Source organism: Lolium rigidum, chromosome 3, assembly GCF_022539505.1.
Source record: "Lolium rigidum isolate FL_2022 chromosome 3, APGP_CSIRO_Lrig_0.1, whole genome shotgun sequence".
NCBI classification, from domain to species: Eukaryota; Viridiplantae; Streptophyta; class Magnoliopsida; order Poales; family Poaceae; genus Lolium; species Lolium rigidum.
Window position 1 is genome coordinate 119,975,407 of NC_061510.1, and position 72,089 is coordinate 120,047,495.

General features: G+C 45.5%; 3 protein-coding genes and 1 long non-coding RNA gene across 4 annotated transcripts; all 4 read right to left on the reverse strand.

The window, feature by feature from the left end:
• Positions 1-11,021: 11,021 nt before the first annotated feature.
• LOC124698100 lies at positions 11,022-12,141 on the reverse strand. The gene is made up of 2 exons (XM_047230621.1): positions 11,789-12,141; positions 11,022-11,315 (listed from the first exon to the last, which is right to left on the reverse strand). Coding segments are annotated over exons 1-2 (354 nt in total). The 3' UTR covers positions 11,022-11,314.
• Positions 12,142-28,288: 16,147 nt separating this feature from the next.
• LOC124698101 lies at positions 28,289-31,520 on the reverse strand. Its single transcript, XR_007000880.1, has 3 exons — positions 31,389-31,520; positions 29,689-29,802; positions 28,289-28,778 (listed from the first exon to the last, which is right to left on the reverse strand). It is a non-coding gene; the product is annotated as an uncharacterized LOC124698101 (long non-coding RNA).
• Positions 31,521-31,529: 9 nt separating this feature from the next.
• Positions 31,530-36,077, reverse strand: LOC124695421. Its single transcript, XM_047228274.1, has 7 exons — positions 35,729-36,077; positions 35,395-35,522; positions 35,116-35,262; positions 34,882-35,028; positions 33,345-33,392; positions 32,033-32,145; positions 31,530-31,560 (listed from the first exon to the last, which is right to left on the reverse strand). The coding sequence occupies exons 1-7, from the start codon at positions 36,024-36,026 to the stop codon at positions 31,530-31,532; spliced, it is 912 nt and encodes a 303-aa protein (XP_047084230.1). The 5' UTR covers positions 36,027-36,077.
• A 759-nt stretch (positions 36,078-36,836) lies between these two features.
• LOC124702231 (uncharacterized protein DDB_G0283697-like) lies at positions 36,837-40,909 on the reverse strand. The gene is made up of 4 exons (XM_047234354.1): positions 40,728-40,909; positions 38,818-40,634; positions 37,460-38,276; positions 36,837-37,276 (listed from the first exon to the last, which is right to left on the reverse strand). Exons 2-3 carry the CDS (start codon positions 40,630-40,632, stop codon positions 37,497-37,499), a joined length of 2,595 nt encoding a protein of 864 aa, XP_047090310.1. The 5' UTR covers positions 40,633-40,634; positions 40,728-40,909; the 3' UTR covers positions 36,837-37,276; positions 37,460-37,496.
• Between the last annotated feature and the right edge of the window lie 31,180 nt (positions 40,910-72,089).

A 72,089-nucleotide genomic window follows, 5' to 3' on the forward strand; every position in this document is an offset into this window, starting at 1 on the left:
TTATTGAGCGCGGATGAACGGCGGCGCGAAGTCGAAGAGAGCGGCGGTTGCTCTTCCGAGGAGTCGGCGCTTCATTCGGCGGGGTTGGCGCGTCGTCGACGCGGTTGCCAATGCGACGGTTCCGCTTCTGTCCAGCCGCACCGTCGCTACGTATGTGGCGGTTGAGCGTCCGAGCCGGCGACGGGTCGGCCCCGCGCCTCCTCGCCTCTCATTTCGTTGTGTCCGGCGTGCCCGGTGCGTCCCCTGTGGGACGGGGACGGGCTCGGGACGCCGGACACCGTATCGGGCCGCGCCGGACAAAAAAGGCCTTTGGGGCGCGCGGCTGGAGCGATTTTTTGTCCGGCGCGCCCCAAATCCCTTTGGGGGATGGTTTGGGGGACGCGACTGGAGATGCTCTTACGCAGGCATGGACAAGTGACACATGCTGCATCTGGCCTAAAATTTCAGCACGCCAGAAGCGCATCGCCGCTACCAACTTCCAGGCGAGGGGACAACTCATTCCAGATGCGACGCATCGTCTCTTTCCGCGCATCTTGTCATGTGATCAGCCAGACTTGCCGGAGTAGAAGGAATCTTCCGTGTGTGTATTTATTTCATCCAAATGGAAATGCAGCGTCCTCTGGTCAATGAACCTGATCTCGCTGCTTTAGTTACAGCTTAGTTTACTGATGGAGGAAATTCTTTGAAGGACGCAGCTAAAATCTGTCCGCATCCATGGGGAATATGAAAATGACACGTAAAGGGTTCACGGGCTCCAGCATCTGCAAACTCTGGCGCAAACGGATCGAGCTGTCCGCAGCAAACCATTTCGAGCCTAATAAATTTAGCCTGCAAATAGGTCGCCGCAAACAGCGTTCGTGTCCGTCCTCCTCTTCTACTCCCGGGACCTGTTCGCCAGTGGCACAAAAATTACTCATATAAATCACACCCTTCTCTTTGCGTGAATCCTAACGCAGTGTTGCAGCCTATCCAACATGTCGCTGTTGTCGGTACCTTCCGACCGGACGCTGCTCGCAGGAGGCTAGGACTGCTCCAGGCGTCGCCGCGCGTGCATGCCGGCATCGGGACAAGTAAGTTCATTGTTCGCTGCCTCGAAAACCGGCCAGTTGTTGGGCCATTTGTGCGGCCAAGTTAGAAGTACAAACATGGACCTGTTCGGCCATTTGCCCCATGGATATTGCCTAGTGACATCTAAAGGTATAATTGCCACACCCCCATGGGCGCCTCGCAGCGTATCCACGCTAGCAACCTGTCACGCGCTCGTAGGGGGGCCAGCCCGCGCCGTTGGATCTGGGGACAAGCCCCGCGTCAATCCAGGCCGCTCGTCCCTGGAACAAAACAGACGCGGACGAAAACCTAGCCCCAAGCCCAATCCCCTCGCTTCCTCCTCCCCAATCGGTTGGCCTCCTCCTCCCCCAATCGCGCCCGTCCCGTCGCCGCCGCCGCTGCCCCCGCGTTCATCCCAACCGTGCCTCGTTTCGTCGCCGCCGCCGACTCTTCTCCGTCGAGGAAGCGGGCGAGGAGCATGACGAGGAGGCGTGCGGAAAGGGCGCCACCAGGTCGTCGACAAGCGCCCCCCGCTCTCAGCGCCGTCCGCCTGCGCGTCTTGGCGAGAGGAGGGCGCCGCCGTTACGAGCACGACCAGGCGGCGCGCATCGTTGCGCGCGGGGAGGACGGGCCAGGCCGTCGACGAGCGTATGGAGGCAGGGCTCCGCCAGCGCGTCAATGTTGCCTCGTCACCGAATGGAAGGAGGACTACGAGGGGTCTTCTTCTACACGTTCTTATTAATCTCAGGTTTGCATCTGGACATCCTCTCCTTCTCCTTTCTGCTTGATATCCCGTTCAGATCTGAGGAGCTCATGTTCTTCGCAGTGTTTTGGAGAGGTTGGGGGCATGGCTGCTGCAGATACGGAATTTCCTTGAAGGATGCTTTTTTTCCTTTTGGTTTTACACGTAATCATCAATCTATATCTGTGTACTGTATTTAGTTCTTGCTGATATAGGGGTGAGATTGCAGGTGTTTGCAGCATGGTTTTTGTCATTTTGTCACACAAGAGAAGCCTAGCCCAAGCCTCACAAATCCCTGGTCACTTGAGATAAGGTATTTTTCTTGGATTTTTCCATTTTTGAACATCATTATGTTCAAGAAGGGGGAAGTACATCTGGAATATGTGAAATACCAGTTTATTACTTTCATCCATAACTCCAGGAGATATGTTAATGTTTGGAATTTGGAGAAGAGGCCTTTTTTGCTTGGTTCTTATGCAATTCATATATGTTGATGCACTTTTTAATCTTTTTGGTTCCAAACCTGCATATCTAATGCCTCCAAGAATATCTCAAGTGATATGTAGCTATTTTTATGTCTGTATGTTGAGGTGGTTAAGAATTAAACTGATGCTCTGCTTGCAGATGGTATGCAACATACGCACTATGAGTATGTTGTTTCTTGAATCCGGTGGTGTGGTGCGGTACGTTGATTCAGCCCCACCGTGTCACCTGAATGGATTGGATTCTTTGGTTGTCATTAGGTTCGGGGCTTGGACCTCATTGTTCAGCTTGAATTTAAGTCGGGCCAACTTGATGAATTGCTCGTGGGAATGGTTCAGGTTCATACTTGCACACACAATCCTCTTGCTTGCTATATATATCTCAGATATGAGGTACCCATGTTCTTCCCCTTTTTGCAACGCAATTCATCTAATGTGTTCCGGTTAGAGATTGGAGGGGGGCATGGCTGATTCAGGTACGGGTTGTCCATACACGGAAGCTTCATCGATGTGTCCAGTAACAATCCAATCATTTTTTAGAATCCATGTTGTAAAGTCTGTGAACAGTTCTGATCATGCGGAAAATTGTCTCTTAGTAACCAATTATGTTGCTATTTTCATAATTTATTCAGCTTTACCACAGGTTCAAACCGGACATGTCTTCACTTGCTACATAATTTATTTAGTTATTGGTGCCAGTTACTAAAACTTTTTGCCTTTTCTAGGACAATTGTGTGTCCGTTACTTCCTCGGACGGGGGAAATTTAGTTTCAAAGATACTTGGAGGGCCGAGGAACTTAAACGAGTCCTGGCACATATATTGAAGATCTGTTGCCTAAGTATGAGGTAAATCTCTCTTGAACTATTTTCCTTGAGTGGCATAATATAATAGTCTTACATTTTGGTCTCTGCATTACTTTTCAGTTGCTTGCACTAATGTTGGATTCTTTTTCTCTCATAAGTAGAATATATAGTACAACAGCCTCATATTCTGTTTTCTGCATTACTTTGTTATCTCCACAATCTGCCAATGTTGATAGAATGATTCTTATGTAGAAACAATGAATAGTTTGTTGTACTGAATTTCTCGGTTTTTGTTGTCATTTGCTTAAAATGTGTGTATCTGAAAGGAGTGCACATACATGGGTTTCAGCCTTTCAGTAGAGAGAACCTCAGATTTAATTTCTACGGTAATAATTGCTTTACCGAGGTGTCATAAATAATCTTAAATAAATATGCCACTTTACTTGCATGTTTTATTAATTATATTGTAGTATAACTATCCTAATTGTCTATACCACTTTTACAATATAAATCTGCACTGAAACAAGTATTTTTTCCTTATTACATGACATCTATTAATTGATACTGAGTATACAGGAATATTCAATATTCATCCAAGCTATAAGTGTTCTATTTTGTTTCCTAGACAAATGGTTGGATGTCAGGTAATATGAAAATTGTACCTTGATTTTTTGTTACAAGTCATCGATTGTTATAATGTTGTAGGTAGGTAGAGTACCAGCGCCTGATGCATGCCGATATGTGCAAGAGCTCTGGCTTGTGCGTCTAAAGGTAGTCCAGTCAAATAATTGGTTGCCCATCATATTCTTTTATTTGCTTGGTTTCTTGGCCAGAATCTTGGCCAGAATTGGCCACGATTTTGGTTGCCAATAAGTGTGCATCAATTCCACTCTGAATTCCTTGGCCAGAATCTTGGCAAGAAAATTCATGCCAACAATTTAGTAGGGATGCAGAGGGCATAAATCAAATGTACCTGAAAAGAATATCCTACAGGTTCCTACATGAAATTTTCTTTTCGTGACATGTGGTCTAAGTAGCCCTTTCAATTTCGTAGGTGTTTCCCGTTTTTATTACTGTGGTCTACGACATATGAAGTTCGAACAAGCCACCTAGCAAGCATATTATTATATCAATTTAGTGCTGCTTGGATACATATTTGCTTGTATCAAATGTTTTTCTGATAAAAAAGAAAAGAATCACAAGCTATCAGTCCATTGATTTCATATTACACATCTGCTGAAAATTCAGCTCCAAGTTTTCTTGGTTATTATGCTATTTCTGTAACTTCATCACTTCAACTTAAATACTTTTCCACTTCCTTAGATGATACATTATATATTGGTAACTGACAATTGGCATGTCCTACTATGAATTAGGCAATACAAATAAAGTTAAACATTATTGTAAGTTGAAGGCTTTACCATTTCTTCCTAAAATAAGCAGAGGCGCTTATTTTGTTGTTAGCAGAAGTTGTATTGTCCTATTAGCCATCCAGTGGGGTGGTGGTAGTCGAGGCGGTAGGCCTGGATGAAGCGCGGGATGGTGACGACCCTGGCGAGGGAGGAGAGGGAGTTGAACTGGGATATGAGCTTGAGGCATCGCGTACGTACAGGTTGGCCAGGCTCTCCAGGAGCTCCCGCCCCCGCTTGTCGTTTCCACAGCTTCACCTTCAGCTAGCACCAGTACTAATGCACTTTCCTATGTTTGTTTAAGGGCACCCCCATAATGCCACCACACTGTGACCGTCAACTCCCTCTACAGCCACACGTTTCACCCACTTGGTCCCAAGTAGAGGAAAAGAAGGAGAGGGGAACAAGGTACAAAGTTCTTTTTGTCACAACCAAGATGTTCGAGGAAATGCCCATGAAAGAGTAAAATGTGAGAATACATGCTGCTATTATTTTTAGGAGCTCTTTTGATTCAAGACTTGGATGAACAATTGAAGTAATCTCTCAGAAGCTTTGCTCTGATGTTTTTTTTGGCATTCATGGTGTGTGGTCATGCAAAGGTGTGTTTGCAAGCTGTCTTTTTTACATCTCAATGATCATTGACAACTGGCAAACTTTTTGGAACTGATATTCCTAATTTAATTGCCAGATCTTTTTTGTTTCTGTTTGTGCTGATTTTTGTCTAAAAGAATCACTTGCATGTTTGAGCCGGTGCAAGAACGTGTTTATTTTGATCTGGCATGTCCATTTTTTTACTTGCAGATTTTGTCAGTGGTTTGCTGGATAATACACTGGAGGAACGAGGCTGATGGAGCTGGCAATGGTAGAGGTTCAAGAGGAGCGTTTCGTCGCAACCTCCAGGAGCAGCGTCAGATGCTGCTCTGCCAGGAGGAGCTCTGTCACCATCGCCATACTCGCAGCCACAGTATTGAGGTTCATATCTCGCTGTTTCTCCACCCGGAGGAGCGCCGTCTCGGTCGCTGGACGGTCTTCCCACTACAGCTTAGTAAGGGGAGAAACAAAGGTCTACACAGCGGCAAGACGGAGGTTATCTCCTTGAACATATTTTTACCAAAACTATCCATATGGATGTTTCAACGGTAGGTTGTTTATTGTGGATGTCATGCAAGTCGTTCTCTCCTTTGTTTGCGTTAATTCGATATCCGCTTGACCACATATTTTCCTTTCATTGAACAAGTTAGCCCATATCCTAAAATTGTGCTCTTAATTACTGAATTATTATGTTGCTGCATACATCTTTGTGTCCCACACTGATATTATTCCTAATTTGATGTAGGTTAGGTCTTTATTCATGGTTTTGTATGGATATTTTACTTAATTGCAGACTGCAACTACACTATTGCTATCCTGGTTTTCCACATATCCCAATATCGTATATGCATTAAGTTATAGAGGGAATGACCTCATGGTCAAGTATTATTTCCCATCGATAATAAATAGCCAGGGGTAACTCTGCTTTATTCTTATGCAATTTCTCTCTATGACCAGTGAGCAGAAGGAGTTGGGGAGGAAGGATTCCATGACAATCCATCGGTGTCGGCATGCAACACTTTTCATTAGGTATCCAAAGCTTTTGTTCATTCTTATCTCAGTTTTTTCAAATATGTCTGCCCATATACACGTAATCTTAATTTCAGTTATATCACAAACATTGAAGGTTCAGTCAAAGCTATTGGGTCCTATTTTTTGGTCTATTTTTGTGTGCAAATTCACCTCTGTATTTTTGTGTAGCAGCTGATGTAGAGAAAGGAAATACACTCTAGCTAGCCTACCATTAAAATCATGTACTTACATGGTAGGCATGCCTGAACAAACATTGGTGCCGTAGAGCAAGAATATGTGTTGCCATACATATTTTTGGCCTTTTCCCCTGTTTTTTTGTTTGTAAGATTCGCCGCCTACTAATCAGAAGTTGTTCTGATGCCATTTGATGTCTTATATTCGGAGGTGATACTTCTGTATGGTCAGAGGGTTATTATGTTTTTTTATGTGCTGGGACAAAACTATCAGTATGATATTTGTATGTTCACAATTTATGATGTCATGATGGTTCAGAGTTCTGTTTTCTTTTGATGCCTTTTCACTTGTTCAATTTCAATTTATCTCAGTTCTTTAAGTTATCATATGTACTTGGTGTTCAATGTAAAATGCTTCAAGTGTCTGTCTTCTTAACCTTATGTGTAATTAAAGGTGCAATAATTATAACATTGGATGTCAAGTAGTGCAGCATTAAAATTGAACTCTGTGAAGCTTCAGATTTTTTTCCTTGTATTGTCTTTAAAATTGGCAACACACTGTTATTTCCACATAGCTGCATGTCTAGCAAAATGTACATTATTCTATTTGAACATCTTTTTGTTTATTCAACACTCAAAGTAGTAATCAGCCAGTTTTTGCAAGGATCCATGAATTGCATCATTTGTGAGAATATCTGGATACAACTATGAATGTTTGTTCATTACTTTAAAAGTTTGAAAGTTTGAATTACTCAGATTGCAAATTCCAGAGATCTTTTCTCTCTAGGATCATCTGAAAAAAGACTATTCTCTTTAAACTTTCAGCTGCAATCTATTCAGAGATTTTGTCTATTTTCTCGGAAAATTGGAATGACCCTTTTGGTTCCTCCTTGATGATGCAGACCTGAGTGTGTAATTAGTTTTCCTTCTCTTACATGAGTATATGCTTCCTTTTGTTTCAAGTTTAAAGGATGTTCTCATAACATTACACAAGTTCACGCTACTTTCTATCGGTATATTTGCAAACTACCAAGAGTGATAGTTTGTTTATAGTGGCTTCATAATTTAGTAATCTGTTCCCTCCGTCCTATAAAGTATGTCTTAGCTTGTGATACAACATTAATTTAATTTTGTGGTCCTCCCAGATTTTTCTGTTTGACGCTGAGATCCTGTCACGTATTGACTCAAAGGTAAGCTAATTAAATATTGATCTTGGTTTGCTGAAGAGTTTGTGTGTTTCTAAGTGCTCATAGTTTATGTGTGTGTGGCAACTTTGGAAAGCTGCGCCCAATCATGCTCGATCCACTAGATCGTATAAATGTTAAATACCAGCTACTAATAGTTATGAAGTTTAATGTTTAGACAAGAAACACATGTTTAGTAGTATACTTCTATTTTTCCGATGCAACAAGATACATGCTAACATAATAATGTTTTGCACTGTCTCTATGGACTTATGAAATTTATTTTGCTCCAACACTTATGTCGGGTTAAATGACCACCTAATGTGTTCTGTGACATTATATTCTTCGGATTACAGTGCCAATGCATCTAACAACTTTAACATTGATTTCATGAGTTTTATCCCAATTTCATCTTATTGACTTTGTTTTGTAAAATCCAAAAATTGTATTATTGTTACCCATCTGATTTTTGTTGTCGCTATACAAATTGTATATCAGTGCAAACTTCATGGGATCATGTGCCAAGGTAGTCATAAAAATCTGGAGGTTGGGGCTTCACCATCCAAAATGACCAGGGTGCATTACGGCGGTCGGTGCAGGCAATCCGGAACATGTCGCTAACCCGCCACATGCGGAAGCTCTAGCTTTATAGAAAGCTAGCATCGTCATTTAAATTGGGCCGCCAAACTGATTCTGAAGCAAGCCATTTCAAGCGAGGAATATGATCTCAATAAATTAGGTACTTTTAAATTTTCAAATGAGAGTTGGTCTAAATGTTTTCTAGACTTTAGTTGCGCATGGATGCTTTATTGGGAGTGGCCTTATAGAGACTTGGCTGAGCCAATTCTCTTAATTTGTTTCAAACACTGTTCTTTGGTGATGCCCAACATGATGTAGTAATGGAATGGACCAGTGTTTATTTTTTATTTAAATGTGTCTGATTCTGTTGCACATAATTTGCATGTTCGTCTGTAAGCGGTAAGTTGTGTCTACCTTATCTTTGTCTAACATTTGTTTCTCTCTAGCATACTGCCCCTCTAATAAATTAGATACAGTTTGTCTTCTTGTTCAACAATGTTAAATGTGGTATTTCCTTCTGTTTTTGTTTATCAATGTCCTAAAATGCATAGCTTCCTAAGATCATGCTTGTGTTCAACAATATCCTAAATAGACATAGCTCCCTACAATAAGTGCAAGATCAAGGCTATCTATAAAATGATTCGCCAGTCGAACCATCACATGTAGATGCCAATGGTGTGTTAATTTTGTGAATCCTTTCTAATAAAAGAACTTTCCTCCACCGATGATACTACAATCAAAGAAATTTGTAGCAATGATTTTGCTGCTACGTATAATAGGTTTCCCAATTTTCGACATGATTTCTCATTGCTTGTGAGATATTCATATTTGTTTGTCACATTTTGGTTTTCACCTGATTCTTATTGGCTGGTATTTTTTTATCATACTTTTAGAAAATAAAACATTAACATGATCTTCACGGGATCGTGCGCCAAGGCGCACATCTAAATCTAGTATGTATGATCATTGTCCCGTGTAGTTCGTAGATGGATCTCGGTAAATCGGTAAGTTTTTCTACAAGAACAGCATCGACTGGAGTCGGATGGTTCATCCAAACATTCATTATTGCCGCGGCTACCATCATCCATGAGCACACTAACAGGCAGAGGCATATGCACATAGGCTCTACATGGCCACGTAGACAACCTGAAGTGCGACCGAGAAGCTAGCCATTAATTATCGAGAGAATTTTTTATTTGGCCCTGGCTGAAGTTTGCCTTCCTTTCTTGGCCTTAACAAAAATGGTCTTCCTTTCTTGACACACAAAGTTTAGTTGGTTCTTTTTTGGCTCTCTAGTACAATTTAAGGACTAACGGTGTTAAGTAGATGTTTAAAATGATACTTTTGCCCCTGCTAAAATATGTGACGAAATGGCAATGAAAAAGTTGTGATATAGTTGGTTAACGTTAGAGCCGAATTTATCATCACATAACCGTTTTGAATTATCGGCTCTACATGAACTACTTTCATGCTACCAATCCAATCTATGGGCACAAATTCTGGCGCCACTTTCGAATGTTGAAAAAAGTTGTTCTTGACTATTTTGAAAGGAGTGACGGACTACGACCCCTACTTCGGATGTTGTCCTGGTGCCACCGACAAGCTTGGCTTCACCTCTTACCACTGTTCCCGAGCTATTTGCATGCTTGCATAGAGTTTTCGATGACCCCGTCGATGAGTACTTGTGAATGAGCGGGACCATATGTCTTGACTTGATGTACAAGTTGTGCAAAGTCGTTATTGCGATGTTTGGTGAGGTTTACCTGAGAGAGCCAACTGTTAGCAACAATGCGCGGTTGTTGTCGATCAAAGAGGCAGAAATGATTCGAAACATGGATGCATGCATTGAAAGTGAAAGAATTATCATTTTGTTTGGCAGGGCAGTATATTGGGTATGATAAGGGATGCACGGTCATTTTTTAGAATGTTGCATCACATGATCTATAATTTAACACTCTTTTCAGTGAGTCAAGGTATTTTATCTAGCTAATGCCATCTATCTTGACCGGCATGAAGAAGAGGTTTGTCAACTAGCAAGAAGCATGCAAGAAGGATGTGAACTGGGCATTTGACGTGCTCCAATTTTGATGGGCTATTATTCAACAACTATTAGAACATGGAGCATTGAAAACCATGTGGGAGGTATGTGATCATGCGCAACATGATTATTGATGATACGTGGTGAAGACCTCCATGACTAAGGGTGGCAAATTCAGGATGAATTGGTAACATTTAAGAAGTTCATCCATGTGCATCATGAGACCCGTGATCGCCACACTCACTATTTTATACCATTTTTTTGTGAACTACTATGTTATATATTTGGTGAACTATGTTGAATACAAACTACTCCCTCCGTTTAAAAAATAGGTGTCTCACTTTTGTCTAGATAAGGATGTATCTAGATACATTTTAGTTAAAGATATATTTGTATCTAGATAAAGTTGTAACACCTGAGATAGTATTTATTTATTTGGATATACACTATTTAAATTAATTTGGTTGCAATATTATTGTTTTTCATTCATAGGAGCTAATTGGGTGAAAAAAATAATAGCCCATGCAGACCAAAATATGTCAGACTGCATGGCTTTCCCGATCTGAACAGATAAGGTTAGCAGACGGCCGATTTCGGTCAGGCCGCTAAATATAGTGGTAAAACAGTCCACATGGAATTTACATACTCTCCTGGTGGGTAGGAGGAAACATGAGAGACATACATTAGTGAGCAGGCAGTGCACTTAAGCTGTGCCTCTACTCGCACCTGGCGTCCAGTTGTGATAATTAAGCCAGCTTCTGGAGTCACAATTAAAGAGAGAGAATAACAGGTAGCTTAATTTGGGGTGCAAACGAAATGGTTGTCTTTTCCACATCTTATGATTCAGTTAATCATGTCTCGATCATGCTTGGTAGTATAAAAATCTCAACCATAACAACTCGAAAATACAGATGCAGAATGCGTAGCTGAAGGAGAGAGGGACATAACGATATCATGAGCAAATCAATCAGTTCCTTTGGTAAGAGTCAACTCCTGTTGAAACATTCTTGAAACGACTAGGCTAATTGGCAGACAGTAAGCAGCATCTGCTAAACTTTTCGTTGTTTTCCTACAGTATAATAAATCTGACCCAAAAAGTTACCCTCACAGCCTCATGGACAAATCTTTCCACGTTCCGGGATTAAAATTAGCAGATCGCATCCAGCATCCATTCCTCGCACATTGTTACATAGTCTTCCATCGCAATAATAGAACTCCACTGAGATCCCGAACTCTGGCAGAACAAAGGGGGAAATTTAGAGGAGAGACTTAAATTTCAGATATTCATGGCTACTAGTATCATGCTGTTAGTACTAGTACTAGTAACATTCATAGGAGTACTTGCAATAAAGGAGTGGCGAGAAGACTAAACATGTGATAAATTTGGGCTTGTCCTATACTCCTATGTCTATGCACGTCCTTAAAAGTTCCAAATGGAGGATGCAAGAGAATTCCAGTTATACCAACAGGTACGAACCTGAAAAAAAAAATCAGAGGAATTTTCTACTACGAGCAATGAAATCCTTTATAGCGTACTGGATTTGCGAGGAAATGGAGTTAATTTTCGTATGTAACGCATTCCCCATGGATGCAGAGGAGTTTCTATGACACCGTGATCGGGCTTCAAACATAGAGCGAACACTGAAGATGGACGGAAGCATCCAATCTAAGTAGAGGAAGAAAAAAAAAAGAGGGGATGGTCCGTACCAGCCATGGATGAAGCCGGTGCACTTGTCCTTGATCCAGCGGAACCCCCTGCGGAAGGAGGCCTTGACTTTCCCCTCGACCGAGTAGGCCTTGTAGCTGGCCACCCGCCGCCGCCGCTTCACCTCCGGGTCGCTGAAGCACCAGGCGGAGCCGATGCCGCCCCCGCTCTTGGTGACCGGCAGCGGCGGCGGCGGGGACCTGGCGGGGGGCGGCTTGACGACGAGGTCGAGGCGGCGGTCGCCGTAGGGCACGATCTCGTTGCGGTAGGGGCGGTCGTAGTCGGCGGCGGCGGCGGAGGAGGGCGGCGGCGCCGTGTAGGGGCGGTAGGCGCGGTCGTAGTCGGCGGCGGCCATCGCGAGGCCCGGCGTGGCGTCGGAGGGAGGGGAAAGGAAAGGGAAGGAAAATTCCGCTGCTTCCTTGTCTCGCCCCCTTTTATTCCCCGGCCTCGGCTGCTTCGCTGCTGCGGTGGTGCGGCGCTGATTTAGCGGTGGCCTTTTCCGTTTGACAGCGTGACAATATTGTGCTCTGCTGCTCCTCTTGATATGGAATCGAATTGATTCTGCCTAAAACAAGGTTAAGGCAACCTTCGTTTGTTTCGTGTTCTGTAAACCGAAGTGGAACGCCTCACAGCTTTTGGTTGGTTAATTATGTGTTTATGTTTATGAACTGTCTGGAGTAATAAATTCCATTCACGCCAAACATAGAGTCACGTGCTCACACAGGAACAAATGGACGGAGAAATCTCTATTCTCCGAAGATATGGAAAACAAGATTCGTGCATTAGTCGAGTAATGTTGATTCTGCTGATGATAAACACTGTATTATGTCGGCACCTCTAAGACGCCCTGAAAGCACCGAGATACAAGAGCACGGTTAGGTTCTGAGATGAGATGCTCCGAAAGGCCAGTTAAAGAACAACTCTTTGACGAGTGCAGCAACCACCAACGGCGACGGACCAAGTTGAGGCTGATGCATACAAAAATCTGACGCGACTCGGCCTACACCATATTCTTCCATCCACATCACAGCGGGGGAAAGGTCCACTAGTGCATATCTTGGCCGCAAAGTTCTAACAAAGTTACTCCCTTTGTTTTTTTTTTTACTTTGAGTTCCAAATTTAGAAAACCTTCAACGGAGCGACGCTCATCGAACTCCAAAACTGATCGGTTGTGTCCGTTTGCGTCGACTTAAATGGTCAAATTGATCACGCACCCGTTTGCGTTTGGGTGTTACCAGCGGTTTGACGCATAAAAAATGATAAAATATTATTTTCATTCATTAAAGCTCATTATTTACATAATTGTAAAAAAAAAAAAATTTAAAAGGGCCACCAAGGCTTGCTAAAACCTAGCCATCGACTACTGCTCGTCGTCGCTGGCGAGGTCGATGATCTCCAGCGTCCGTCATGGCAGTTGGCAGACCGGTGGTGGAGGATGAACTGGAGCCGGCGGAGGAAGGGGCGGCGGTAGAGGAGGAACGGGAGCATGCGGTGATCGTGGCCATGGATCCCACACCGAGGATGGAGCAGGAGACGGCGCGCGCGTGGGTGCTTGTCGGCATGGTCGGAGGAGTCGCTGGCGTCCCTTGTGCCAACTAGGATTCACTAAGTTGGACGCCAAGGCCATCCCACATAGCGAGCTGGCCGAGCTCGCTGTTGGCCATCGCGATGGCGATGGCCTCCTCCTCACTGATGTCCGGCACTTGGGTCTCAGATCCCAAGCCCGTCGCCGTTGTCGTTGGCTCTGAGGACCTGAACGTCGTCGTCCTCGTCCTCGCCGTCCTCATCATCCTCGTCCTCGTACTTGCCCTCATCGTCCTCGTCCTCGCTGTCCTCCTTGTCGAGCTCGCGGGTGAAGAAGTCGACATCACCGAGGTATCCCGCTCGGCGGCGCGCGTCGAACTCCCGCGTCCCAGACAAAATCCAGTTGTACGAGGTCAACGAGAAGGCCGAATCGTCCCGCAAATCTGACGGCAAGATGGCTCCATGGCGCCGGAACTCCTGGCGGCGCTCTCGTCCCTCACGAGGCACGGGAGGGACCGGTACGCGGCTGGAGTTCAGGTACCAACCCCCTCCCGGCAGGCCCGCATCCGTCCATGGCACAGGTCGGTTCTACTCACATAGCCGACACGTGAGGTCGATGGGGACATACCGCTTGTGCAGTTGCTTCTTGCTGGAACCCGAGCCGCCGGCGTCGTGGTCGTTCTTCCCCTTGCGGTACGGCTAGCCCTTCCCCATGGCGCCGGTCGAGTGTGTGTGTGGCAAGGTGGATGGCTCTGGCAATGGCATGGACGAGAAAATGGGCGCCACCAACGGCCCTTAAAAAGGATCGGATGCCCCATCAACTTCAATACCCTGGCATTGAAGCCGCTGCGACGCGCCCAGCAGCGCATGCGCGCGGAAGGCGAGGCGCCATTAATGCGGCGTAGAAAAGCTACGACGCACTGCCCATCAGTTCCGCCTGGCTGCAGGCGAAGCACCAGGGTCGCTGCCAGGCGGACCCGTGCCGACACGCTCCGCTGACCGTGCGGCGTCCGTGTAGACGGATTCGCGGAGTATATTTGGGAGTATATTTGGGCCGTGATTGCATCTGGACGAATAGGCTGGTCACTATGCATCGGGTTGCTGGGATTAGGTGCAGGCGCATTTTTTGACTGCATGGTTCGATATAGACGCTCCGCATCCATTTACGTCGGCCCGTTGAAGATGTCCTTAGTCAAAGTTAAATTTAGCGTAAATTTGATCATATGTACTCCCTTCGTCCTAAAAATATATTTTTTAGATTTATGTAAATTTAAATTATCTAAACACTACATTCGAACTTTCGTACATTTGAAACATCTTGTTTTGGACAGGGAGTATAGAAAAAATTATCCAAAATACCGAAAGCACTCGTACTCCCATAGATTTTATATTATAGTTAAATTTTATAAAACTTTACTTTTTTTTTAGGTAATATAAAACGGAAATTCAATTCGGCTCCCGGGTGCGTATGCTCCCTCTACCAACAAAACATATTTCGAAGTGTGGAAAAAATTTGACAAAAAATTCTACATGTACATCTCCATAATATATGTGTATGCGTCAAGTTTCACGAAAAAATAATATTTTTTGTGGCCTATGTAAAAAAGAGAAAACTTATCCTGTGAAACGCATTGTTTTCAGCACTGAATTTTGTCTTTTTTACACACGTCACATGATAAGTTCATTTTTTATGAAACGACTTTGTGAGCGTGTAGCACATGAAGATGTACTTGCGAATTTTTTGTTTCAATTTTTTTGAAATTTAAAATATGTGTAAGATGCATTTCAAGATATAGAGAGCATATGCTCCCATGTTCCAAAACATCACTCCCAAAAACTTTACTTTGACTAAACCTAGAGCATAAATAAAGTACCCAATAAAGACAAAAGAAGTGCCGTGCTAATTACAAATCAAACATTCCCTCACAGGAACTACGGCGTTGCACACTTGTACGGCATGCACTAAAAATGAAAACTGCATCGGAGGCTATTAATGCTCAAATAATTAACCATCTGTGCATTAACAGTAGGAATTAATCATCAGCCCAGCAGACACTTCATTTGCGAACGACATTGTGTTGCATTGCAACGGCGACTATAATTAGCCGGCGAACGCATGGTCATGAGTCATGAGATTTTTTTCTCTAGATAGAATCAGCGTGCTTTACAGCGTTCAGTAGGAGAAGCCATATTTTTCCAACAATCAGATCCCTTGCTCGTTCTTCTCGCTTGATGTAGACGAGTAGACAGGAGATTCCTCGTTGACCGCTTTTCTGAAGCTTTGCGTATGTCTGGCTATTCCAAGTTGACTAGCAAGGTACGCCTAGTAGTCAAATTTACAAGTACAAACAAATCCGATTCCATATAAAAGCTACTGTACTGGAATCGTAGAGTACACCCTTCCTAATTCTTCTACCTCTACCTCCCCCTCACTGCCTTGCCGGGTGTATTAGTACCTCCGTTCTGATAAATAAGATTTGTATAAACTTACTTAAGAGTTAAAGCTTACTAAATTTGATTAAATTTCTAGAAAAATGTAAATATCTACAACACAAAAGAAAATATTGATAAAATATATTTCATGATGAACCAGTGATTTTGTATCATAAATATTTATTTAATCTATAACACTGGTCAAACTGAAACTTACAAATATTAATATTTAACTAAGTATATAAGTCTTTTTCATGAAAACGAAGGCAGTAATAGACCGGCAAGGCTACAACTTCTTCGACACTTTGACCATCTCTTTCTTCGGGTCAAGCGTGAGCGCCAACTCGTGCAGTTTGCAGCTGGTTCAAACATGCGTGGCGCAAGGGCAGATACACGACATGAGGAACATGCCAAGTTGTGTACTATCAACATCAACAATTCAACATGCAGCCAAAATGAAACGAAACAATTGCAGCCGCTGCGTCGCGATATCACAGCCCAGGAATCTGGATGATTGGTTCCCATTTTGACTCGGGCAAAAACTAGTTGGACCGCCACCTAATCCACCGACTCGAAAAAACTCATTAGCGATTAATTAAGAGCAATCAGTGTCCTTCAAACAAACAAAAAATGTGCGCAACTAGATCAATCCTTCCCATGTGCAAGCCTTGTGACGGACAGACGGTGATCCACAGATCTACGAGTAGTCAATTTCTAGGCCGGGAGTAGACGATTAGTCGTCCCGAAATTCATCGCACGTTGTTTACATGTGCCTGTCTCGGAGATGCTCATAAATACGTGTATGCATTATACACTCTAGCCTATAAGCATATCCAAGAGACTAAGTTTGAAAGGCTAATTTGACGGATTTTGAAATTACCGAAGTTACAACAGGTGTCTCACTATCAACAGGTTGATCAAAGCGTCAAACCAAAGATTTAATTTTCTGGTTAGGCTATCACCGTTTTTCTAACCATCCAAAACTTTCAAAATAATGTAATTACAAAGAATAACGATTTTTTTTAGCAATTCGTTGGGACCATTTATTTCTTTTGATCCGAGGGTATAGATTGAAAATGTTGATCTATTACATTATATAGGAGGTAATGGGTCACTAGACACTTTAATGGGTCACTAGAGACTTTAAATAGTATTTGAAAAAGCACCAATCAATAATATGACAATATATGGTTGGGAATGCCTGCTGGCCATGCATGCAAGAATGCTACACTTTGTTTGAATCGAATTTCTATAATTATGTTGAATACTTCCTACGTTCTAATTTAGTCTATATTCTAGAAAAACTGATACAAATTAGTGGTGCATTTACTAATACTACTTAGATATGTGAATAGTCAATTCAAACTACAATGAAAATAACAATATCCAATAAAGAGAGCAAAATCATTTTGTTTTAATTGTTTTTGTTGACTAAAAGCTAAAATATAGATTATTTCAGAACAAATTTTGATACTATAATGTAGACTGTTTCAAAATGAAGAAAATATGTTAATGTAACATATTTTACTTTTTTCATATGGTGGATTGCATATGTTTGCTTAACGGTTAAATGGTTTCAAGGTGCTCATGATACTCTAGAAAATTGTGCACATAAATATGTAAATAATAAACTATGAACACCCACATTCTTACGTCTAGTAAAAAATTATATTTATAGGAATCACTATTACTCTTTTCGTTTCAGTCATAGGACTTGTGTGTATTTCTAGGTTCTCAATTTGGTTAATATAATATTAATTTTTCTCTCTCTTTTGTCGTACCAGGCATCTCTTACTATGAGAGGCCCACGCGACTGGTTATTACCACAGTGGTAGAATGCACCCCTGATAATTGTGTCGTTGTGCTTGGGTTGTGAGGGCTCTCAGCCACATGGACAGTTTAATATGCTCATGAGCGCCTGACCCGAAGATGTGGATCATCCAAGGCACATTAGCATAGCGTACTCCTCCTATTCGAATCATAGTTTGAAACCAAACAAACTTCTCCTTGGAAGGATAGATGGGGCGATTCTATTCACACATGGGATCCGGGCGGTCCGGGGAGGGTCTGGCTCCTCTCTTCTTGAGAATCCATACATCCCTTATTAATGTTATCAATTGTTTAATACAAAAAATAATACCATTAGAAAGTAGAATATCTAAGCTTTCTAATGGTATACTCTCTCGGTCCTCAAATAAGTGGTTAAATAAATGGACGTTTAGCTCCAAACTTTATCTACAATATTTAGCACATGTTTCTAATGCACTTTAAAGTAGCAAAAATTGCTTCTCTCTCATCGCACGAAAATCAAACCCTATAATATTTAGCACATGTTGTCTTTATTTTCGCATGCGCTTAGTTCATTGGTGGTGAAAGAATTAAAGAGGAGAGATGTGTTGGTTTGCATCTTCCTAATGCAATTTTTCCTCCTAATATATCTTGGAAAACTCACATATACACTTATTTGTGGATGGAGGGAGTATGTTTTATAATATATACCTTATATTATCATGGTTAAATTTACGACCTAGAGGTACGCGCAAGCCCTATGAATCGGGATAGAGGGAGCAACCAAGACTCGAAATAAAAGATAATTAATACTATCATAATATTCCCTCCATTTTCGTAAATAATTATTTCCCATGTTTTTTATTTAACTAAGAATTACTTCAAATTTATATAAACAATTGGTATAATATTAGCATCATTAGAAAGTGTTTTTAATGTGAATCCAATAATACTAATTATATACAATATAGTTAAGATTTTGTTGCTCAATTTTTCTGTCGAAGTTCATCTTGAAATACGTTTGTGTTTTATTCATCAAAAGGGAGATACACTACAAAAAAATCCAGCCTTACTCGGCGCTACTTTTAGACGGTATAAGCTGTAGTCGCCTGCACAAGTATTTTATCCCCCACTAGCTAAAAAAATATGTTTGAAAATTAGCTCAATGGGGTCAAGAAAGCACCTAGAGACCAGATTCGAAACGGGTATTTGTGCTTTGATGTGGTCTATATGAAATTGCCGTAATGATATTGTCTTTACAAGAGTACGAATGCTCCTTTTCTACGAATTATATGTATAGTTACACATGGATCCACGAGTGATCCTATTTTCTGCCGGAGGCGCAAGGGCATATATGGATTCTGGATGCATCCGACTGAAGACGGTTGCTTGGGCTATTTACAACCAGGGTGACTGGCGGCTTTCTAAGAGGATACAAGATGCATAGGCATAATATCTTTCTTTTTCCGCTGATTAATTTTTATGTACACTCTATGTGATCAATGAGATGTATAACTCTTAAATTATGAATGTTAAAACTATGCAATAAAATGGTTGTGTGCATTTGCTCCCTATTTCGAAAAAAATACATATCAGGTATGCAAATATAGTAGATCACTAATGTGCAAAACATGTGGTTGACGTTAGATAGGGGAGCTCCGTGGAGAAGCTCCGTGAAGAGGTCTATCAATCATTTATTTTTTCAGTGTCTCTTTGCTCGTTTTTTTTGGAGAGTAGAGCAGTTTTTACTTTTAGTATTGCCTCATCGATAAATTGTACGGATATGTTCGAAAATTGGTTGAATGGGACTGATGAAGAAACCAAAGCACGGATTCCAGTTGAAACTTATGCTTTAATGTGGTCTTTAGCGAATTGTAGAAATGATATTGTTTTTAACAAAAAAAAACCATTTTCTACAGGTTATTCGCATGGCCACTAAGTAGATCCACGAGTGGTCTTTCCTACTGCCGAAGGCGCAACGAGCGTATATGAATTCTGGATGCACCCGTACGGTGCATGGGCTATCTACAACTAGGAAGGCTGATGGCTTTTTAGACGTATACAAGATACATAGGCAACTAGAAAAAAACCCGTTGATTGCAGGACACAGTTAGTTTTGGGCATTTGCAAATTTTCCCAAAGCAAAATTACTGTAAGTAGGAGCGGGCACTGTAAGTAGGAGGCAACACACAAATTGGTAATTAAATCTGAATACTTTTACCTTATTTATAACCTCGATTAAAGTCAAGAAACCTTGACTCAGACAAAGCCAACCAAACTAATACTTCTGCAATGGAGGCAGTACTAATTTGCAGGATCAGAGGCAATAGATAATGTAGAACAGTAATTTCAATCCCCTAGTTCTAAAATCCTCCCGTCTTTATATGCAAGTATGCCAGTACATGCTTTGAATTTGTAACTTACGACAGAATTTTTTTTCCTTTTGTTCGTGGCGTGTGTAAATCATTTATTTAACGTGATGGTAGATATATCCTTCTGTTGAGACACTCAAATCATTTAAACCTTTTGTTTGAAGCTTCTCAATTGTTGCCATGAGAGCATACATGGTTGTGCCTCTAGTCATAGCAATTCATTAGTGAGAGAATGCTTTGAGTTCTAACCATTGGGTCATAACAAAATTCAGGGCTACCTACATGTCAGCCGCGACCACTGGCGGAGCTATGTGTAAGTCAGAGGGGGCCACCGCCCCCCCAGACTTTGCATTATTTCTGAAGAAAATTTTTTTAGGGACCTAAATGAGAAGAAAATAGAGCCATTTGCCCCCCCAAACTTTGCATACTATCTGTTTTGCCCCCCCAAAATTCTGGGCTAGCTCCGCCACTGGCCGCGACCCGGGATCCCCAGTTCATCCAGCTTGGAGCAGGGAGCTGACCTGCACTAGCAGACGAGCTAGAGAGGACACACACGAAACCTGCGAGAATTCAACGTGAAGCGTCGTATGCCAGATGGGGAGCAAACCACGGTCAGGTTCAAAACACGCACAGAACACGCACCTATGCCCGGGCGTTCGGTCTGTTCGGTTTGCTCGGTCCGGTCTTTTCGGTCTTTCAAAATTTCGGTCATCCAGAAATGCTACCCATAATACAATCGGTCTTTCCGGTCTTTCTGTATTCGGTCTTCGGTCTTTTCGGTCCGGTCTTCGGTCATGACCATATAGACCAAATATAAAAAACGTGAGCACATGTATATAAATAATGGCAGCAAAAAGAGCATTTCACTTGACATTCCCTTTATATTGGCAGCACAAGTACATACAAATAACAACACTAGCACAAGTGCATAACAGCTTACGGTAGGAGTACAAAACAACAACACTTCACAGATAACAGCTGATAGATAATTTGATGCAAATAAACAAACATTAATTCTTAGTCTCATTGCCACGGATGATTAGCACAAAAGCACATAGATAATAGAAGTTGTTGCAATTGTTAGTCTACTTTGCTTGACTTGCCCATGGCCGCGGATGAGGCAGCAGAACTATCAGCCTTGCGCTTCCCTTTATCTTTGTCACCAAATTCTTGAAGCAACTCTGCACACATAATTACGGAATATGGTTTATTGTAGCAGCAACAATATTATGAAAATAACATGGGCGCATGGCTGATTGTATATATATTAGGTGGTTGATTGTAGCAGCAACAGTGGTATAAAAATAACATGGATAATTGGTGAGGTAGCAGTAGCAACAGTGGTATGTATAAGATGGTACATTGCTGATTGTATATAAACAAGGTGGTGACGCACCAAATGCAGGAGCATCAATGTAGTGCGATGTCCCACGCTCGCCCCCGCTCCCGCTCGCTGCCCCCGGCGGCCACCTACCTAGCCACCAGCCCCTCGCCGTCGACCGTTCGGTCTGCGGCGACCACCTCACCTCCTGCCTCTGCCCCGGCCGCAGCACCCCGCTCCCCCTCCAGCTGGTCAAACATTGGATCCCATGGTCGGAGCGGAGATCCCGGCCAGATCCAGATCTGCGCCTCCTCGGGCGTGGAGCGCCCCCATCCCCCTATGCCGCCGGCTGGTGCTAGCCTGCCGGGGTGTAATGGCTCTGCGGCGCCGCGCGGGCAGGTGACTATCCAAGGTAGGTCTTATGGTGGGCAGCTGCGCGTGCGCTCCATGGTCGTTCGGACTGCGCCTGCCCCTCCTGCCCTTGGCATTCATGGCCAAAGCTCGGATTGGCAACTGGTGGTCTCGAGGAGACGAAGGCGTCCGCCGCCCGTACCATCTTCGGCCGCCCCTCGGCCGCCCCTCGGCCGCGCCCCAACTCCCCTCCTGCCACCGGAGTGATGAGGCGCTCCCGTTTCCCCCTCCATAAGAAGCGCGTGCGGGGGGAATGCTTCAAGTGTCTCAGCCCCGGCCATCACGTCTCCGACTGCCGCGACCCCGTCCGGTGCCGCTCCTGCCGCCGTAGCGGCCACATCGCCAAGGAGTGCCGTGCGGGGCCGACCCCGTGCCGCACTGCCGCCGAGCGCCTGCGGCCCCCTTCCTCAACCGCTGCCCCTCCGCCTAGGCCCATGGCGGCCCGCCCTGGTGAGGCGCACCGGGGCCCTGCAAGATCGACGGCGGTGATCATCTGCACGCCTGAGACGGAGAGCGCGGCGCAGCTGCTCCATTCCAATGCGCTCGTGCTCACCGCGTCGGAGCGCCGCAACGACCTCACCATCGACCTCGTTGCCAGGGCCATTGCCCGCGACTGCAACATCCCCGCCGAGAGATTCCAGGTGTCCAAGCTCCGGCCGGGCTGCTTCCTCGTCCGCTTCGACATGTCCTGGCACCGGGACCAGGCCATGGACGCGGGCGTCGTCTCCTGCCGGGGCATCGCCTTCACCATGGCCCCGTGGCAGCAAGCCTCCATCCGTGCGACGCACCGCGTGTGGCGTTTCTACTGCCGCGTCGCGGTGGAGGGCGTCGCTCTCAACTTCTGGACCAAGGAGGTCATGCAAGATGTGTTGGGTTCCTCCGTCAAGGTGGACGTCCTCGAGTACCGCTCGGAAGCCCTCGACGACGCCCAGGTTTGCTACGTCTGGTGCTGGGCTTGTACCCGACGACATCCTGCGCGCCTGCGACGCCTCCTTCCTCACGCGCCTGGGCGCGGCGCCGCCAATGCGCTGCTCCCTCCCCGACGGCACGCCCAGGGAGGAGGGCTACGAGGACACGCGGGAACCTCTGCTCATCCACCTTGACAAGACCAAGGACTTCGCGCCGGCGGAGCGGCACACGCCCAGCAGCCGCGCCTCCGGCATCCCCTCGCCTGAGGTTGCGTTGCTCTACGCGCACGTGCCTACGGAGCGCTTCGACTGGAAACTTGGGGTGGAGGATGCCAGCCCAAGGGCGCGCCGCGACGCGCCCGACATGCAGGCTCGCCTCGGCCCTCGACGTCGCGACGATCGTGATGACGACGACGACGACCTGCCTGGCCGTGGTGGGTGCCGCCCCCGTCGGCCATGGCGTGATGCGCTGCTTGGCCGCGCTGGTCGGGGTGGGCAGCAGAGGCTTGGCGGCGGTAACAACAATAACCGCCGTCAGCAGCAGCGCCAAGGTGGTGGCGGGCGCCGCCGTGCAGGGGATGGTTCCGACCAGGAGCTTGACGGCGTCCACGCTGCTGATGGTGCGCGGCATGACGCTACTGCCGAGCCCGTGGCGCTCTCCGTGCTGGACCCGTCTCTTGGCGCCATCCTGGCGTCGGCGCGGGAGGAGCTTCGCCGGCCTGAGCCGGAGCTGCTGCAGGCTGTTGCCTTTCCCATGGAGGAGGACATGATCCCCGTGCGGTTTGCCCCTGCTTCCTTTTGGCAGGACCTCTCGCGCACTGACCCGGTGGCCATTGAGATCGACGCGGCCCAGGGTTGGCCGTCTCCGGTGTGGCAGGCGCTAGGCGACCACCTGTCCTCTAGCCAGGAGGCAGGCCTCATGGACTTCCCGCGCGGCATGGGCGACGCCGGCGGCGAGGTCCTCTTCGGGCCTGGGGTTCAGCTGCCGGGCGTGGTGGCTAGCCCTGGCAAGGCTGTGACGGCGCCGCTGCTGTCGGCGCCTGCCGGTGACAACGGTGAGCGTGGTGAGCGCACCGATCACGCCGGTCAAGACGTCCTCGAGATGCTGGCGGCCAAGTTTGGCGAGATGGAGGCGGACGGCGCTACCACCTTCCTTGCCAAGGTGCTAAGCTTGCTGCCGCCGTCTGTGATGGGCGCCATCCCGCCAATGGACGCTCCGAAGCCCAGGGCTGGCCGGCGTAAGAAGCAAAAGGGGGAGCTCCTGCCATCGCGTCGCTCCTCTCGCAGCTGCTGCACCAAGAGGGCGGGAGCGCCCTTGCCGTGTGTTCTCCAGGAGTGCCCGACGGCCGTGCTGGAGCCTGTTGGAGGGGCGGCGGACGTGGGGCAGCCTTGCTCTACGCCTCTAGGCGCAGAGGAGATTGCACGCATCCGCCTCGACACCGGCGTGCTCCAGGGCGCGCGGATCGCTCTCCCTGACAGTGAAATCCTTTCCATTCTGGACATGGAGGCTTAGGCACTTTGTGTCCGTGCGGATGTTTAGTCATCTCCATGTTAGATCGTCTGCATCCTGTGTCGTAGAGGGCCTCCCCGGTTTTGGACCCCTCCTGCTGTAGCCGAACTGTGTGTGTGCGTCGCGAGCCCGTCGGCCCTCGCTTGTGCTGTGTCTTCAAATCCCCGTCGAGATTAGCTCCGGATGACTGTAACCGTCCCTGTTATGTCCTGGATGTGGAGGCTTTCTTCGTGACTTGTGTTTTTCGTCGACGCTTTCGCCTCCCTGTTGTGCGCCTGGTCTCCAATGGATCTCGACCTTAGAATCCTTGATTGGAACCCGCGCGGACTCAACAATCCTGCGCGGAGGACGGCGATACGAGGGGTCGTCGAGCGCTCCGCTTGCGACATCATCTGCCTCCAAGAAACGAAGTTGTCGGACGCTTCCGATGCCATCCGAGCAGAGTCCGTGGGCAGCCGCTGCCGCTCGGCTTTCGCCTCTCCGGCCGATGGGACCAGAGGGGGACTCTTGGTCGCCTGGGACCCGGACAGATATAATGCCCAGCTCATCAGTTCGGTGCGCCACTCCATCACCGCCACCTTCGTCAGCAGAGCCGGTGGCCCGGCTTGGACTCTCACCAACGTCTACGGACCCTCCGACGCCGATGTGGCTAAGGAAGGCTTCCTGCACGATCTTGCAGAGTTGAGGCACGCCGTCACTGGCCCCTGGCTAATTGTAGGCGACTTCAATGTCATCCTCTCCGCAGCGGACAAAAACAATGATCGTCTCAACAGGCGTCTCATGGCCAAGTTTCGCGCCATGCTCAACATCACGGAGATGAAGGACATCAGGCTGGTGGGCCGATGCTTCACTTGGAGCAATGAGCAGAACCCGCCCACCCTCGTCCGTCTTGATCGGGCCATCTGCAACGTTGATTGGGACGCCTCCTTCCCCAATGCCCAGTTAACGGCTTTTTCCTCCTCGATCTCGGACCACTGCCCCCTGGTGCTGTCTTGCGCGGGCAAGATTAAGCGCTACAGCAGTTTCTGCTTCGAGGCTTTCTGGCCGCATGTCGAGGGCTACGCGCAGACCGTGGCTGACGCCTGGCTCCAGCCTTGCAACCACTTCAATGCGCTTGTTCGCCTACACCGTAAGCTCTCCCGGACGGCCTCAGCTCTTCGGGCCTGGCACAAGAAACGCATCGGCGACACCAAAGCACAGCTGCTTCGGGCCGAGGAGACCGTTAGGCTTGTGGACGCAGCGCAGGACTTCAGGGCCCTCTCAGCGGACGAGACCGACCTTCGTCAACAGCTGAAATCCCGTATCCTTGGCCTCTCGGTGTTGGAGCGCATTCGGGTTCGGCAACGGTCTAGGGTGTGTTGGCTACGTGCTGGGGACGCCAATACCCGTTTCTTCCACGTCAAGGCCAATGGCAGAAGACGCAAGAACTTCATCCACTCCCTTAGCCGCGACGGCGGCACGGATGCCATCTCTCAGGAGGAGAAGAGGCAGGTGGTGGATGCACACTTCCATGCCATCTTGGGCACGGCCCAATTGCCGTCGATCACCTTCAACTGGGGATCTCTCGGGCTGCCTAGTCTCGACCTCTCCGCGCTAGACGCTGACTTCTCCCTTGCCGAGATCCACGATGCAGTTATGTCCATGCCGTCGGACAAGGCGCCCGGCCCAGATGGCTTCATCTCCAACTTCTTCAAAGCCTCGTGGGACTTGGTTGGGTCGGACATTCTCCTGGCTTTTCAGCAGATTGCGGAGGGCAATTTTGCTGGGCTGCACCAACTCAATGTCTCCCACATGGTGCTACTGCCTAAGTGTGATGACGCCTCCTCCATGAAGAACTACCGCCCCATCAGCCTCATGCACAGCTTCGCCAAGCTGTTCATCAAGGTCCTTGCCTCCCGGCTGGCCTCCAGGATCGATGAGCTCGTGGGCATTGAGAAAAGCGCCTTCATCAAAGGCCGATGCATACAGGATAATTTCATCTACGTTCGGGCCCTTCTTCGACGGCTGCACCGCTCCAAGACGCCCTCGCTTTTCATGAAGCTTGACATTTCCAAGGCATTCGACTCGGTCTCCTGGACGTACCTGCTTGATATGCTGCGGGTGCGTGGCTTTGGGGTGCGTTGGCGGAACTGGATTGCCGCCTTCCTGTCTACCGCCTCCTCGCGCGTGCTCTTCAATGGGGAGGAGGGTGCCAGCATCTCTCACCGGAGAGGCCTTCAGCAAGGCGACCCCCTGTCACCGATGTTGTTCATCCTCGCCATGGCGTCGCTACCCCGCCTCTTTGCTTTGGCCACCGAGGAGGGCATACTTTCGCCTGTCGCGGGGTCCATCTGTTGCTCCCTTTACGCCGACGATGTGGCCCTCTTCATCAAGCCGACCACCGGGGAGGTAGCTGCAACAAAGGCCATCATGCAGGTCTTCGGTGAGGTCTCCGGGCTGGCTGTCAACCTCACCAAGAGCCAGGCTATCCCCATACGTTGTGACGACATCAACATCGCCGCCATCCTGCAGCCGGTTGGCTTGCAGATCACCACGCTGCCATGCACCTACCCTGGCACGCCCTTATCGCTACGCCGCCTGCGAAGGATCGACTTTCAACCTCTCATCGACAAGATTGCCGCCAGACTTGGACACTGGAAGGGCAAGCTCATGTCCAGGGCGGGGCGGCTAACCCTGCTTAGGGCTGTCCTTTCGGCGCTCCCGGTTTTCCTCATGACGACGCACCCCCTTTCCGCTTGGGCGGTGGCGCAAATTGACAAGCTGCGGCGGGCTTGGCTTTGGGCGGCAAAGGACGTTTGCAACCCTGGACAGTGCAAGGTGGCCTGGAAACTAATCTGCCGGCCGCGAGAGTTGGGTGGCCTAGGGGTGCTGGACCTGAAACGGTTCAGTAGCGCCCTACGCCTACGCTGGATTTGGCTTGCGAAGACCGGGGCGGACAAGCCCTGGAAGGGCCTGTTGGAGCGGCCCACCCCTTCTGACCAGGCCTTGTTCGCCTCGATGACGGAGGTGGCCATTGGAAATGGCTTAGCAACCAGCTTCTGGTCGGACAACTGGTCCGGGGAACCATTGAGGAAGCGGTGGCCCCTGCTCTTCGAGGTGTCCAGGCGCAAAAACAGGACGGTGGCGGATGCCATTGACGGAGACCACTGGCTCATGGACCTTCGGGGACGGATTTCTCTACCCTTGCTGGCAGACTTTGTCGCGCTTCGACAGGTTGTGCTAAGTTGCAACATTGATCCCGACAGTGAGGACTCTTTCCGGTGGAAGTCTGCCTCCGGTGCCTACTCCGCGTCCTCCGCGTACGCGCTGCAGTTCGCCGGGACCCAGCAGTCCCCCCTGCGCCATATCTGGCCGGTCTGGGCATCGCCAAAGTGCAAATTCTTCATGTGGCTCCTTATGCAGCGTCGGATCTTCACGGCAGATAGACTGCTTCGCTTTGGGATGCAGAACCAGTATTTCTGCCCTTTGTGCCGGCGGAACCTCGAGACCCCGGAGCATCTCTTCGCTGAGTGCCCCTGGGCTAGGCAAGTCTGGGAGCGCACCGCCAGTCGGTTCCACTGCCCAGCCATCGGAGCTCCGGACAGCGACGACCGCGCCCTGTCCTGGGTTGTGACCAAGCTGGCGGCCTCCGACAAGCGGGCAGCCTCGCTCATCATTCTAGTGGCCTGGGAGATTTGGCGTGAGAGGAATAGGCGTGTTTTCTGTAATAAAGAGTTGAGTGTCTCTGGCCTCATTCACCTAATTGCGGATGAGGCCAATAGTTGGGTGCTTGCCGGTGCGAGGCACCTTGTAAGGCGAGAGTAGGCTTTGAACCTTAGGTGGTTTTAACCACCTGGGTTTGTACAGTTCCCGCTTTCTTCTATATATGAAACCAGCAGCTCTCCTGCTGAGATTCAAAAAAAAAAATGTAGTGCGGCACACCTGTGAAGCATCATGAAGAAGATAGTAGTCCTGCATGATCTAGGAAGGTACGGGACCATCCTTGCCAAAACTTTGCGGTTCAGCCGTTGCAAGCTGAGGATGATTTCCACCCTTTCCAGATCGTTTCGGGAATCCCTGCAGTTTTCACGCTTCTAATTGCACTGTATTGACCACGAAAAGTACATATTATGCACAAGGAATAATAATTGCAAACGCATGATGCAAATTGCTCGATCGTGAAGTCACTTTGATGGACCTTGACAATGTGCACAACATTACAACCTCAAAGGCAAGTACTTGTTCTCCTTGTTAGGATAACTCAGACCTCAAACTCATCATGTTGATTCCCAATTATGGCTAACACTTAATCCTAGTCACGTGGCCATCCAATTTCGAATCTGAAATTATTCCAGAGAGCCTAGAGATCTCCCCTTCCTTGATCGACCATGTTTCACAACAAACCTGGAAATAACATTTATAAACTGCTATTTACACTACTCATTTGACAACCTTAAGTATATTGATTCACACCTCGGGAACAAACGACGACCTCAAGCGTAGTACATGACATATACATCCTACATTCGTACTTGAGACTGCATCTCGCTGCATCCCCATGTGAATCAACAAGATAAGCTGTCTCCTACAACATCTAAGGGATTCGTTACATATTCGCTGAAACAACGCCCCTTTGCTCGTCTATATTACTCCATGCCCAGACCGATGGTAGTCCATAAAGTCGATGAGGCGATGACATTGTCAGTTCGTCCAGAAAGGAATTTTCGGCCCATTCTTCTCGAAGCCCTGTGCAAATAATGTGAGTGCAAGCACGTAAATTTGGAAATTTCATCTATACGGATTTGTGCTGGAGATCATGAAGAAGTCCTGATACTCAACAAAAAATGGGGAGAAATCCCCCTCACAGGCACACATTATTGTGGTTGGCACTTTGTTTTTGCGAAAATTGTGGTTGGCACTTTGTTTTTACAACAATTTATTACTAAAAGAGCTGCATATAACTACATAAAATCTGCAACTGGCAGCATACCCAACTAACGTGTGACTGTTGATTACCCATATGCACACACTAGGGCTTAGCTTCAAAATATGACTAAACATACTGTAGCAAACAAATGGTTCAAAAGAGCTAACTCAAACAAAATAAACAAATTAAACAATGATTCTACCTTTTATAACAATTTAGAAAGATAAAGAACTAAGGAAATGATACTTATTGAGACGACATTACTCCTTCCACTCCGAAACATAAAGGCACTCAAGTACTCAACAAAAGAGTTTGACCAACTATTGTACACTAATAAAACGTGGATTATGTGAACAAAAAAGTGATATAAACCATATCTCTAAATGTTGGTCAAACTTGAATTTTGAAATACATGGGTGAGCCTTAAATGATTTAGACACTGCAGCAAATTAGTTAATGTAGCAAGTTGGTCTGAACATTCTTATCTACTACTATTTTCCTGTGTGAACTGCTCCACTATTCCTACGACTTCCCCGTGTTCCAAACAGGGCCTAAGATAGAAAACCTGAAAACTAGAATTTATAAATACATTCAAAGTTCATATCGTACAGTCAGGAGTATCTGAATAAAACACATGCAAAAGAGCTATTGAAGAGAAAATTATGTCTCTCACTCTCGTGAATATTTATTCAAGGAAAGTAAAATAGAAATAATCTACATAAGTTTTACCTGCTTGACATCTGAATATAGGTCTTCAACCATCTTCTCTGTCTTCTTTGCATAAGACCACATTTTATGCATATTAGACTCCATCTTTCTTGACATATCACTTACAATTTGAACCTACAATCATGATTCGCCGATTAGAACTTCAACCTATAACCATAATAATGATGATCCTATGAACGGTTTTCAGAAAGGGCTGCACCCACAAGTAGCAAATTCTAGTTTCCTCCAATAGCATACAAAAATAAGCATGAATACAGAAGAGCATGGAACAACCTAAAGTTTAAGAACAAGTCCAACAGACTTCGCAAGACAGCGTGCCATCTGCCCATCCCTAAATTTACGGGAAAATGCCGTTCCAACATACTTGGTATCTCGCTCCGCAAAAATACAGGCTCAGCAAACATCTCTCCCAGTCTACAATTCTGTGGAGTCATCCTGCTCAGCATCAAACAACTACCCCCAGGAAAGAGCAAGTTTTTCACTTTTCCCCTCTTGCGCCACCAGTCCGCATCACTTGGGCCAGGCTGCGTTGGTCTGGTGGGCCTGTCAGCGTGGCCCAAGGATGCAGCAACGAGTAGGCAGATCACTGCTGCCACACACATTTTCTGCTTCTGCTACTAGAGACGGAGGCAGAGGGAGATTGAGCGGCACAAGAGGGAGTGCTGGCCGAGCAGCTGCCTGGCTGCCCACCGTTGCACTGCGGGTACTGAGCTGGGTGCTGCACACCGCTTGGTGGGATGGATGGGGAGCAGGGGGCGTTGAGTACTCTGGGATGACTGAGACAGATGAGAGGGATTTTGTGAGGAGAGAATGACAGAAACAATGCAGCCAAAAGTCCGAACTAATGGAAAGTGCTAGTGCAATCCACTTATACACTTCAGCACCCCCACTCAGGTATGACGGAAGACAATTCAACATGTGTAGAGACTCAAGGTATAGCTCAAGAGGCACATATGTGGACTGCTGACTCAGGTATGGTTCAAGAGGCCAATACGTGGACACCGAGGGGGTAACAACAATTTTAGGATAAATTGCAAAAGACAGGACTCGAACTCACATTAGGCTCTGATAGCATGTCAAGCTTCATGCACTAGCCAACGCAACCAAAAGTCCGAACTAATGAAAAGGGCTAGTGCAATCCACGTATACACTTCAACAAAACTAAGAGATAAGAGATAAGAGAGACATACAGATACTGAGGTGAACAGACATTTCTATTACATATTCTAGGTTTGAACATGCCATGACATCCAATTCTATGGTTTTCCTATTCCTGCATTTTTGGAATTCTTCAAATCAAAAGATTTAGGAACAGGAAAAAATTCCTACGTTAATGTTGTTCTTCTGAAAATCCTGCAGATTCCTGCGAATCATACAGACCCTAAAATATTCATACAAAAACTCTTTGACCCACAATGTGTACTCATCATGATAAACGTGGCTGGTATGACTTGAGCATTCACAGGGTGATTTTTAACCATTCAAAATTTTCCATGTTTAAGTATCTTGGCTTTACAAGATAAGAGAGTGGTAAAAAATGTCTTGTCTGCTAAGGTTCAAGTGCGAAATCATTAGATTCTAATTTAAATCTGAATTTCAAATTCTAGTATCAGACAACAAACCGAAATAAATAATATACAGAAAGTAACAGCAGTGATTAATTAAAGAATCAAGATATGTGTTAACCAAGACAAAGATACCTTTTCAATATCTGCATATAGAGCTTCTACCTTCTTTCCAGTATCCTTTGCCAATGACCATACCTGGCGAATACTAGAGCCCAACTTTCTTGATTCATCTGTCAGAACTTGAACCTGTTATCCGCACATGAGATGACTAGTTCAAACAGCTTTCCCAACAAACTCGAACACACTAACAACATCAAAATTCAAAAGAGGAGAATCTACAACTATAAAATTGTTTACTTCCCCGCAGCAGAACACAATGCATACAGGAAGCTACAGTGTGCAACCTCTGACAGCTGTGTCTCAAGAAAGGAACTTTCAGGAACCGGGACTGCATATGCTTCTTTTTACATCGTCAAATCGTGATGGTAAATTTTCAAAATAAACCATGAGGTTGGGGATTAGAGCATTAACTACAATATTGTCAAACCTTTGAACTTCACTAAATAAGAGAGCACAATGGTATCACCATTCTTATGTACTAATGTTTGAAAGACAGGCCATTAGTTCTTTTTAACAGAAATGTATCCAGATTCCAAGATATACTATAAGATAAAATTCTCATAAATCATAGGCAGAAACGAATAGTTAAAGAAGTGAAACGAACTGTGACTGCCAAGTAAAGATTATCTTAACTGAGATAACTTAGAAGTAGATACCTTTTGACATCTGAATGTAGAGCTTCAACAGTTTTCTCTGTATCGTTGGCCAATGACCATATATTGTAAATATCAGAGTTCATCTTTCTTGATTCCGCCGCCAGAATTAGAACCTATTATCACCATGCCCAGGAAATGAGCTCCCCGAGAGGGATTTTAAAAAGAATTCTCAAATGCACACAAAGAATGGATATAGAAGAAAATAAAACTAAAGTCATATCTAGGCATGTTTGGAATGGTTTTTTTTAAAAAAATTGGAATTCTAAGAGGTTTGGCGTTTCTTGCTAAAATCCCTGTAATATTGCAACACGCCAAATCGTTTGTTTACCTTTAAATGAATAACAAAGCAATAGAAGAAGCCTACATTGGAGCAAACAAGCACTTAGCAAGCCATACTACTAGCAACTGCAGGTTGCTGCAATCGAGGGATAGATACCCCCATATTTCGAAATTAGGCAAGATTACATCTGTTAGGAGATACACTTGACTACCAAGAAAGAGTTATTCCACGTATCTGTAGCTTGTTGAGGCCTCCACTTCATGAATTCTATCAAAGGTTCATCTTCAATGAAGAAAAATATTCAGAACATGTTCAATACTTATCTTGCAACCCAGTATCTAGATTACTGGGTGTCCATACACCTGCACCTGTTCTGCCAGTAGCTCGAGCTCGATCTACCCTTAAGTTGTCGGAAATGGCAGCTCGTAGCAAGCAAGGCATCTGCTTAAACTGCGATGAATGCCTCGTCCCCCAATGCTACAGAAGATTGTGTATCATGCGCCTGGCACGACATTTGTTCATTGCAGCTCCATCTTAACTTTCGAGCATGTGTTCAGACGATAGCATCGGTGTGACACTGGCCAACACGGACCATGTCAATAGCACAGATGCCCGCTGCACTCTCAACATCACCGACAACACATTCCTAGTGGAGTTCGTCGCCCCACCAGTAACAATCGATGGCACGTTGACTTGGAAGTGTCACACATGTCACTCCATGGGTCACGTCAAATCAAACTAAGAACCTCGAAGCGCATATTTAGTAGAACACTTGGTTATTATATGCAAAGAAAGATTTGCAAACGCTGGTGATTTATGCAACTAGCATCGAATTAGAAGGTACAATACAAATAAAATCAAAATTTAATTTAACATTCCATACTACTACACTGCAGGTCAACGACCGAGACACATCATTTAATTATATTGTAAGTTTTTAGTATCCCAAAAAAAGATCTACTGATGACTGAGACAATATTTTAAAAGTTGACCCTGTACATAAGTGAGGAAAAGAGGGAGTGAGAGAGGAACCTCATTTGTGACTGACTTGATAGTACTTTCAGAATTCCGTAATAATTCCTACAACATAAAAAGGCACAAAAGTCAATGCATGATATTAAGTGATAGACTATTTTGACAAAACTACAAAGCGTCCAATCTAATATCAAAGTCGCTTTAAGGAAACAGTTATCTCACAGGTTGCTAGGCTCAAGATTTAGAGATTTGGGGGTTAGAAACCCTTCTATCCTTGTAAAATGACAATGTAAACTTGTGTCTGTGTGCGTGACATGGATAATCCTAATCAGATGACCTAGTACTAAGTCAATTCTTTTGCACTATGGAGACAGATCTACAGAAAAGTAATGCTCCGCTGCTCCTTCTTAGCCCCAGCGGTCCCTAATTAAGCATCATTATTCATTAGTGCTGGTGTGAGACCAAGGACAGACCACTGCAAGCATGCACAATAGTGATCGGTGTGGTGCACTTGTACTGTTCGCTCTGGAATGTCAATGTCCAATAAGAGCAAAAAGAGAAGAGGACAGAAGTCCATTCTAGCACAGATGAAGGTTGTTTTCAGGTTCAATTAAATGGTGCCAAAATATTCAGGAAGCGAGATCTTCCACTAACCTTAAGGACACAAATAGTTACAGTCTGCAAGATCTAGATGTATCAAGGGCTCAAGGCCAACGAACCATCATCTACCACTAATATAAAAAATACCAGTGAGGAGAGCACCAAACCATCTCAGCCATGTCATTCTAATTTGTTTTTACCGAATTGGAGCCAAATCAAGCACAAGCCAATGTAAGTTGTCAAATGTTTGTCAAGTCAGTTGGCTGCAAACCAAATGGAGGCCTATTTTGGCACAATTTTGGAAGTAACAATAACTATAATCCAAAAACATATGAAGTGATCGGCGCAGTGCACTTGTACTGTTCGAGAACGAGAAGAGGACAGAATTGCATTCTAGAACATATGAAGGTTGTTTACAGGTTCAATCAAATGGTTCCAAAATATTCGGGAAGCAAGATCTTCCACTAAAATTAAGGACACAAATAGTTTCAGTTTGCAAGACATAGATGTATCAAGGGCTCAATGCCAAAGAACCATCATCTACCACTATAATGTAAAAAACACCACTAAAGAGGAGGTCCAAACCATCTCAGCCATATTATTCTCATTTATTTGTTTTGAACGAATTGGAACCAAATCAAGCACAAGCCAATGTAAGTTGTCAAATGTTTGTCAGGTGAGTTGGTTGAAAACCAAATGGAGGCCTATTTTGGCAAAAATTTCGAAGTAACAATAGCCATAATCCAAAGTTGCCAACAAGTTAACAAAATTTTGGTCATGCCCTTGCTTCGTGCATGCCAAAATTTTGGCTAGGCTAGTTGGTGGTCAAAACCAAACACACCATATTCTTTTCACTAGTATGGCCTATGGTTCAATAAAATATGTCAAACTAACTGGAGTGCTCAAATTTCACATCCACTGCACCCTTTATGACATACTATATCACTGTCTCTCTCACTTTATTCACCTTAATTTACCAATGCCAGACACATACCTTGATGTTTTCTTGTTCCTTGATCAGAGCCTGAATGTCTAGTCCCATCGCTTTCACAACCCCGGCCTCTTCCTCTGAAACATGACCTTTGTCGCCCGATGCTTTTGAATTTTTTTCCCATTCTGTATGCATTTTCACTAGCATGGTCTGTAGTTAACAAAAAACCTTTATGACATACTCTATCATTGTCTCTCTCACTTTATTCACCTTAATTTACCAATGCCAGACACATACCTTGATGTTTTCTTGTTCCTTGATCAGAGCCTGAATGTCTAGTCCCATCACTTTCACAACCCCGACATCTTCCTCTGAAACATGACCTTCGTCATCCCATGCTTTTGAATTGTTTTCCCATTCTGTATGCATTTTCACTAGCATGGCCTGTAGTTAACAAAAAAAATATCAAACTACCCGGAGCTCTCAAATTTCACATCAACTACTCCATTTATGGCATAATCTATCGCTATCTCTCTCACTCTGTTCACCATAATTCACCAATCGCCAGATGCATACCTTGATGTTTTCTTGCTCCTTGATCAGAGCCTGAATGTCCAGTTCCATCGCTTTCACAGCCTCGCCACCTTCATCTGAACCATGACCTTTACCATCCGATGCTTTCGAATTGTTCTCCCAGAGTGATTCTGCATGAACAATTCAAGAATTGTCCTAAAAAATCCTCTTAGGGCACAAGCAGAAAAGAGTTCAAGTGTACCATGGAACCCAAAGAATAATTCAATCCCGAATCACAATTGCGCAGGTATTAACCACATATTTCCACAGCACTCACTATTAATCTTAACACAAGAACAATTGGTGCTGGACAGTGAGTCACTAATCTCTGACGTACCCAATCGGTTGAGCTGGAGCTTCAGCTGCTCGATCTCCAGCCGAACCTCTAGGCCCATACCATCCTCTCCCGTGTTGGTGACGGACGCCACGCAGTGCCCCGTCTGACCGACGTGGTCTCGGGGAAGGCCGAAGATGACGGCGAGGAGCGCGGCCGCGATGGCGAAGGCGGTGCAGGATCGGCGGAGGTCGCCGGCGCTACCGGAGGTGTTCAGGCGGACAACGAAGGAGAGCAGGCGGAGGGGGATGAGGAAGGCGACGACGACGGCGAGGATGGCCGAGTCGACCCTCATGGCCATGGACGGAAAGAATCCCCTGTTGCGAGTAGGGCTTGCAGTCCTAGGTCAGGTGTCATGAATCATGAACCAGCACGGGACTTGCCGCTTTTTAGGTTGGGTGCTGGCGTTTGGTTCTCACTCAAAACCTCTTTTTTTTCATTTTTCATATGAAAAATCTCTTTTTTTTTCGATAAAACGCAAAATCTCTCCTAAGACCGACTTAGCGGATCCGTAAAAGTCCATCATCCTCTAATACAGTACTCCATTTCAGAGGATACGGAGATGTAGTTCTTCCAGATTCTCTAAAATCGTTTTTTTTCGTACATACATGCATATTTTTAAATAAAACTTGAACGTAATTTGAAGATAGAACAAACAAAAGCATCATCAACATATAGCCCAAGTGCTGTCAGCCGAACCGCTCCCTCTCAACTTTGGGCCACTCCATTGCATCTTCGATGCCAATATATCCGCTCTCCTACTCTCTCAATACTACGTATTTGTTCCAGTTGGATCCATTATCAGGTGTCTGTTCTTATCTACTCTCATAATCTCCCAATAAGCTCTCATCTTACCACCGAAATCAGCTAGAAATTGGCTAAAATTTCACCTTTCTGAATATACTGAAAAGTTCCTCCTAAATTTACAGTACAAGAGGGAGTTTTTGCAGTACACTAAAAAATAATACAGTACAGGGACGTTTTGATTTTTGAGTAGCTGCTATACACAGTGGATTCCCAGCAGTTCTTTTTAGCATGACCCCTTTTTTAGTACTCTGCTTACCGAGTCACAGTGCAATACACAAATCATTACATGAGACAGTCTAGGAAGTTAAATTGGCAAAGCAGTTAATCATGGGCTAAAGAGCAACATCATCAGAAACTGAAAGAATAATCTTGATGGATCTGGCTTCTCCAATACACCAATGTATATACATGAAGCTGTCCAATAGTTCAGAAACATCTTGATCGCATTTGGTCAATGCGCGAACTTTGAGGATTCGAGGCCGTATCTAGGATTGAATGAATGCCAATAAGAAAACAAAAAATGACTAAGCTAAAATGGAATGTTAGGAGGACATGTTCTTTTTCTGCTATTTTCTATCATTGACTACATCACTGAAAAACAAGCTGAAGAACAACGGCCAGCTATATTGAGTGAGATACTGGGTGTCTCAAGCAGATCATGATCGCAATTACTGGGAGGATATGAAGACATGAAGGCCCTTGTCATGCTCGATCCACAAGCCACTAACAGAATGGAATGACATTCTGAAACAAACAATGATATATATTAGGTTGTATAAATAGCCTGACTTCACAAACAAAATGAAGTAAATAAATTCCTAACCGGCTGAGTGTTTCTTTTCATTCAGTACATTGCAAAATGAAGCATACAGAAACCACTTAAATATTAAAAATGAACCATTCGCTCAGATATGCTTGGGGACTTACCTAATGGGGACTTATACTGCACATGGACTTGACACTTTTAGTTTGTTGGAAAACTGTTCCCATCCACAGATATGCATGGAGTTGAATTTCTCGGAGTATGAACCGAAGGAGAAAAGCGGTGCTGGTCCCGAATGTCATCAAGGAGCAATTGTGAACTGTTGGCTTCCAAAGGAGCATGAAGATTTATGTGGGTTTGTTCAATTCTTGATACATAACCACTATGCTGCAACGAGTTGGAGTCTGATGAAGCAAAGAAGTTCATGCGGTCTGGTTCAGCTCTTGCCGCACCGTCGCTGTTCTGTACACCATTATGTCCCAAGTCCAAACCGTCTGATGGTCTGTGTCTATTCAGCAAAATGCGCATCCATCCACGTCTTCGAGAAAGAGTTGCAAGCCTTCCTCCAGATGGAGTTGATACGCCCGCGGTAGAAGCTTGTGATTCAGCAGGATGATTTTGCCTAGAACTCTCTCTAGGTGATGCATTTAGATCAAACCCTTGAAATGTTTGCCAAGAGTTGATTGAAGGTGACCTTTCGAATATGCCAATTGGTGCAGTTGCTGCTACCTGTGCAGAATTGCTATTAGTAAGTCTTCTAGGATACGATGGCCCCTCGCCAGCGAGTCTACATCCTCCACAATACCAATTTCCTTCAGGTACTTCTCTTCCCAGGCCAACACAATAAGTATGTGCTGAGGAATCACAAATATCACAGAGTAACATGAGACTATCTTCACCACCTTGATTGCACTCTATGCACACAAGATTCTCGTATGGGTCTAACCAGCGCCTTATTTCTTCTTCTGTGGGCTGATAAACCTGTACAAGAAGCAGGAAAATGAGAATATGCAAACAAGAAAAAACATAGTAGAACAATATTGCTAACATTTTTCGCAGCAAACAAGATCAAGGTGAAGGAAGGCTTATTGAGAATAAGGAAGTAGGCAGAACTACAAGAAAGGTGAATGTAAATGATTCGCGGCCATGATTAAGGAGTGTTAGATTCATGAAACCTTGCAAGAATTTAAGCAGTAATTCAGAATATAATGCCCCTAAATTCAAATTTCTTGCCTGTTGTAAGTTGTAACTCAACATTGATACACAAGTTAGCATTGCAATTTTGGACGTGACAATATGTCAATTGCATGGCAATGACCAAATACATCAACAGAGAACTATAAATGATAAGTTACCAGTAAAAAAACAAACTATAAGGCTGCATTGTTTACCAGAAATAAATTTAATTTAAAACACATAATGACGGTAAACATATCCAAGAATAATGTTTTGATATTTTTAGCTTACGTTTTGAATTGGTTACCCATCTAAAAACGGGAGGGAATAACAACTTAATAGTTACCTGATCACGCTCTTCAACCCTAATTACAGTTTTTTTCAGCTCCAAGCCAAGATCCACTTTCGATGACTTGGTAATCGTTGTGAAGCGCCTCTTACACAATGGACACTTTGACTCCACCTTAGACCACTCCATGATGCACGGGAAGCAAAAGTAGTGCGAGCAGCAATTCAGCATGCCCTGCGGAGTCATCCTCTGGTCCTCAGAGAAGCATATCCCACACGTCTGCTTCCCAGCATCCACTGCTTCCTTTTTCTCCTTTCCTTTGTCCTCTCCATTTCTTGCAAGAGAAATCCTCCTCACTGACACGGGAAGCGTAGGCTGAGCCTCCAGAGGTTTATCCCCGGAGTCCTTATCTGAGGCATGGCATTCAGAGTCCGAGGATGACCCCGAGACGAATACCCTCTTCTTCCTCTTGGCCTCTCCTTCCCTTACACACCCCAAATCCTTATCTGAGACATGGAATTCAGACTCTGAGGATGACCCTGAGACAAATGCCCTATTATTCTTCTTCTTCTTGGCCTCTTTCCTGACATGCCCCAATTCCTTATCTGAGACATGGAATTCAGATTCAGAGGATGACCCTGAGACGAATACCCTATGCTTCTTCTTCTTCTTGGTCTCTTTCCTGACATGCCCCAATTCCTTATCTGAGAGATTAAATTCAGAATCTGACGATGACACACACTTCTTGCTCGCGGTTTCTCTGGAAGCCTCCAACTGCGTATCCGAGACATGATATTCAGAGTCTGAGTCTGACTGCAACACGAGTGCCCTTTTCTTCCTCGTGACCTCTTCCTCTCTGACAACCCTCAGTTCCTCATCTGAGACATGAAATTCAGAGTCTGACGATGATCCTGCCGCCTTCTTTCTCCTCCCCTTCCTAGCCGCAACTCTCACCGGCTCAACCACCGGGGCCTCAGCATCCTCGTCAGACGTTCCAAACTCGAAATCTGATGTGTCCGAATCGACAGCCGGCCATATATCGGCCTCGGCGACCGGCACCGGACGGTCCTGCCTCCCGAACCTGGCTTTCTTCCTTGGATTCCGGCTCACCTCGACCTGATCGTCGTCGTCCACAATGAAGTCGTCGTCGTCGTCCTCGTAGCGCTCGATGGCCGGACGCTTTCTCCGCCGCCTCGCGGCAGGTGCGGCTTTCCTTGGCTTGGCCGCACGAGCCTTCCGCTTGGAACCCTTGGAACTGCTTTTCCTCTTTGTCCCGCGTCGCCGCTTTGAGGCGGGGATTCGGCGGCGCACTGTGTTGGTAATCCTCTGCTGCGTCTTTCTGGTGCGACTGAGATTGAATTCCTCTTCCTCACACTCGTCGTTGTCGCCCTCCAGTTCAGGGTCGAAATCCATGTCCCGGTCCTCCTCCCCCTCGTCCAAGTCGGGATCGAAGTCTGCGTCCTCCTCCCGCCGCCGCCGATTAGATCGCTGGATCACCGGGGGCTGCCCGCGGGCACCACATTCCCCGTGGAGCCGCGGAGGCTCCTCCGCCTCCTGGGGATCTTCTTCCTGGTACTGCTCGCCAGCCCCCTCGTCCTCCTCGACCTCCTCCTCCGAGTAGTCGTCGTCGTCCTCGTACCTGCGCCGCCCCCGAGATCGCACGGGGGCCGGATTCGGTTTCCTCTTGCCCGCACCCTTGACCGGCCGCGGCGTCTCTTCCTCCTCCCCGTCCTCCTCGTCCACCTGGTACTCCGCGTCCGAGCCCCCTCCCTCCTCGGCGGCACTGGAGACACAGAGCTCCTCCTCGTCCTCAATCAGATACTCCTCGTCGCTGTCGTCGCCCACGACCCCACGCCGCCGCCCCGTCCCCATATCTACACAACAACAAAATCACCCCGAATCAGAACCAGATCGCCGGATCCCAGCGTCAAACGCGGCCCGAAATCAGCCGGCAGTCGCCGAATTACCGTTGGGGACGAGACGAGCAGAGCAGCGCAGGTGGCAACGCCCAAGCCCCGGATAACAGGTTGAGAGGAGCCGTGCGGTTTCGAACCGGTACCGGTACGCGCAGGTCAGCGAAGGCGGCGGCGGCGAGCTGAGGCGAGACGAGAGGAATTGGGAAGGTGGAGGTTACGAGGGGCGGGGCGGTACGGGTGGGGAGGAAGGTGAGGTGGGGGAACGCGGTGGCTTTTATCGCCGGAGTGGGACGGGATGGGTGGGGTGGGCTGCTGGGCTGGGCAGTGGTTGGATTGTTGGGACTCTCTTCGCTTGCTTGCTTGGACTAGTCGCCTGCGGCATCGTGGCCGTTCACACGTTAGTTGTAGCTTTGGTGCGCCGCTGGTTTATACCGAGCGGCCCCGGGTTTCGGTGGGTTCGTTCGTACTCGTACCAGCGCGTCCAGTGGTGCCATGCCCCATCTCATGGTGGCCCGGCCTCCATCTCCAGCAGCTTTTCGTGTGTTCTATTCTCCCCCACACGCTGCGTCAGCGTCGCCCACGAGACGACGACAGACATATATATACTCTCCGATGCAACGAGACGACAGAAATCCAAAAACTATCTCTGACACTGCAATCACAAATCTGTGTCCCTGCAGTAGAGCTCGACCTCTCGAAACAAAAAAAACTCACCGTCATCTCGCTCTAGTATGGTCCGCCAGTGTCACGGTTCGGTTCACGACCTTCTTCTTTCCCTCTTTTCGCCCCGGGACCGGCGCGACGGCCGATTTGGTTACGAGAATAGCAAATTCAGGTGGCCTTTTTTTTGCAATGACGATGCACGTTTCTGATGATCCCTGCATGCTGCTGCAATCTTTGCTTCAGACACGGTATACTGCATGCTTTTACAGCTATGCTCTGTCATGCCACGGCAGTGAGCTCAAAACAGCACACCTGAACAATTCTTTCCCCTACAGGACTGATGATCATTCAAAGCCATTTAACTGCAAGCTTTATTTGTCAGCAACTCAGCATGATCTACTACTGGATAGGAAAGCAGTAAAGTTTCTTCCAACCCGATTTAAAACTATTATAACAGTCCATAATCTAGGCCAGTCAAAGCTCACACCCCATCTCAGCCATTTGGCAACAACTCCCATTTTTTGATAAAGGGAATATATTAAAATCAAGAGATACCAATTACACCCATCCTCTGCAACAACGTACCACCCTAATGGCACTACGGATGCACACAGCAAAAAAAAGGAAAAGAAAACTAAGAAACAAAAGTCTCGCTACAGTATCTCGGACCTAACAACAGCAATACATCCACCGCCATGACAACACTTGAATTACAGGCTCTCCAAAAAACGACGCCTCCAAGAAGAAAACAGTGCTCAAACACCGTCGTCGCCCGATCAAAGATCTTAGGTTTTCACCCTGAAGATAGTCCACACTCTCAAAACAATGCCTCCATCAAGGTCACTGCCAGACACAACCAGTTAAGACCAGACCTTGGGTTTTCACCCCGAAAGGTAGGACTCTGCGCTTCACATGTGTTGTCGCTCCCACTTTCATACCGCTGCTGTGAAGCCCGGACACCAAGCAAGCCCCTCAACAGCGCGGAGACTTGAACCTCCCTTAGCTAGTCCTCCCCTCCGGCCTTCATGAAATTCTCTTCTTTCGACTTTCATCATGGATCCATAGTCACTTGACGTCAACACAGAAAAAGAGCTTCGCGTCGCTCCCTCCAGAACCAAACGGTCGGAATAAACGCATGGGTGCACACGACCGAATACCTCCGATCCAGCAAACTCCAGGCAAAGCACAGTTACATTCGCCGGCGGAGCCTTCCGGAACTCAACCCTCCGGCCAGATCACGAGTCCAGGCCTCCGGTAGGTCCTCCTCTTCACGCAAGAGAGGCCCTAGGACCGCCGCCTTTATTCAGGTCGGACCCCCACGTCGGCAAACCATCCCGGGCTGGCCAACCCAACCCTCCACCGGCGACACCATCGCCGACTTCCATGCACCTACATCTCACCGCCAGATGGCGGTGATAGATCAAAAATCCACCACCACCAACCGCAGGCCGACCCTCTCCGGCGAAGAAGAGGCCACCTCCTCCGTCGAACCCAGGGTGAAAGAACATCTCTCATATTATGTTTTGAGTGTTTGATGTCAATGTATGTGATACACTAATGTTTGTTTAAGTGGTACAGGGTTTATATAGATACATTTGTATGTGTGATTGGATGTGGTCAGTCTTTGTCAAAAAGGATCAGCAAAAAGTTCATCAGGCCGGATAATCCGGGCCGGATATTTCAAAAATATCCGGCCCCCAGATTTTCGGCTAAGGACTTGAGGAAAAGCAGCTCAGGATAGGGGCCGGACAATTGCCCGGATATTGTCCCGGTTTTGTCCCGGGGCCGGATTATCCGGGCCGGACATTTCAGGAATATCCGGCCCCTCAAAAAATGGCTAAGGACCTGAAGAAAAACAAGTCTGGATAGTGGCCGGATATTTGGCCGGACATTGTCCCGGTTTTGTACCTGCGGCCAGATTATCCGGGGGGGGGGGGGCGGATTATCCGGCCCCTACTCAGGCCGGATTATCCGGGCCCCCGGAAGGCACAACGGCTGGATTTTGGGGAGGGGTATTTATACCCCTCTTCTTCTTCCTTCCCCCTTTGCTCAATCATTGCACAAGAAATCTGCCAACCTTCACCTCCATTAGAGCCACCTCAAGAAACACAAGATTTGCAAGATATCCTTCCTCCCCCAACCAAAGCTCTTGATCTTTGGAGATTCGAAGGAGAAGACACCGATCTACATCCTCACCGAAGCGTTTTTCATTTCCCCCTCATTTGTTTGAGGGATCTCATGCTAGTGTTCCTATTTGGTTCCCTAGTTGATTTGTGTTGATGTGTTGTTGTTGATTGTTGTATTGTTACAGATTTGGGAGCCTCCAATTCAGTTGTGGATGTGTGCCCCAAGAACCTTGTAAAGGCCCGGTTTCCGCCTCGAGGAAATCCCTTAGTGGAAGTGGGCTAGGCCTTCGTGGCGTTGCTCACAGGAGATCTGAGTGAAGCCTTCGTGGCTGTTGGTTTGGCTTTCGTAGTAACCACACTCCTCCAAACGTAGACGTACCTTCTTGCAAAGGAAGGGAACTACGGGAATCATCTCCGTGTCATCGCGTGCTCCACTCTCGGTTACCTCTATCCTATTCTATCTCTTATATTGTGTAGCTATATTGTGCTAGTTGCTTATCTTGTCATATAGGTAAATTCACTTAGTTGCATATCTAGAGAATTTACCTTTGTGTCAAGCCTAAATTGAAAAAGAACTAAAAATTGGTTAGCACCTATTCACCCCCCCCTCTAGGTGCGGCATACGATCCTTTCAATTGGTATCAGAGCCTCGGATCTTATTTCGGGCTTAACCGCCTAAGAGTATGCCGAACGAGGAGTCTTCGGAAGGGGCCGCCAAGACGGTCTCCATGGAAGACTTCAATTCGTTGAAGTCCTCCATGGAAGCCCAAATGGAAAGCATGAAAAAGATGATTGCCGAGCTTTTGACTCCGGCCCTTCCCAAGGCTCCCAGTGTAGAGGTAAAGGACACGGGTGCGTTAGAAGAGGGTGATGCTTCGGAATTACCCTCCTCTACCAAACCCGTGGAAGGTGATAACTTAAACACTATCAAATCTCCCATTGCATCTCCTAGGGGAACTAGTGGAGGTGAGAGCTACAATCGAGTAGCTCCACCTTTTCTATCTCCCGATATACCGGTTCCCCATCCCCATATGAACATTCAGGGCGACCCACCTAAGTTTTCTTTTGAGAATTTCGATACTTGGCAATTTGAGTTTCGCTCTCATGTTTGTAGTGCCTCCAATGAACTTTGGAGAATCATCTTGGAAGGCTTCAAGCCATACAACCCCGACAAGTTGACAAGAAGAGAAGCGGTTGATAGTCAACTCAACAACACCGCCTTGCACATGATTCAAACTAGTGTGGGGACAAAGGACTTGCATCGTGTTCGGAACTACACCACCGCCAAGGAAGCTTGGGATGGTTTGGCCGCTAGTTGCATTGGAAGTGAGAGCACGAGGAGGAATAAGTATAATGCTCTTAAGAATAAAGCCGAAGGTTTCATGAGGCTACCGGATGAAGATCATGAAGTCATGTATGGAAGACTTCTCACCGTTGCCGATGCCTTCCGGCTTATTGGTGCCACACACATCAATGACTCTTGGATCAAGGAGGAGTACATTGAATGCATGATGCCGTTTGTACCCATTGATGTCAAGACTCTTGTCGGGAGGGAATGCTATTCCTCTCTCACTTCTCAACAAGTGGTGCACGAGATGCAAGCTCTCAAGGTGCTTGAGCAAAACTCTCATGATTCTCGCAACCGAGCTCTTGGGATGACAAAAGGGTCCAACCTTGCCTTGGCGGTCAACTCCGTTGAAGAAGTGTTTCCTCAAGAATCTTATAGGGCATCTTGGAGTATGTCCTATCCGGAAGACTTGGAACATCACTACCATGACCACATGGCATTCCATGCTAACTCTTTTTGGGTTGACCCATCCAAGGCCAAGGAAGACAACATCAAGAGAAACAACTCAAGGGGGTACACAAATTCGGGCCCAAGGACAAGGTCGTGCTACAATTGTAATGACAAGCGCCATTTCATTGCCGAGTGCCCCTATGAGAATAGGGAAACTCATGGTGGAAGGCTCATTCCCAAGGACAAGAGCAAAGATTCAAAGGACAAATATTCAAAAGCCCCCAAGAAGAAATTCTACAACAACAATACCAAGAAGGGCAAGAGGCCCTCAAAGATTGTGCTAGTGACTAGGGAAGAATATTCTTCCGATGAAGTTGGAAGCTCTAGTGATGATGAAGATGAAGAAAGCTCAAAGGAAGTTGCCGCCATCGTCACCACCAACATTCCCTCTTCATCTCTCTTTGAATCTCCCAATGAGAATCCTCATATCAAGAATGCACATTGCTTCATGGCAAGGTCCTCCTTGGACACATCTATTGTGCTATCAACTCAAGAAGAATATACCTCCGGAGATGATGATGTTGATGATGAAGAAGATGCAACCTCTAATGTATTGGTCGCTCTTGCCTCCCTCTCCACTAACTCTTCATCACCAAGTGAATCCCCCAATGAGGTCATTCATGTGGAGGAAGAAAGTTGCCTCATGGCTAAATCCTCCGAGGTATCATCTCCTAACCCCTCTATGCCTATCATTTCAAGTGATCTAGGGGTTGATCTTGCTAGTATAAAAGTGAAACAAGAAATGCTAGAGTTTGATGATTTCATTCTTAACCTACAAGGTAATACTAAAAATCATGTTTCAAATCTCATGGTTCGTATGGCTCAACTAAATGGTACTCTTGAGAAAAAATGCCAAATAGAGAGAGAAGATGCTCTTGAACTACATGCTCTTAGAAATGCCCTTGAGGAAAGCCAAGAAACCATAGCCTCCCTTGAAGAGAGGTTAGAAAATCTTGGAGATCCTCAAGATAAAATCAACAAGCTCACTAAAGCTAGAGATCTTGCTAGAGCTAAGACTAAAGTGCTTTCAAAGGAAAAGGCCAAATTTGGTGTTGATCATGACAAACTTGTGAGAGATCTAGATGATCTAGACAAGGCACACAATGCCTTGAAGAGTGAATACTCTCTCCTCTCCAAGTCTTATGAGCAACTTCAAATTAGGCTCGCTTCTTATGACATACCTAGCACCTCTACTCCTTCATGTGATCATGCAAATATTATTGAGGAAAATGCTAGGTTGAAGGATGAACTTGCTAAGGCCTCCTCTCCCCAAAGTAAACTTTCTTTGGATGATCTTTTGAGTAAGCAAAGATCAAACAATGGGAAGGAGGGCCTTGGTTATAATGCCAAGGCAAAGAAGGCAAACAAGCAAAAGGCCAAGCCCGCACAAGAGAAGAAGAAAGCCATCACTAATGGTGAAGCCTCCAAGGGCAAAACCATAAATGATGATGATGCGGGAATTGATAACCCTCACTATGTTTTATTTAAAGATTATTATGGTGATGTTTATGCTAAATATGTTGGCCCATATAATGGTTATGTTGCTTGGTCTATTTGGGTCCCAAAGACCCTTGTTGCTAACAAAAGAGGACCCATTGAGAAATGGGTACCTAAATCCAAGAATTGATCTCATGTAGGACTATGCCGCCGGAGGTTCAAAATGGGTACTTGATAGTGGATGTACAAGTCATATGACCGGCGGCAAGAACCTCGTCAAGGAGTTGAGGCCTAACATAAATGATATCACCGTCTCCTTTGGCGATAATTCTACATCCGAGGTATTGGGTTTTGGCAAGGTTGTGGTTGCTCACAACATTACTCTTGTGGATGTCATGCTTGTCAAAACATTGTGGTCCTCTTGTGGAGCAAGACTCTAAAAGTCGCTTTCGTTGGGTATCGCGAACACAACTTGTATGTGGTGGACTTTTCGGGGACCACCACGACAAGTGCGATGTGCCTATTCGGAAAGGCGGACGTGGGTTGGTTGTGGCATCGCCGCCTAGCCCATGTCAACATGAGAACTTTGCAAAGTCTTCCCAAGGGGAACCATATTGTGGGACTAATGGAAAATGTGTCTTTTGCCAAAGATCGTGTTTGTAGGGCTTGTGTTGAAGGCAAAATGCATGACTCTCCACATCCAAGCAAGACTATCATCTCTTCCAAGAGGATCTTGGAGCTCCTTCATGTGGATCTCTTTGGTCCCGTTATTCATGCAAGTCTTGGTGCGAAGAAACATTGCTTGGTGATTGTTGATGACTACTCAAGATACACTTGGGTCTACTTTCTCAAGACGAAGGATGAGACTCAACAAATATTCATTGACTTTGCTACCGAGGTGCAACGCCAACACAACCTCCTCATTATGGCAATAAGAAGTGACAACGGCTCCGAGTTCAAGAACTATACACTCAATGATTTTCTTAGTGATGAGGGGATTCGACATCAATATTCCGCTGCTTACACCCCTCAACAAAATGGTGTTGTGGAGAGGAAGAACCGGACTCTTATGGATATGGAAAGATCTATGATGGCGGAGTATAAATCCCGCTATAACTTTTGGGCGGAAGCCATCTCCACCGCTTGCCACTCCTCTAACCGGCTCTATCTCCGCAAGGGCTTGAACAAGACTCCATATGAAATACTCACCGGGAACAAGCCTAATATCTCATACTTCAAGGTGTTCGGGTGTAAGTGTTTCTACAAAATCAAAGGAGTTCGTTTGTCTAAATTTGCTCCTAAAGCTTTGGAGGGTATATTTGTTGGTTACGGTGCCGAATCTCACACTTATAGAATCTTTGATGTATCCTCCGGGATTATCATTGAATCTTGTAGTGTGAAGTTCGAAGAAAATGATGGCTCCCAAGTGGGGCAAGTTGATGTTTGTGCAGGTGATGAAATACCTCAAGATGTCATAGTAAGAATGGGTGTGGGATTTTTCCGCCCCATTGAGGGACACGGTGTGGCGTCTCGGGAAGAACTATGCTCTACCACGGTGGAGCCCTCATCTTCTCAACATCAACAAACCCTACCTAGTGAAGCAAATGATGCACCAACCCAAGAACAAGAACAAGACCCTCCCTCTTGTGTGCAAGATCAAGGACAAGATCAAGGACAAGATCAACCAAGCATTCATGATGGCTCCAATGAGGATCCAATCAACTCTTGCCCTTCTCCAAATATTGTTCAAGATCAAGCACATGAGGATGAGCAACCTCGAGTAATTGAGGAAGCTCAAGTTGAAGGTCAAGACGGGGACCCAAAAGATCAAGTTGATCAAGTGATACCTCCAAGGCCAAGAAGAACCAAGGAGGAGATCGAGGCCCGTCGTCTAGCAATAAGAGATAGGAACCTTGAACTTCGTGGACACACTCATGACAAGGTTCTTGGTGATGTAAGGGCAAAGGTTTCCACAAGAAGGCAATTGGCTAACTTTAGCCATCATCATGCTTATATCTCCTTAGTGGAACCCAAGAAAGTATTTGAAGCCCTTGAAGATTCGGATTGGTTGGAAGCTATGCATGAAGAACTCAACAACTTCAAGCGCAACAAAGTGTGGACCTTAGTAAAGAAGCCAAAGGAGTGCCGCAATGTTATAGGCACTAAATGGATTTTCAAGAACAAGCAAGATGAGTTTGGAAATGTTGTGAGGAACAAGGCAAGATTGGTGGCTCAAGGGTTCTCTCAAGTTGAGGGAATTGACTTTGGAGAAACCTATGCTCCCGTGGCTCGCCTTGAGTCCATATGTATCCTTCTTGCTTATGCTTCGCATCATAACTTTAAGTTACAACAAATGGATGTGAAAAGTGCTTTTCTTAATGGTCCTTTGCATGAAGAGGTTTATGTTAAGCAACCCCCGGGGTTCGAGGATCTCAACTTTCCTAACCATGTCTACAAGCTTGATAAAGCACTTTATGGTCTCAAACAAGCTCCTAGAGCTTGGTACGAGCACCTTAAGGAATTGTTGGTAGACCGTGGGTTTGATGTTGGGCTAATCGACCCCACTCTTTTTACTAAGAGGGTCAATGGGGAGCTTTTCGTTTGCCAATTATATGTTGATGATATTATTTTTGGCTCTACTAACAAAGCTTTCAATGATGAATTCTCAAAGCTTATGACCGATAGGTTTGAGATGTCTATGATGGGAGAGATGAAGTTCTTCCTTGGTTTTGAGATCAAGCAATTGAGGGAAGGAACCTTCATCAATCAAGCAAAATATCTCCAAGACATGCTCAAGAGGTTCAAGATGACCGAGATGAAGGGTGTGGCCACTCCTATGGTTACCAAATGTCATCTTGCACTAGATCCCAATGGTAAAGAGGTGGATCAAAAGGTATATCGCTCCATGATTGGATCCTTGCTTTACCTTTGTGCATCTAGACCGGACATAGTGTTGAGTGTTGGTGTGTGTGCAAGGTATCAAGCTTCTCATAAGGAGAGCCACATGATGGCTCTCAAAAGAATCTTTTGATATTTGGTTGATACCCCAAGATATGGTATTTGGTACCCCAAAGGCTCAAGTTTTATTCTCAATGGATATACCGATGCGGATTGGGCGGGTGACAAGGATGATAGGAAATCAACTTCCGGGGCTTGCCAATTCCTTGGTAGGTCTTTGGTGTGTTGGTCTTCTAAGAAGCAAAATTGTATATCTCTCTCCACCGCCGAAGCCGAATATGTTGCCGCCGCAAGTGGATGCACTCAATTGTTATGGATGAGGCAAACTTTAAAGGAATACGGTGTCATTTGTGACAAAGTGCCTCTATTGTGTGACAATGAATGTTCCATCAAGATTGCCTATAATCCGGTGCAACATTCAAGAACGAAGCATATTGAGATCCGGAATCATTTCATTAGGGATCATGTTGCCCGTGGTGATATTGAGCTTATCTATGTTCCAACCAAAGATCAACTTGCCGATATATTCACGAAGCCTCTTGATGAAGCAAGGTTCACTTATTTGAGGAATGAGCTAAATATCATTGATTCAAGGAGTATAGCTTGACCATCTTGCAAACACACCTTTGTCTCAAAACTTTATTTGGTTTAGATGTGGGCATGGAAATAGGGGGAGTGCGGTTTAAATTATTGAGCTATCCCTCCCCCATAATGCCAACATTAAGATATCATTCTCTTTATATCATATGTTGATATGTGAGCTTCAATGATGAGTAGTGACTTGGACCCAAGATATATCTTCGCGGTGCCATGCCACAACACTCATATATGGTGGCCTAGGCCACCACACTCTTCTTTGTGAAGAGTTGGAGTTATTTGGAGCTTATCGCTTTTTATTTGACAACTCCATGTTCTTATGGGAAATCACTCTAGTTTGGCCTTATTTGCTCATATCTTGCAAACTTGAGTGATCATGTACCATTAACAGTTTGTACCCTCTAAACCTAAGCCTACACTCTCCTATAAGCCACTTCCATCTTGCTCATTTGTCATGTTTTGGTAAAAACTTGGAGTTTGAGGATTTTCGGTCGGATGATCTAGGTCGCCCAATCTTATTGGTAAATATGCTTCTCATATGTGACGTGATACATTATAGCATCACATATGGGTCTATGCAAATAACCAACTAAAGATAGGCAGGATTTCCGGTGTTCTGGAATTTCCAGAAAACCGGATAATCCGGCCCTTTGGCGCCCCGGAAAATCCGGCCCGGCCGGATTATCCGCCCCTACCTTGGGCCGGATTATCCGGCCTGGGCAGACCCTGAAAGGGTTGAGGACGAGGCCGCGGGGGGCAAACGGTTCACACCAGCCCCCACGCGCCTCTCTCTCCTCTCTCTCCTCTCAAGGTCGCCGGAGCTCCTCCTCCTCGCCGGAGCCGCCCCGTCCACTCCCTCCCGGAGTTTTTGGGTGGATCGGGTGCCCCTCCTCCCTAGCTACCTTCTCCTCCAAGCGGCTTTCGCAATGGATGCGGGTATGACTCACAATCCCTAACCCTAGGTGTTGTGATTTGTATGTGCTATTTTCTTGGTGGATTTGGTGTCTAGTTGTTCCAAATCGTATGTAGTATACTCCTCTTGCATGCTATGAGGCCGATCTGGTCATAGACAATTTTTTGATTGGAAGAACTGCAAGATTCGCAGGGCCGGATTATCCGGCCCCCGCAAAGACCGGATTATCCGGCCTGGCCGGATTATCCGCCCCCAGGGGACACCGGATTATCCGGCCTGGAGCTTCATCGCCGCTGCAGTTCTGTTTTAATCTATCATGTCTAGACTTGTACCGACTTATAGTATGTTTCTAGAGTACACTACTGTATCATACATGACTTATGAGCATTATCTTCTCTTTTCTATCCGTCTTTGCTATTCACAGGTCGTGTTTCTCGGGGTGCTCGGAGACGCCCAAGGGCTGACCGGTCAAGTGATGAGTTCGCGTCCAACGCTCCTCGCAAGTCAACCTCATCTAGGCACAAGAACAAGGCTTCAAGGGAAAACTACAAGACCATGGACCCTGTCTCTTATTCCGCTATCCGCATGAAGAAGCTGGTATGAAGACCTCCCAAGGGATGAAGAGACGAGAGGGCGAGAAAATACTGGTGCATGGAGCAGGAGTTCATCTATAAGGATATCTATGAGCCCATGAAGAAAGCTGAGACCCATGCAAGCTATCAATGTGGATCTTACGGCGGTCAACAATCACTTTGAGGATGCCATCCGGGTGGCTCGGTAGGATGGGCTTGCAGGATTTGATGAAGATTCAATGTGACTATAGTCCAGAGTTGGTGAAGCAGTTCTTTGCTACTTTGGCCATCAAGAAAGATGAGGACCGTACTATGGAATGGATGTCTGGCTCCACTCACTGTAGTGCCACCTTGCGCCGTTTTGCTGGTATTCTTGGAGTTCCTGCAGAAGGAGGCCGTCGTCTCCATGGACCTCAGAGGGCAGATAAGAATGTGCTGTTTGATCTCTATACATCAGCTGGAAAAGTTGGAGAGACCAAGGGGATGCTTCCCATCTATGGTCAGTTACTCAGGTTCTTTCGGTCCACCATCGCTCCTAGTGGTGGTAACAATGATGCAATCCGGGGAACTCTTGTGGATCTCATGTACCTCAGCTTTCGGTGTGCTCGTGATGAGAATGAGGAACGTAACTTCACTATTGATATCATGGACTTCATCTTCAATGAGATTCATGATGCCATGGTCTCCCGGACCATTATACCTTATGCACCATATATCCAGCTCCTCATCAACAACACTGCGGGCGTGAGTGGTGAAGACTTGAGCGGGTACCCTTTGATGAAGCACTCTGTCAAGAAGGCCTACAAGCTTAAGCCAGTCTCCTCTGCTGTACCTCCACCTGACTCCTTCATGGGTGATGCTCGTTCTAGTGGTTTTGCTCCTGCTCGCCATCCTGACCTCCCTGCTATGAAGAAACAAGTGAACAGGCTCAGTTGGTTTCAGCGTTACATCCTTTGCATGAACATTGAGATCCATAAGGAGAACTATGCGGCCAGCCGAGAGCGTTACGAGATTAAGCATACTCGGGCGGTTATTCGCACAAGCTCGGTGGTGAGCAAGGACCCCCTCCTCGGCCTCCGGTTCACCCGGGTTACGGTGGGTGGCATTACGCACGAGTTCCGTGGAGTGATCTCGATGGTTGCATTCAAAGGTCCAGCCTCACTCGCCGCTCTTCGGATGCCCCTGACACTGATGAAGAAGAAGAAGAAGAAGCGGCGTACGAGTCCGATGATGACGATGCCTCCGAGTGATCCCCATGGGGCGAGTAGCATCGCGCTTGTCCCCTTTTTGGCGTCTCGATGCCAAAGGGGGAGAAGTGTTCTATTAGGAACTCTCTCGGGGATTTGCATGGTTTGGGCACAAGCATATGCGTTTATCATTCCTTTATTGCTTGTGTTCCCTCTTATTTGAACTATTTGCTTTGGTTGTGTTCCGTTTAAAACTATGTGCTATGTGGTGTGAGACATTGTTATGGTTTTCGGATTTCTATATGTTGAGATCAAGGCTATTATATTATGTGTGATGCTATATCTCCGTATCTTATATCTACACAAGGGTATGATTTCTAGCATCCTATCTCAACTTCATATAAGTATATGTCTCTTGTTAGAGCTCATGTTGGATACCTCTTGTGTTGAGGCACCTCGCTCCTATGTGTTGTGTATTTGTATTCAAATGCAAATTACTTATATGCACACATGTAGGGGGAGTGCCTCTATGTTTTGCCATCATGCTTGTCTCTATAGTGATTCTCTTGCAAATCCGTATATTGTCATCAAACACCAAAAAGGGGAGATTGAAAGAACATCTCTCATATTATGTTTTGAGTGTTTGATGTCAATGTATGTGATACACTAATGTTTGTTTAAGTGGTACAGGGTTTATATAGATACATTTGTATGTGTGATTGGATGTGGTCAGTGCTGTCAAAAAGGATCAGCAAAAAGTTCATCAGGCCGGATAATCCGGGCCGGATATTTCCAAAATATCCGGACCCCAGATTTTTGGCTAAGGACTTGAGGAAAAGCAGCTCATGATAGGGGCCGGACAATTGCCCGGATATTGTCCCGGTTTTGTCCCGGGGCCGGATTATCCGGGCCGGACATTTCAGGAATATCCGGCCCCTCGAAAAATGGCTAAGGACCTGAAGAAAAACAAGTCTGGATAGTGGCCGGATATTTGGCCGGACATTGTCCCGGTTTTGTACCTGCGGCCGGATTATCCGGGGGCGGATTATCCGGCCCCTACTCATGCCGGATTATCCGGCCCCCCGGAAGGCACAACGGCTGGATTTTGGGGAGGAGTATTTATACCCCTCTTCTTCTTCCTTCCCCCTTTGCTCAATCATTGCACAAGAAATCTGCCAACCTTCACCTCCATTAGAGCCACCTCAAAAACACAAGATTTGCAAGATCTCCTTCCTCCCCCAACCAAAGCTCTTGATCTTTGGAGATTCGAAGGAGAAGACACCGATCTACATCCTCACCGAAGCGTTTTTCATTTTCCCCTCATTTGTTTGAGGGATCTCATGCTAGTGTTCCTATTTGGTTCCCTAGTTGATTTGTGTTGATGTGTTGTTGTTGATTGTTGTATTGTTACATATTTGGGAGCCTCCAATTCAGTTGTGGATGTGTGCCCCAAGAACCTTGTAAAGGCCCGGTTTCCGCCTCGAGGAAATCCCTTAGTGGAAGTGGGCTAGGCCTTCGTGGCGTTGCTCACAGGAGATCTGAGTGAAGCCTTCTGTTGCCTACCAAAACCCACCGGCGAGCAGCGACGGGCAACACCGTAGAGCCGGGAGGCTCCCAGGACTGCTGGTGGATCCTGGTCCCTCGGGCGACGGCCCGCAATGCCTCTGGCGCACGTCCTGGCGGTTGCGAGGGCGTGCCACCTGACCTATACCTGGTCAGGAAGGTGATGGATTGCTTCGTCTAGTTTCCTGCATGGCAAACACGTAAACATTAAATACGAGCCCCGATCGGCTCTTAAGTTGTTCCGTGGATCGGCTCAAAGAGACGATTGCCCCATGGTTCACGTTGGATTTACAATGACATGGGGATCCTGCTTTATCAACATAAAGTTAAACCAATCTACGACAGTCTAGGGTTTTCACTGCATAACCGGAACATCCTACGCGTAGTTGAGTGATGCGTGTAGTTGACACGTCCGTTGGGAACCCCAAGAGGAAGGTGTGATGCGCACAGCGGCAAGTTTCCCTCAGTAAGAAACCAAGGTTTAATCGAACCAGTAGGAGTCAAGAAGCACGTTGAAGGTTGATGGCGGCGGGATGTAGTGCGGCGCAACACCGGAGATTCCGGCGCCAACGTGGAACCTGCACAACACAACCAAAGTACTTTGCCCCAACGAAACGGTGAGGTTGTCAATCTCACCGGCTTGCTGTAACAAAGGATTAACCGAATTGTGTGGAAGATGATTGTTTGCGAGAGAAAACGGTAAAACAAGTATTGCGAGCAGATTTGTATTTCGGTATTAAAAGAATGGACCGGGGTCCACGAGTTCACTAGAGGTGTCTCTCCCATAAGATAAAAGCATGTTGGGTGAACAAATTACGGTCGGGCAATTGACAAATAGAGAGGGCATAACAATGCACATACATGGCATGATAAGTATAGTGAGATTTAATTGGGCATTACGACAAAGTACATAGACCGCCATCCAAGCTGCATCTATGCCTAAAAAGTCCACCTTCGGGTTATCGTCCGAACCCCTTCCGGTATTAAGTTGCAAAGCAACGAGACAATTGCATTAAGTATGGTGCGTAATGTAATCAACAACTACATCCTCGGACATAGCGCCAATGTTTTATCCCTAGTGGCAACGGCACAACACAACCTTAGAACTTTACATCACTTGTCCCGGTGTCAATGCGAGGCATGAACCCACTATCGAGCATAAATACTCCCTCTTGGAGTTAAAAGCAAAAACTTGGCCGAGCCTCTACTAGTAACGGAGAGCATGCAAGATCATAAACAACACATATGTAATAACTTGATAATTAACATAACATGGTATTCTCTATCCATCGGATCCCGACAAACACAACATAGAGTATTACGGATAGATGATCTTGATCATGTTAGGCAGCTCACAAGATCCAACAATGAAGCACAATGAGGAGAAGACAACCATCTAGCTACTGCTATGGACCCATAGTCCGGGGGTGAACTACTCACTCATCACTCCGGAGGCGACCATGGCGGTGTAGAGTCCTCCGGGAGATGAATCCCCTCTCCGGCGGGGTGCGGAGGAGATCTCCGAGAATCCCCGAGATGGGATCGGCGGCGGCGGCGTCTCTGGAAGGTTTTCCGTATCGTGGTTTTTCGCATCAGGGGTTTCGCGACGGAGGCTTTAAGTAGGCGGAAGGGCAGAGTCGGGGGGCTGACGAGGGGCCCACACCATAGGGCGGCGCGGGCCCCCCTTGGCCGCGCCGCCATGTGGTGTCGCCACCTCGTGGCCCCACTTCGTATGCTCTTCGGTCTTCTGGAAGGTTCGTGGCAAAATAGGCCCCTGGGTCTTCGTTTCGTCCAATTCCGAGAATATTTCGTTACTAGGATTTACGAAACCAAAAACAGCGAGAAAACGAGAGCGGCACTTCGGCATCTTGTTAATAGGTTAGTTCCGGAAAATGCACGAATATGACATAAAGTGTGCATAAAACATGTAGGTATCATCAATAATATGGCATAGAACATAAGAAATTATCGATACGTCGGAGACGTATCAAGCATCCCCAAGCTTAGTTACGCTCGTCCCGAGCGAGTAAAACGATAACAAAGATAATTTACGAAGTGATATGCCATCATAACCTTGATCATACTATTTGTAAACATATGTAGTGGATGCAGCGATCAAAACAATGGTAATGACATGAGTAAACAAGTGAATCATAAAGCAAAGACTTTTCATGAATAGTACTTCAAGACAAGTATTAATAAGTCTTGCATAAGAGTTAACTCATAAAGCAATAAATCAAAGTAAAGGTATTGAAGCAACACAAAGGAAGATTAAGTTTCAGCGGTTGCTTTCAACTTGTAACATGTATATCTCATGGATAATTGTCAACATAGAGTAATATAACAAGTGCAATATGCAAGTATGTAGGAATCAATGCACAGTTCATCACAAGTGTTTGCTTCTTGAGGTGGAGAGAGATAGGTGAAGCTGACTCAACATAAAAGTAAAAAGAATGGTCCTTCAAAGAGGAAAGCATCGATTGCTATATTTGTGCTAGAGCTTTTATTTTGAAAACATGAAACAATTTTGTCAACGGTAGTAATAAAGCATATGAGTTATGAAAGTTATATCTTACAAGTTGCAAGTCTCATGCATAGTATACTAATAGTGCCCGCACCTTGTCCTAATTAACTTGGACTACCGGATCTTTGCAATGCACATGTTTTAACCAAGTGTCACAATGGGGTACCTCCATGCCGCTTGTACAAAGGTCTAAGGAGAAAGCTCGCATTTTGGATTTCTCGCTTTTGATTATTCTCAACTTAGACATCCATACCGGGACAACATGGACAACGGATAATGGACTCCTCTTTAATGCATAAGCATGTGGCAACAATTATTATTCTCATATGAGATTGAGGATATATGTCCAAAGCTGAAACTTCCACCATGAATCATGGCTTTAGTTAGCGGCCCAATGTTCTTCTCTAACAATATGCATGCTCCAACCATAAAGGTGGTAGATCTCTCTTACTTCGGACAAGACGGACATGCATAGCAACTCACATGATATTCAACAAAGAATAGTTGATGGCGTCCCCGAAGCATGGTTATCGCACAACAAGCAACTTAATAAGAGATAAAGTGCATAAGTACATATTCAATACCACAATAGTTTTTAAGCTATTTGTCCCATGAGCTATATATTGCAAAGGTGAATGATGGAATTTTAAAGGTAGCACTCAAGCAATTTACTTTGGAATGGCGGATAAATACCATGTAGTAGGTAGGTATGGTGGACACAAATGGCATAGTGGTTGGCTCAAGTATTTTGGATGCATGAGAAGTATTCCCTCTCGATACAAGGTTTAGGCTAGCAAGGTTATTTGAAACAAACACAAGGATGAACGGTGCAGCAAAACTCACATAAAAGACATATTGTAAACATTATAAGACTCCATACCGTCTTCCTTGTTGTTCAAAACTCAATACTAGATGTTATCTAGACTCTAGAGAAACCAAATATGCAAACCAAATTAGCAAGCTCTAAGTGTTTCTTCATTAATGGGTGCAAAGTATATGATGCAAGAGCTTAAACATGAGCACAACAATTGCCAAGTATCAAATTATCCAAGACATTTTAGAATTACTACATGTAGCATTTTCCAATTCCAACCATATAACAATTTAACGAAGAAGAAACTTCGCCATGAATACTATGAGTAGAGCCTAAGGACATATTTGTCCATATGCTACAACGGAGCGTGTCTCTCTCCCATAAAGTGAATGCTAGGATCCATTTTATTCAAACAAAACAAAAAACAAAAACAAACCGACGCTCCAAGCAAAGTACATAAGATGTGACGGAATAAAAATATAGTTTCGGGGGAGGAACTCGATAATGTTGTCGATGAAGAAGGGGATGCCTTGGGCATCCCCAAGCTTAGACAGCTTGAGTCTTCTTAAAATATGCAGGGGTGAACCACGGGGCATCCCCAAGCTTAGAGCTTTCACTCTCCTTGATCATATTGCATCATACTCCTCTCTTGATCCTTGAAAACTTCCTCCACACCAAACTCGAAACAACTCATTAGAGGGTTAGTGCATAATAAAAATTCACATGTTCAGAGGTGACACAATCATTCTTAACACTTCTGGACATTGCATAAAGCTACTTGGACATTAATGGATCAAAGAAATTCATCCAACATAGCAAAAGAGGCAATGCAAAATAAAAGGCAGAATCTGTCAAAACAGAACAGTCCGTAAAGATGGATTTTATTAGGCCACCAGACTTGCTCAAATGAAAATGCTCAAATTGAATGAAAGTTGCGTACATATCTGAGGATCATGCTCGTAAATTGGCTTAATTTTCTGAGCTACCTACGAGGAGAGTAGACCCAGATTCGTGACAGCAAAGAAATGCTGGAACTGCGCGAGTAATCCAAATCTAGTACTTACTTTACTATCAAAGACTTTACTTGGCACAACAAAACTCAAAACTAAGATAAGGAGAGGTTGCTACAGTAGTAAACAACTTCCAAGACACAAATATAAAACAAAAATACTGGAGTAAAAACATGGGTTGTCTCCCATAAGCGCTTTTCTTTAACGCCTTTCGGCTAGGCGCGGAAAGTGTAACTCAAGTAACATCGAGAGACGAAGCATCAACATCATAATTTGTTCTAATAATAGAATCATAAGGTAACTTCATTCTCTTTCTAGGGAAGTGTTCCATACCTTTCTTGAGAGGAAATTGATATTTAATATTACCTTCCTTCATATCAATAGTAGCACCAACGGTTCGAAGAAAAGGTCTTCCCAATATAATGGGGCAAGATGCATTGCATTCAATATCCAAGACAACAAAATCAACGGGGACAAGGTTATTGTTAACCATAATATGAACATTATCAACTCTCCCCAAAGGTTTCTTTTTAGCATTATCGGCGAGATTAACATCCAAATAACAATTTTTCAATGGTGGCAAGTCAAGCATATCATAGACTTTCTTAGGCATAACGAAATACTTGCACCAAGATCACATAAAGCATTACAATCAAAATCTTTGACTCTCATTTTAATGATGGGCTCCCAACCATCCTCTAGCTTTCTAGGAATAGAAGTTTCAAGTTTTAGTTTCTCTTCTCTAGCTTTTATGAGAGCATTTGTAATATGTTTTGTGAAAGCCAAGTTTATAGCGCTAGCATTAGGACTCTTAGCAAGTTTTTGCAAGAACTTTATAACTTCAGAGATGTGGCAATCATCAAAATCTAAATCATTACAATCTAAAGCAATGGGATTATCATCCCCAAGGTTGGAAAAAATTTCAGCGGTTTTATCACAAGCGGTTTCGGCGGTTTTAGCGATTTCGGGTAATTTTGCGCGCTTTGCACTAGGAGTAGAAGCATTGCCAACACCAATTATTTTACCATTGATAGTAGGAGGTGCAGCAACATATGAATCATTAGCATTGCTAGTGGTGGTAATAGTCCAAACTTTAGCTACATTTTCCTTTTTAGCTAGTTTTTCATTTTCTTCTCTATCCCACCTAGCACGCAGTTCAGCCATTAATCTTATATTCTCATTAATTCTAACTTGGATGGCATTTGCTGTAGTAACAATTTTATTTTCAATATCCCTATTAGGCATAACTTTCGATTTCAAAAGATCAACATCGGAGGCAAGACTATCAACCTCTAGAAGCAAGAATATCAATTTTATTGAGCTTTTCCTCAACAGATTTGTTAAAAGCAGTTTGTGTACTAATAAATTCTTTAAGCATGGCTTCAAGTCCAGGGGGTGTATTCCTATTATTGTTGTAAGAATTCCCATAAGAATTAGCATAACCGTTACCATTATTATAAGGATATGGCCTATAGTTATTACTAGAATTGTTCAGATAAGCATTGTTGTTGAAATTATTATTTTTAATGAAGTTTACATCAACATGTTCTTCTTGGGCAACCAATGAAGCTAATGGAACATTATTAGGATCAACATTAGTCCTATCATTCGCAAGCATAGACATAATAGCATCAACCTTATCATTCAAGGAAGAGGATTCTTCAACGGAATTTACCTTCTTACCTTGTGGAGCTCTCTCAGTGTGCCATTCAGAGTAATTAACCATCATATTATCAAGAAGCTTTGTTGCTTCACCAAGAGTGATGGACATAAAGGTACCTCCAGCAGCTGAATCCAATAAATTCCGCGAAGAAAAATTTAGTCCTGCATAGAAGGTTTGGATGATCATCCAAGTAGTCGAGTCCATGGGTTGGGCAATTTTTAACCGAGAGATTTCATTCTTTCCCAAGCTTGAGCAACATGTTCATTATCCAATTGTTTAAAATTCATTATGCTACTCCTCAAAGATATAATTTTAGCGGGGGGATAATATCTACCAATAAAAGCATCCTTGCATTTAGTCCAGGAATCAATACTATTCTTAGGCGAGAGATAGCAACCAATCTTTAGCTCTTCCTCTTAATGAGAAAGGGAACAATTTTAATTTTATAATGTCACCATCTACATCTTTATATTTTTGCATTTCACATAGTTCAACAAAATTATTGAGATGGGCAGCGAGCATCATCAGAACTAACACCGAGAAAATTGCTCTCTCATGACAAGATTAAGTAAAGCAGGTTTAATTTCAAAGAATTCTGCTTGTAGTAGCAGGTGGAGCAATAGGTGTGCATAGGAAATCATTATTATTTGTGCTAGTGAAGTCACACAACTTAGTATTTTCAGGGTTGGCCATTTTAGCAGTAGTAAATAAAGCAAACTAGATAAAGTAAATGCAAGTAAACTAATTTTTTTGTGTTTTTGATATAGCAGTACAAGACAGTAAATAAAGTAAAGCTAGCAACTAATTTTTTTGTGTTTTGATATAATGCAGCAAACAAAGTAGTAAATAAAATAAAGCAAGACAAAAACAAAGTAAAGAGATTGAGAAGTGGAGACTCCCCTTGCAGGCGTGTCTTGATCTCACCGGCAACGGCGCCGAGAAATTAGCTTGATGCGTGTAGTTGACACGTCCGTTGGGAACCCCAAGAGGAAGGTGTGATGCGCACGGCGGCAAGTTTCCCTCGATAAGAAACCAAGGTTTAATCGAACCGAGTAGGAGTCAAGAAGCACGTTGAAGGTTGATGGCGGCGGGATGTAGTGCGGCGCAACACCGGAGATTCCGGCGCCAACGTGGAACCTGCACAACACAACCAAAGTACTTTGCCCCAACGAAACAGTGAGGTTGTCAATCTCACCGGCTTGCTGTAACAAAGGATTAACCGTATTGTGTGGAAGATGATTGTTTGCAGAGAAAACGGTAAAACAAGTATTGCAGCAGATTTGTATTTCGGTATTAAAAAGAATGGACCGGGGTCCACAGTTCACTAGAGGTGTCTCTCCCATAAGATAAAAGCATGTTGGGTGAACAAATTACGGTCGGGCAATTGACAAATAGAGAGGGCATAACAATGCACATACATGGCATGATAAGTATAGTGAGATTTAATTGGGCATTACGACAAAGTACATAGACCGCCATCCAAGCTGCATCTATGCCTAAAAAGTCCACCTTCAGGGTTATCGTCCGAACCCCTTCCGGTATTAAGTTGCAAAGCAACGAGACAATTGCATTAAGTATGGTGCGTAATGTAATCAACAACTACATCCTCGGACATAGCGCCAATGTTTTATCCCTAGTGGCAACGACACAACACAACCTTAGAACTTTACATCACTTGTCCCGGTGTCAATGCGAGGCATGAACCCACTATCGAGCATAAATACTCCCTCTTGGAGTTAAAAGCAAAAACTTGGCCGAGCCTCTACTAGTAACGGAGAGCATGCAAGATCATAAACAACACATATGTAATAACTTGATAATTAACATAACATGGTATTCTCTATCCATCGGATCCCGACAAACACAACATAGAGTATTACGGATAGATGATCTTGATCATGTTAGGCAGCTCACAAGATCCAACAATGAAGCACAATGAGGAGAAGACAACCATCTAGCTACTGCTATGGACCCATAGTCCGGGGGTGAACTACTCACTCATCACTCCGGAGGCGACCATGGCGGTGTAGAGTCCTCCGGGAGATGAATCCCCTCTCCGGCGGGGTGCCGGAGGAGATCTCCAGAATCCCCCGAGATGGGATCGGCGGCGGCGGCGTCTCGGAAGGTTTTCCGTATCGTGGTTTTTCGCATCGGGGGTTTCGCGACGGAGGCTTTAAGTAGGCGGAAGGGCGAGTCGGGGGCTAACGAGGGGCCCACACCATAGGGCGGCGCGGGCCCCCCTTGGCCGCGCCGCCATGTGGTGTCGCCACCTCGTGGCCCCACTTCGTATGCTCTTCGGTCTTCGGAAGGTTCGTGGCAAAATAGGCCCACGGGTCTTCGTTTCGTCCAATTCCGAGAATATTTCGTTACTAGGATTTACGAAACCAAAAACAGCGAGAAAACGAGAGCGGCACTTCGGCATCTTGTTAATAGGTTAGTTCCAGAAAATGCACGAATATGACATAAAGTGTGCATAAAACATGTAGGTATCATCAATAATATGGCATAGAACATAAGAAATTATCGATACGTCGGAGACGTATCATTGAGCCTAGCAGATACGGAAGATAATGAAAAACCAGTCCTAAACGAGGCCTAAAAACCAACATGAAGTCGATTCCCGGAACAATCCCTTCTAGGAGCAGCAAAACATACCCTACGCACTACCGGATCTTTCAACCCGTTTGCAAGGCCTAACCATGCAGATATCAAACTAAACCTTATAGAATAAGGAACGACTATAACAGATTGGATCTACTAAACAAAGATTGAGCAAGATGCCGCCCTTACACCCAAGATAGGTGTAAGGACAGCTAGATATTGAGGGGCAGTGTAGCTAAGCAAGCATATCATAAAAAACACCAACGTAAGCCCCAAAACATCTACGATAAGGGTGTTGCTCGCCATCAAAAAGGCTTCAGCACGAGCAACACCAACAACGAATAAACTGATCTCGCCTAGATCGCAAGATGCGATCTAGGCAGCATGTTGCTTACCCGGGAGAAACCCTCGAAACAAGGGGTGGCGATGCGCCTAGATTGGTTTGTTGTGAACGTGATCGTCTTCCTTTCTCAATAACCCTAGATACATATTTATAGTCCGTGGACTTTCTAATTTAGGAATAATCCTAACCGTGTCACGAGCTAAACTCTATCTCGAAATCTACCATAATATACGAGATACAAAGGGCAACTAGCCCAAACTCACGCACAAGGCCGGTTCAGAGACACTCCATATGCATGTCTTCTAAGCCCATCTTCGATCACGGCCCACCTCCTGCTCTGGCTAAATTCTGGTGGTAACACATGCCCCCTGGTTTTGGCAATGATAGTTTCAAAACCACTCTGTTTTTTCTTCGTAGGGTCACGTCGTGGCAGAGCAGAACCGTCGCAGTATCCTTTCATCATGATGCCTTGCCTTCTCAACTTCTCTGCACGATTTGACAGTTTTGGCACCACCTCCTCGGAAATTGCCGCAACATTAAATCTACACTATATCCCCTTTATTTAACCGCGTCGAGCAGTTCGCTCGTTCATCCCCTTGCTCCGTACTAGCCATCGAAAAGCCCTCCCCTGCTCCATGGACTCCTCCTCCTCGTCTTCTACCTCCTCGGATTTTTCTTCCCTATCCTCCTCTTCTCGCGAGCCGACGCCGGAGTGGGGCTCGGCCGGCGGCGCACGATATCCTTGCCCCAACGACATGGGACAAGGAGGACCACGATTCCTCCGTCCGGGTTCGAGGACGACAAGTCCTTGACCGACGCGGGGAAGGCGACCTCCAATTCCTCGTTGACGGGAGCTGGAGGCGGGGAGCGAGGACGACCGCTTCTCGTGGGACGACTTCACCTCCTCCGACGAAGGGGAGGAAGAGGAGGATGACACCTCCTCCGACGAGCCGCCGGCGAAGCGCTTCCGCGCCGGGTCGGATGACGACGACGACGAGGAGGAGGAAGAAGCCCCTGCCGAGGGCTACGGCAGCAGCGACGAGGAGCTCGCTGGCAGCAGCGCCGACGGCAGCCACGACGGCGACGACGAGGGCAGCGACGGCCCTTAGATAGGGACTACTAGCATAGGACTAGTAGTAGGAATCGGCTCTCCTTTTGTTCTTCCTTCCTTGAGCAATCGGCTCTTCTCTGTAAAAATCCTCTTTATTAATGAAGAAAATGTTTCTATGCCGATTTTGCTTTCATATTAGTTTTGCCGATTGTCACAACAAGTCAACGCGCCAAGAGCCGATGGCATCGCATCGGCCTTTACCATAAAACGCGAGTAAGGCCAAATCAGTTGCCTATTCAAACGGTAACCTGCAACCCTTATCTGAGAGAGCAAACTCAGATCTCCAAATCGCCGCTCGAACAGATCCAACTCACGGCCACGCGAATTTTAGATCTCAATCGCGCAGATTCAACCCCGCAGCGAATCCAATGGCGGAATTATCCAACGCCAACGCCACGGTTTCTCGCCTGAAGGTAATCCTCAACCGCTCCTCGCTGTCCGACCATGGTGTTAGAATTAACAGCCAACATCTGAATTAATATCTCATCCCGTCATTAATTTTAGGTATCAGACATTCTGCTGCCGCATCCTTCTCTTCCAAATTCTCTCTGTCTCGGTCCTCGTTCTACCGAGAGTCCTGCCCATTTGATTTCATGTGAGGCCAATAGAATCCCTTTCGTGAACCAGACTTCAGATCTAACTTCTTGGGCCGACTGCTTACGAGCCTGGTGATACGTCTCCGACGTATCGATAATTTCTTATGTTCCATGCCACATTATTGATGATATCTACATGTTTTATACACATTATATGTCATATTTATGCATTTTCCGGAACTAACCTATTGACGAGATGCCGAAGGGCCGGTTCCTGTTTCTGCTGTTTTTGGTTTCAGAAATCCTAGTAAGGAAATATTCTCGGAATCGGACGAAATCAACGCCCAGCATCTTAGGATCACTCGAAGCTTCCAGAACACCCGAGAGAGGCCAGAGGGGGGCCACAGGCCCACCAGATGATAGGCTGGCGCGGCCCAGGCCTTGGCCGCGCCGCCCTACTGTGTCACCGCCTCGTCGACCCTCCGACTCCGCCTCTTCGCCTATTTAAAGGTCCCTGACCTAAAACCTCGAGACGGAAAAGCCACGGTACGAGAAACCTTCCAGAGCCGCCGCCATCGCGAAGCCAAGATCTGGGGGACATGAGTCTCTGTTCCGGCACGCCGCCGGGACGGGGAAGTGCCCCCGGAAGGCTTCTCCATCGACACCACCGCCATCTTCATCAACGCTGCTGTCTCCCATGAGGAGGGAGTAGTTCTCCATCGAGGCTAAGGGCTGTACCGGTAGCTATGTGGTTAATCTCTCTCCTATGTGCTTCAATACAATAATCTCATGAGCTGCCCTACATGATTGAGATTCATATGATGATGCTTGTAATCTAGATGTCATTATGCTAGTCAAGTGGATTTTACTTATGTGATCTCCGGAGACTCCTTGTCCCACGTGTGTAAAGGTGACGAGTGTGTGCACCGTGTGGGTCTCTTAGGCTATATTTCACGAGAATACTTATTCAACTGTTATGAATGGCATAGTGAAGTGCTTATTTATATCTCTTTATGATTGCAATGTGTTTTGTATCACAATATATCTGCGTGCTACTCTAGTGATGTTATTAAAGTAGTTTATTCCTCCTGCACGGTGTAATGGTGACAGTGTGTGCATCGTGTAGTACTTGGCGTAGGCTATGATTGTGATCTCTTGTAGATTATGATCTCTTGTAGTACATGCTGAAATTTTTGAAGCTACACTTGTTCTATCTTCTTATGCTTGTTACTTTGCTCTTCATGAACTTGTTTATTTACAAGATTCCTTTTCATAGGAAGAATGTTAGGCTTAAATTTGTTTTGAATTTTCTTTTTGATGCTCCCTTTTGTTTCAATTACTATTTCTTGGGAGTGCATCATTAAAGCTGCTGAGCCCATCTTAATGGCTATAAAGAAAGAACTTCTTGGGAGATAACCCATGTGTTTATTCTACTACAGCAATTTTGTTTTATATTTGAGTCTTGGAAGTTGTTACTACTGTAGCAACCTCTCCTTATCCTTATTTTATTGCATTGTTGTGCCAAGTAAAGTCTTTGATAGTAAAGTCAATACTAGATTTGGATTACTACGCGAGAAACAGATTTCTTGCTGTCACGAATTTCGACCTGCCTCTATGTAGGTAGCTCAGAAAAATCTGCCAATTTACGTGCGTGATCCTCAGATATGTAAGCAACTTTCATTAAATTTGGGCATTTTCATTTGATCAAGTCTGGTGCCTCAATAAAATTCATCTTTACGGACTATTCTGTTTTGACAGATTCTGCCTTTTATTTCGCATTGCCTCTTTCGCTGTGTTGGATGGATTTCTTTGTTCCATTACCTTCCGGTAGCTTTGTGCAATGTCCAGAAGTGTTAAGAATGATTGTGTCACCTCTGAACATGTGAATTTTTGATTATGCACTAACCCTCTAATGAGTTTGTTTTGAGTTTGGTGTGGAGGAAGTTTTCAAGGGTCAAGAGAGGAGGATGATATACTATGATCAAGAAGAGTGAAGAGTCTAAGCTTGGGGATGCCCCCGTGGATCATCCCTGCATATTTCAAGAAGACTCAAGCATCTAAGCTTGGGGATGCCCAAGGCATCCCCTTCTTCATCGACAACTTATCAGGTTTCTTCTCTTGAAACTATATTTTTATTCGGTCACATCTTATGTACTTTACTTGGAGTGTCTGTGTGCTTTTATTTTCGTTTTGTTATTTTCATTCTCTGAATAAATGCTTGTGTGGGAGAGAGACACGCTCCGCTGGTTCATATGAACACATGTGTTCTTAGCTTTTAATGTTCATGGCGAAGGTTGAAACTGCTTCGTTAATTGTTATATGGTTGGAAACGGGAAATGCTACATGTAGTAATTGATAAAATGTCTTGGATAATTTGATACTTGGCAATTGTTGTGCTCATGTTTAAGCTCTTGCATCATATACTTTGCACCCATTAATGAAGAAATACATAGAGCTTGCTAAAATTTGGTTTGCATAATTGGTCTCTCTAAAGTCTAGATAATTTCTAGTATTGAGTTTGAACAACAAGGAAGACGGTGTAGAGTCTTATAATGTTTACAATATGTCTTTTATGTGAGTTTTGCTGCATCGGTTCATCATTGTGTTTGTTTCAAATAACCTTGCTAGCCTAAACCTTGTATTGAGAGGGAATACTTCTCATGCATCCAAAATCCTTGAGCCAACCACTATGCCATTTGTGTCCACCATACCTACCTACTACATGGTATTTCTCCGCCATTCCAAAGTAAATTGCTTGAGTGCTACCTTTAAATAATTCAAAATTTATCACCTCTGATTTGTGTCAATGTTTTATAGCTCATGAGGAAGTATGTGGTGTTTATCTTTCATTCTTGTTGGGCAACTTTCACCAATGGACTAGTGGCTTCATCCGCTTATCCAATAATTTTGCATAAAGAGTCGGCAATGGGATTCCCGAGTCCCAAATTAATTAACCTAAATAGACACTCCTCCATGGTATGTGATTGTTGGACGGCACCCGAAGGATTCGGTTAGCCATGGCTTGAGAAAGCAAAGGTGGGGAGGAGTGTCATCATAATAAAACTAAAATAAAAAGGCACTCCTTCATGGTATGAGATTGTTGGCAGGCACCCGAGGATTCGGTTAGCCATGGTTTGTGAAAGAAAGGTTGGAAGGGGTGCCACCCAAAAATAAAAATAATTCATGGGAGCCGCTTTTTGAAGGTTTGTCACGGCAAGGGGTTAGAGTGCCCACTACCATTCGTTGACAACAACAAACACCTCTCAAAATTTTACTTTAATGCTCTCTTTATGTTTTCAAAACCAAAGCTCTAGCACAAATATAGCAATCAATGCTTACCTCTGCGAAGGGCCATTCTTTAACCTTTTATGTTGAGTCAGTTCACCTATCTCTCTCCACCTCAAGAAGCAAACACTTGTGTGAACTGTGCATTGATTCCTACATACTTGCATATTGCACTTGTTATATTACTTTACATTGACAATATCCATGAGATATACATGTTATAAGTTTAAAGCAACTGCTGAAACTCAATCTTCCTTTGTGTTGCTTCAATACCTTTACTCTGATTTATTGCTTTACGAGCTAACTCTTATGCAAGACTTATTGATGCTTGTCTTGAAAGTACTATTCATGAAAAGTCTTTGCTTTATGATTCATTTGTTTACTCATGTCATTACCATTGTTTTGATCGCTGCATTCATTACATATGCTTACAATAGTATGATCAAGGTTATGATGGCATGTCACTCCAGAAATTATCTTTGTTATCGTTTACCGCTCGGGACGAGCGAGAACTAAGCTTGGGGATGCTGATACGTCTCCGACGTATCGATAATTTCTTATGTTCCATGCCACATTATTGATGATATCTACATGTTTTATACACATTATATGTCATATTTATGCGTTTTCCGGAACTAACCTATTGACGAGATGCCGAAGGGTCGGTTCTGTTTTACTGCTGCTTTTGGTTTCGAAATCCTAGTAAGGAAATATTCTCGGAATCGGACGAAATCAACGCCCAAAGCATCTTAGGATCACTCGAAGCTTCCTGAACACCGAGAGAGGCCGGAGGGGCCACAGGCCCACCGGATGATAGGCCAGCGCGGCCCGAGCCTTGGCCGCGCCGCCCTCATCGTGACACCGTGATACGTATCCGATGTATCGATAATTTCTTATGTTCCATGCCACATTATTGATGATATCTACATGTTTTATGCATACTTTATGTCATTATTATGCGTTTTCCGGAACTAACCTATTGACGAGATGCCGAAGGGCCGATTGCTTTGTTCTGCTGTTTTTGGTTTCGAAATCCTAGTAAGGAAATATTCTCGGAATCGGACGAAATCAACGCCCAGACATCTTAGGATCACTCGAAGCTTCCGAACACCCGAGAGAGGCCGAGAGGGGGCCACAGGCCCACCGGATGATAGGCTGGCGCGGCCCGGGCCTTGGCCGCGCCGCCCTATCGTGTCACCGCCTCGTCGACCCTCCGACTCCGCCTCTTCGCCTATTTAAAGGTCCCCGACCTAAAACCTCGAGACGGAAAAGCCACGGTACGAGAAACCTTCCCGAGCCGCCGCCATCGCGAAGCCAAGATGCGGGGGACAGGAGTCTCCGTTCCGGCACGCCGCCGGGATGGGGAAGTGCCCCGGAAGGCTTCTCCATCGACACCACCGCCATCTTCATCAACGCTGCTGTCTCCCATGAGGAGGAGTAGTTCTCCATCGAGGCTAAGGGCTGTACCGGTAGCTATGTGGTTAATCTCTCTCCTATGTGCTTCAATACAATAATCTCATGAGCTGCCCTACATGATTGAGATTCATATGATGATGCTTGTAATCTAGATGTCATTATGCTAGTCAAGTGGATTTTACTTATGTGATCTCAGGAGACTCCTTGTCCCACGTGTGTAAAGGTGACAGTGTGTGCACCGTGTGGGTCTCTTAGGCTATATTTCACAGAATACTTATTCACTGTTATGAATGGCATAGTGAAGTGCTTATTTATATCTCTTTATGATTGCAATGTGTTTTGTATCACAATATATCTGCGTGCTACTCTAGTGATGTTATTAAAATAGTTTATTCCTCCTGCACGGTGTAATGGTGACAGTGTGTGCATCGTGTAGTACTTGGCGTAGGCTATGATTGTGATCTCTTGTAGATTATGAAGTTAACTATTGCTATGATGGTATTGATGTGATCTATGCCTCCTTTCGTAGTGTGAAGGTGACAGTGTGCATGCTATGTTAGTACTTGGTTTGGTTATGTTGATCTGTCATGCACTCTAAGGTTATTTAAACATGAACATTGAATATTGTGGAGCTTGTTAACTCCGGCATTGAGGGTTCGTGTAATCCTACACGATTAGTGGTGTTCATCATCCAACAAGAGGGTGTAGAGTCTAGCATCTATTTATTTATTCTGTTATGTGATCAATGTTGAGAGTGTCCACTAGTGAAAGTATGATCCCTAGGCCTTGTTCCTAAATACTGCTATCGCTGCTTGTTTACTGTTTTACTGCATTTATACTACCTGCAATATTACCACCATCAACCACACGCCAGTCCTGGACAGCAAAGCACTTTTCTGGCGCCGTTACTACTGCTCATATTCATTCATACCACTTGTATTTCACTATCTCTTCGCCGAACTAGTGCACCTATTAGGTGTGTTGGGGACACAAGAGACTTCTTGCTTTGTGGTTGCAGGGTTGCATGAGAGGGATATCTTTGACCTCCTCCCTGAGTTCGATAAACCTTGGGTGATCCACTTAAGGGAAACTTGCTGCTGTTCTACAAACCTCTGCTCTTGGAGGCCCAACACTGTCTACAAGAATAGAAGCACCCGTAGACATCACCTGGCCTAACCCTCCTGAAGATTGGGTATCATGGTACAGTAGAGTATCCAAGATGCATTATGCCAAATGGGAGACCGCAGGAATAGCCGATGCTCTATCTTTATCACTATCTCCCCTTGAGAAACATGAAAATCTTCTAAAAACCATCGGCTACTTCTGGTCGGATGCTGCGAATCCGCTTCATGTTCGGCCACGGCCCCATGACACCAACTCTACTAGATGTGGCCATGATCACCGGTCCGGACATTGCATCCCCAAGCCCCTCTCGCTTTTATGCTGCCAAAGGTCCCTTTCACACTCTCTTCCAAAACAGAGTGCACAAACTGGGGTGCTTATCTTCGACGTCACATGAAAAACAAAGGCCCTGTAACAGAGAAAGAACACACGGCCTTCCTGAATTTCTGGTTGGAACACTTCATATTTTGTGGCCCTTCACTTGCTCCAACCAAGAATTACCTTTCCTTGGCCTATGAACTTGCCAAAGGCACCCAGCTTGGCATCGACAAACTATTCCTTGGGGAGGTCTATCGATATCTCCAACTAATGTCTGTCAAACTGTTTTCCCAAAAGACAGTCAAAACGAGGAGGTCCCCGGTGGTTTATTCGGTTATGGGCTCAGCTGTATTTCTAGAACCATGTCCCGAACTTTCCACCTTTGGTCACTTGCACCTTTCCAGATACTAACGGGAAGCCAATCCGATGCACTAGCTACGGCCAAGCCCTATATAGCCTCCCGGGTAGCAAACTGATCCTCAAGGAAGCATTGGAGTGGTTCAGAATTTTCTACCAAGGCCTGGACAATCCTCTCTTCTTCCCGTATACGGAGTGTGAAAATTTTGAAAATCCAGTCTCCTTCAGGCTAGACAACTTTGCCGATGACGCCAGCACCTGGCAATTGTATTCCATCATGATCCGTCCCTGCTTCCTTCCAGTTGGCATGAGCACCTCTAACAGGATCATCAAACCTCGGTTATGAGTCTTATCGGCACGGTCATAGCAGCCGGCGGTTTGGTCTTGGGCAGGTATCTCCCCATTTCTTCCTCCACGATCTAACGAGAGGCAGAGCTGATTTGCTCGATGTCCTCACCGGTCAGAGATGTTACTCCTTCTTTGATGCTCTAGCCATCCC

Bases quoted from the DNA above. Each gene is read 5' to 3' on its own strand.
- LOC124698100 (XM_047230621.1), bottom strand. From the start codon at position 12,141: ATGGCCGCCGCCGACTACGACCGCGCCTACCGCCCCTACACGGCGCCG.
- LOC124702231 (XM_047234354.1), bottom strand. From the start codon at position 40,632: ATGGGGACGGGGCGGCGGCGTGGGGTCGTGGGCGACGACAGCGACGAG. The intron at 38,277-38,817 runs GTAACTATTAAG...CTTCTTGTACAG, and splicing joins GGGTTGAAGAGCGTGATCAG to GTTTATCAGCCCACAGAAGA.
- LOC124695421 (XM_047228274.1), bottom strand. From the start codon at position 36,026: ATGGCCATGAGGGTCGACTCGGCCATCCTCGCCGTCGTCGTCGCCTTC. The intron at 35,523-35,728 runs GTACGTCAGAGA...TTGTTCATGCAG, and splicing joins GCTCCAGCTCAACCGATTGG to AATCACTCTGGGAGAACAAT. The intron at 35,029-35,115 runs GTATGTGTCTGG...TGTTAACTACAG, and splicing joins AGGAACAAGAAAACATCAAG to ACCATGCTAGTGAAAATGCA.